The 60,948-nt window shown below is 30.8% G+C and overlaps 2 protein-coding genes across 3 annotated transcripts; one reads left to right on the forward strand and one right to left on the reverse strand.

Moving 5' to 3' along the window:
* Positions 1 to 2,554: 2,554 nt before the first annotated feature.
* LOC107440423 (uncharacterized) lies at positions 2,555 to 11,913 on the forward strand. The gene is made up of 2 exons (XM_016053331.4): positions 2,555 to 3,949; positions 11,553 to 11,913. The coding sequence occupies exons 1-2, from the start codon at positions 3,663 to 3,665 to the stop codon at positions 11,713 to 11,715; spliced, it is 450 nt and encodes a 149-aa protein (XP_015908817.1). The 5' UTR covers positions 2,555 to 3,662; the 3' UTR covers positions 11,716 to 11,913.
* A 20,748-nt stretch (positions 11,914 to 32,661) lies between these two features.
* Positions 32,662 to 60,738, reverse strand: LOC147810868 (uncharacterized). Of its 2 annotated transcripts, XM_087160895.1 has the most exons (3): positions 60,291 to 60,738; positions 34,830 to 35,016; positions 32,662 to 32,821 (listed from the first exon to the last, which is right to left on the reverse strand). In XM_087160895.1, exons 2-3 carry the CDS (start codon positions 35,011 to 35,013, stop codon positions 32,700 to 32,702), a joined length of 306 nt encoding a protein of 101 aa, XP_087017021.1. In that variant the 5' UTR covers positions 35,014 to 35,016; positions 60,291 to 60,738; the 3' UTR covers positions 32,662 to 32,699. The 2 variants fall into 2 exon arrangements, with proteins under 2 accessions (XP_087017021.1, XP_087017022.1); XM_087160896.1 differs by lacking the exon at positions 60,291 to 60,738 and having other exon boundaries at positions 34,830 to 35,720.
* Between the last annotated feature and the right edge of the window lie 210 nt (positions 60,739 to 60,948).

Genomic DNA, 60,948 nt, shown 5'->3' on the forward strand with positions numbered 1-60,948 from the left:
TGCCTTACAGCGAATTGTTATTGTTGAGAATAGATTAACTCCTCCCGCATATTATCTAATATTGAAATAGTTCTTCTACCAATATTTTCACTTTTCCCGGCGTGAACGTGTTAAGAGAAATTTATTATATATATTCGAGAATTGAATTTGATCAAAAAGAGCTTTGCAAATTATAACCTCACACAAATATTTTGAATACATTTTAATCCACTCATTTGTTTTGTTAATAATTTTGTTTTGATTTCTTTTTTGTTTTTCATTATTTGACCTATTCTGCATTTGGTACAGAGGGTTTCTCAGTCGCTGCAAGAGTTTTTGATGGTCACTCCTAAAGGTTTTCTTCAAGATAAAGTCCATACCGTGCCTTCAATTCCATGCCACCCAAAAGTGATTGTAAATAGAGGCTGCATAGAGATGGTCTTTCCTGGAGGTTTCACAGTATTATGGTAAACAGACAGACCTAGCTTGTTTCTGAAAAATAAATAGAAATAACGACGATTGCTTTCGTTTTCTTTGAAAAATCGATAACGTCTTTTCATAAAGAAGCTAAATGCAAATGAGTTAAATTGATCGCAGTGCGCAATTCGGTATTATTACTATTAGGTTTAACTTCGCAACACACACATTTGTTGAAGGAAAAAAATCATGTCTTTATTTAATCAAACACATTTTAGAACATGTTTTTTGGACAGAAAAAAAAATACAAAATAGAATGTGCATACAATCAAGCAATAGCATAAAATAATGTTACAACAACATAAAATAGCAAGCAACAGCATAAAATAATGTTACAACAACATAAAATAGCAAGCAACAGCATAAAATAATGTTACAGCAAGCATAAAATACGACCCGCGTGAAATATCTGGAATGTGTACAGTTTGGCCTGTTTAACTTGCTTGAATTAACTTGGGTGCACACGTTAAGATATTAACACATTGCATGCGGACAACTTTTCCAAAAAAGAAAAAAGTATTGCAACTGTTATAGATTAACATATTAAAAAGTGGCTGGCAAGATTTCATTAAAGCTGGAACAAACTTCTCTCCATAGCTACAACTTCAATTTTAAAAAACCAAATTACGATCAGTGTTTGTAGTTCTGATCACATATAATACTGAATCATTTATCTTTGTGGTAATCACAACTGGATAATTTCTTTGAAAAACAGACCGGAAACGAAGTAATTTTATTACCACTTTTTTAACTTTTGTATGGATTGCTGAAATTTCAAAAGCGTGTTTTTACGTCACCCGCTTGCAATGTGTTATTATTACTAATCAGCTTAACCGCTTAACGCCCAGCGTCATATATTTAGCACAGCTCCTTTTTTAAAGACATTCATTGTGGTGCGAAACTTTTTTCAGCATTTTCATTTATCTGGGTTAATTAAAAGATTATCAGATACCACAATGATTTAGTTACTTCTGATTAGATCTAGAATTATAAGGAGCAAGTATTTTTTGATCTATCAATGACTTTTTGAATACCCTAACAGTAGAAAAACCAATTAATTTCGATAATATAATATACCACTTTTTCTATAAAACCACTTCTTGTAGCATTTCAATATATAAATACGGGACAAAGTGGATTAAGCAACAAATAATACAATGCCTTTATAGAACAACTAACAATTATAAAGTAATGCTGTAAGGTTGGAAATAGGGACGAATCTCAGATCACTGTCCCTTAGCAGCATTTCGCCGAAATTAAATTTGATTTTTGAAAATTATCAAGTTAGTAAGTTAGCGTAGAAAAACAAAACAGAGAAAAGGTTAAACAATTAATAAGGTTATAAATAATAAGGTAATGAGCTATACCATCCAACTGCAGTGGAATTTTCGCAGTTTCAATAAATAATTTTCCTCGCGGTAGCAACGGTTATGCATTAATATTTTAATATATAAAGAAAAAAAATGATTTTTCCTCCTCTCTGAAGTTAAATAATTTAATTAGACATGTATGAGATCATATGAACAGATTGTTTTTTCCTTGATATCTGACTCCTTGAGTAAAAACTCAGTTTTGATAGTTTCTAAAATTTCTCAATCAGAGTTCACTACCTCTGGAAAGTTTATTTAGCTTAATTCTCACATGTTAGAGGATATGTAATGAACTATAAAAAATTTGAACTTAAGAATGGTGACTTTTGGTATGTAATCGTACTCTGATAAACGGTGTGCAAAAGCTTAATGTGAAAATGGAGTTCTGTTTTTGCTAAATCAATTAGATTATTAATTTTCATCGACGCTTCGATCTATCCATTAAAATACAATTGTAAAAAAGAGGAAATAAAAAGGAGAAAAAAAAGGTAACATTCGATTTCACTTTGTAAAAGTCAACCCTTTTTAAATGACGATGCGCATCTTTCATTATCCTCTCCTCCTCATTTCAATTTCCCCTTGGGATGATGGGGATGATTCTGACTTCACAGAGATGCTCCCCAGCATCCCCTTACAATCTTCCTTTTCATCCTCATCCTTTCAATCGCCTGGGGGGATGCTTTGTAGCTACACCAAACCCCAAACACATATCAATCTCGCGCATGCGCAAATGAAAAAGGGGGAGAAAGATGAGGGGTGCGAAAGGAATCTGTGATCGCACATAGCAACGATCAGCTGAGAGCAGAAAGGCTTCGAAATCAATCGCAATATTTGTAGGGTTTCCCTATTATCCGATAAGATCTGCAGGCAAGGAAGTCATCTTCAATTATCAATTGGTCTCTTCGTACTTGGGTTGGATTTAAATCGGAGAATTATATTCTGAGATCGGAATTCGCAACGAAGAGACTCCCTGCTGCTCGGAATTGCTGAAGTATCAACCACGTTCATTTGCTTGGTAAGTGAAGAAAATTGAATTTGTGGCTACCCAAGCTGGTCGATAAGATAATTCAAAAAATTATACCAGACTGTGTTGTTTGTTCATTACTTTATGAACATGAATGAGTAAAGAAAATTTAATCGCTAGCTGATCGATTAGATAATTTAAAATGTTATACCAGACTGTGTTCTTACATTATTTGTATAAACATTAGTGAAGAAAATTGAAGTAAGAAGATTTAGTTTGCAAGCTGATCGATTAGATAATTCGAAAATTGAGACTTTGTTTTTGCATTATTTATAAACAATAAGTGAAAAAAATTGAAGTAAGGAAATTGAGTTTATGTTCGTTTATTGATGAGTTTAGAAAGTGATACCAGGCTGTGTTTTTACAATATTTATGAACATTAAATGCTTTTGAAAATATTGTTGTCCGTGTTTTGAAATATATATATTCTATAAATATTTTCAATTTTGTCATATCTTATGAACAATATACATTGCCAATTGTTCTGTTTTAAGAAATTTCAATTAAATCACTTATTTTGACTTTTTAAGCACATCAAATTTTCGGATACATAAAAGCTGTAAACAAGTTGAAGAATCATTGACTCTAATCAAATAGCTTGAGGATTGAAAACCTAGAAGTGGTTTACATACGAGAAACAAATTAAATTAAAAAGAAGAACAAACGAATTCTCGTTGTTTGAAACACTTTATAAGAGTTCAATTTACTTTTAGCATAAACAATGCACTTTGATGCATTTTAATGCGTTGATACTGATACGCGAAAAAGAAATACTTTATTGATACCTTTATATTCTATTTATCGAACTGGCCATGGTGCAGTTGTTTTATTATGAAAATCATGGACAAGCTTGTCGAAAAATTTTGAATCATGAGGGATCCCCCAGCAAAATTTTCCTGTTCGCTGATGAGGGGTATGCCAAGACTGCCCCCACTGCCCACTGGATACTAAAACGACCGTGGTGGAGTAGAACTTTTTGCAAGATTACTGAAATAACAGCGACTAGAAGGGTCAGTGCTCGAGGCAAAATTGTGGATCTGGGTCGTGGAAATATGTGTATTAAAGGACGCTTTAAAGGAATTGAGGATCCAGATTTCAAGTAGGTTTTCTCTTCTTCTTATAATCATGACAGAGCATGAAATTATCATTTTGATCCTTTTAGGTTTCAATCAAACGAATACTTCCTTTTGCTAACTATCACTTAACGAGATATCGTTAAAATATCAGTTTATATGCACCATGGATTAAATAAAATTATCCTAACCTCATCGTTTTTACTTCATTGCACCATTAACTCATAATGGACGGCCTTAAGTGTCCAGTTTTATGTTCAAACTAAGCCCAAGTTAATAATGAAACAATTTTTTATAATTTAATTTCTATATTGAACAATTCATCCATTTGGTGAGCACGTAATATTTGAACGAAAATGCAGCCATAGCATTTTATTTTTTAATCTCCTTAGATAATGTATTAGGAAATGTTTTAAATTTAATTACAAACATTTATGGATATTTTACGTTGGAAATTTTTTTAAACATTTCTTAAATTTCTTAATTTTATTTTAAAATGATTTGAGCTACCAGTAAATGAACAGGGTACCGTTCAAAAAAGGTTCATTATTTCAAAAGTAGCAAGGCAGTTTTTTACTCTTTGTCTAAACGAATTCGAACCATATTCTTAATATTTTTGCTTTTTTTTACATCTATATTATATAAAACGCTAATACGTACATATGTATGTATCAATAAAACCGATAATATTTCTTTTCTCGCGCTGGCAACAGTTTTCATTTTTAATTGATTGGATTCGGCGCGCAAGAGCACGTAGTGAGCAACCAGATAACAATAACCAGAGTGAGCATTATCAGGTTGCTCAATTCAGATTCATGCACTAAAAACATGACAATATTTAATTTAAACTCAATTAGGAATTAATTAATTAATTGAAGTGAGAATGCTTTAAAAGGCCGCTGTTGAATTGATATTTTTCTACTGGGAGCTACCTAAACGTCTAAAAAACGTTTAAGTGTTTGCATTGAATGCATTGAATTTTTTTATATTTCGCGTTTATTTATGCATTGAATTTTCACGCTTTAAAATGCAGAATATTAGTGAAGCAATATTTGCAAATTTATTTTGCTAATATGTTTCTTATTTAGCTAATGTTTTGATTTTTTCACCATGTGCAATCTAAATAGCTAATATACTTTTTTAAAAGCCAATAAGAACATTGGTAGAATTCATCTACATAAGTACAATACTATGTCTTTGATGATAAAATACTATGTCTTTGATGATAATATATTATGTCTTTGTGCTAGAACATTGTGTTCATTGGCGAGCGAGCGCAGCATGCCATGGTTCACTGCGTGAACCACATAGGATTGTGTAGCAATTCTCGGGGGTTGGCGAGCGTTAGCGTGCAGGGGGCGGAGCCTCCTAGTATGTATATATTTTTCGAAATTTTGACACCTTTCCTTTGATTTGGTATTAGTATCAAAGTTGTCATTTGAACCCAAAAATTATAAAAAATTTATTAAAGTGTCAACCAAATGATCCCTCTAAAACTAGCTATTAATAAAAATTACAAAAGCAATGGTGTGAATGCCTATAAGCGAAGTAGACAATACTATACATTATTTGCAGGCTATGCAGAAATTGTTTTCCGCCTCATATCGTATTTTACACCATCATCGATCTTAAGCGACACCTTTGTTAACTGTTATATATGGAGAGACAGGGACAAAATAAAATATATTTTAAAAATACTTTATAGATATTTCTCAGCATATGTATATATTTTTCGAAATTTTGACACCTTTCTTTTGATTTGGTTTTAGTATCAACTTTGTCATTTGAACCCAAAAATTATTAAAAATTATTAAAGTGTCCACCAAATGATCCGGCGGTTTGTTTCGCCCCGGGTTTAGTGAGATTTTAATTTGGTTTTTATTGCTTTACTCTTGTATTTATCTAAAATACTATTATCAAAATTAGTTAAGCATCATTGGCGTCAAAAATAATATGGCGAGTTTTCGCTTTTCTCCCAGACGATACAGTGCCATTTCTCCATTAATTAACTTTTTTTAGCACATAGTTTATTTATTTTTACTTCAGTTAGTACCTTTTATCACAGTAAATTAAGAATCATATAGATCAATAATAGTATGGTGATTTGCTATGCATTAGTGATGCTTAAATGAATTAGTATCGTTTCTCCATTAATTTTTATCTTTTGTTCGCAGCTAATTTTTTATTCCAATTAGTACCTTTATTAATGAAGTATCATTACCGTCAATAATAATACGGTGATTTTTTTACCTTTCTTAACGATTTAGAATTATTTTTTCATTATTTTTTTCCCGTTTTTAGTTTAAATTATGTTGATTTTAAATTATTGAATGTTATAGAAATACGTTTTAAAAGCATAATTATATAAATGAAAAAAAATAAACACGTGATGTCACATTTCTTAATAATAATTTGGTGAAGCAGTCAGCCTATGCTACCACGCTCACGTTGATCATTGTGTTTATCAGACCTAAAGAGTAAATATTAATTAAAAATCTAAGAACGTGCATTAAGAACTTCTTTGATTAATGAGAGCTATATTCAAGCAAACATCACTGATGCTATCCTTAAAATCGTCTGCAGCCTTATTTCTATCAATGGTGCTAACTCTAAGCCAATAAAAAAATTCCATATTTTAAATGTCTCCCCTGAACGATCTAATTAAAATTTTTGAATGATTTTTAGGATCGGGTCTTACAAATGGCCCCTTTCCATTGACCGAATTGTACAACGATAGAAAAAGAAGTGTTATAGGAGGAACGCACAATCAGAAACTCATTATTTTATTATTATAGATATATTATGGTTCGTAGAATTCTCTTGTTTATTAAAAATAAATCTTAATAATGAAGCAAATGGGATGAAATTTTGACGTTAGTTCAGAGGGCTGATTGTGCCCCAGAAAATAGAAAAAAGTTGTAAGTTAATCTTTTCCTACCTAACTTGTTTTAAGTAAAAATTAAGAACTCTGCCTACCAAGACTTATTAAAAGTTATATATGCTTTCAGGATGGAAGATAACTGCTAACAAATTTTGGTAATCATGGACATTCCTTTCAGAAACAAGCTAAAAATTAATTAATTTTACTACTAGTTTTTTCTCCGCATTGCGAAAAATTCTGGTTAGTTTCGTTTCTATCAACACGTTTAAATTTCGTAAGATTTGTGGGAAGCCTGTTCATTATGTAGGCCTTGCTTTTTTAATATAGTTTCTATTAAAGTCCACCACTTGCTTACTTGACTATATAAAAAACCCTAGAGGCAAAGGATTAATTTAGCAAATATTTACAAATGGGTCTTTAAGTTTAGAAAATTTATGCGATAAGTACAGTAAAATTAGGTACCTTACTCGAAATTGTACTACTTCAAAGATTATCGTCATAGCTGCCAAATTTTACTATTTAAGCAAAGTTTTTTGCTGGCGATTGACTCTATGTTCAGGAAAACCCATAAAATCCATATAATAGGTTCAAAAATAGATATTTTTAAAGAAAAGAAAAAATTATCGATAAAGAAAATGTTTTTAAATATTAAATTTTAACTTATTATTACTTATTAACTTATTATTTAATTATTATAAATTTTATTATTATTAAATTTCAACTTTTTTGACTGTTATGTTAATTCTGTTTCTTTTTTCTTTTTTTTTTGTTTGTTGTTATTTACTTTTTTTATACTTCAGCTAACTAGTGTTATTTAAGAAATAGGTAAATTGATTCTGAAGTTGGTTTGTGACGTAAAAAGTTTTTTACCTTCGTAAAAACTTTGTAAGAGCTGAGTGGATGAAGCGAAGGAGATTTTCACGGGTATTATTAACATATATGGCAACGTTACTTTTAAAAAGTAACGAGTAAAAGTACAAGTATTTTTAAAAAAAGTAACGAGTAAAAAGTAAAAAGTTCTTATTTTAAAAAGTAACGAGTAAAAAGTAAAAAATTATTATCTTAAAAAGTAACGAGTAAAAAGTACGAGTAAAAGTACAAGTACTAAACAAAAAAAGTAACGATTTAAAAGTACATTTCTAGGAAATTGAAAATTCAAAGTAACCTAAAATTTTATTGAATAATATTCTTATGTTCTTTAATGTTTTTGCAAAATTGTTGTTATTTATTTAATTATTTTTAATTTTGAAAGTTATATTAATTTATTTTTAAATTCGGAAGAATATTATAATATAATTTTATAATATAATCGTATAATATAAATTTAAAATCAAATATAATTTAAATATCAAACTTTTTATGGATTTGCACGAAAAAGAAATTTTATCTATTGATTTTAATTTTTAGTTTATTATTTTTATTTATTTAAATTACCATTGATTTAAAATTGTTTTACTCTTTAGAAACGCGTTTTAAAAGCACAAACATAAACAAAGCAAACACGGAGTTTCAGATAGCTTTGTGATCTTTGAGCTAGTAAAAAATAATTGAATGTGCAGTATAAGTTGAAACAGAAGGTTATATAAACACGAAGTTAGCTGTGAATGCATATATATTGCACATTAATTTCAGAAATTAAAAAAACATAAAATTTTTTTCTTAATTAAATTTTTTTTTCTTTTTTTTTTTTTTCTTTTCAGAAAGCTTACCGAGTTTTAGAAAAAAGTAACGATATTATTCGATATTTCCGTTGCAAATACTTGTACTTTTTACCTAAAAAAGTAACGAAAGTACAAGTAAAAGTACTAAATTTAAAAAGTAACGAATTACAAGTAAAACTACGTACTTTTTACTTGTACCGGCGGTACAAGTAACGAAAGTAAAAGTACTGCCATATATGATTATTGATCAATGAGAATAACATTGAGTGTTTGTATCATTCTGTGCACATAATTAATGTTCTTTCACTTTTATTTTAACACATCGAATACACTACTGTTTTAAGAATGCTTGCATGATGACATTTATTGTTACGAATTTGTAAACATGTGTTTAATTTTGTGAATATTCTGTTATGAGGCTAAATATCTCAGACTAATAACTCTGTAAATGAACAGTTTAGTTCTAAAATTTGCGAATTAAAAGTAATCTAAAGAGAAAAAAATATCAAATGCGGAAGACTCGGTTTGGTGACATTTTAGCCTACTTGGGGATAATCTTGGTGTTTTGGTGCTACTTGACGACCATTCTGGTGCTAAAAATAACTGTATTTTTTAGAAGATTCTGCTAATAAATCTTTGGAGTCTTACGGACTGTCTTAATAACTCTCCAAACGAACCCCTGTGCTTGGTACAATCTATATATATATATATATATATATATATATATATATATATATATATATATATTTTTTTTTTATTTTTTTTTTTTATTTTTATTTTATTTTATTATCTGTTTTTACATGTTATATTTACTTTTTATGTTCTATTTTTACGTAGTTATTTTATAAAAAAAAATTTTTTGAGTGCTCCTCACACTATTGTATTAATATATTTTGCTTTGGCTTTATTGATACAATATCAGAAAGCACTCTGTTTTGCGGATATAATCGTGTGGGCTGAAGAAAAGATTATATCTTTTTTTTCCGGTTTTTTAATTAACATTTCACTTTTTTTTTTTTTTAAATAAAATATTGTTTGTTGTTTTTTTTTTACTTATTATTTCCCACCCCCTTTTTTTCATATGTCTATAATTTTTCTTTGTTTTATTCTTCATTTTGAACTTATCTAATGAGTGCTGTTTACTTGCAGCTTAAGCGCAATAAATGTTACTTATTGTTTTTCTTAACTTTCTTAGTGTTTTCTTGTATTTATTTATTTATATATATATATATATATATATATATATATATATATATATATATATATATATATATATATATATATATATATATATATATATATATATATAGTATATATATATATATATATATATATATATATATATATATATATATATATATATATATATATATATATATATATATATATATATATATATATATATATATATATATATATATATATATATATATATATATATATATATATATATATATATATATATATATATATTGTATATATATATATATATATATGAGCAATTCTACAAATAAACGCCAGTTAGGCGGCCAATAAAAAATAAAAAAAATTTTGGGGGGCACACTATTTCTACATGAATTGTCTTCTTCTTTACACCCTAGAAAGGCAAGAAAAAATCGTGAACATGAAATTTTTTCTTTGTGACATACTTTAAATGTGACATACTCTTTCTGACATACTCAGATAAATCTGAGCCATTTATTCAGAAAAAACGATTTTTACATAAATATAATATTATTATAATGTTTTTCTAAAATGTATTTATAGAGATTTCATACTATAAGATTATATTTTAGTATAAAAATTGGCGTTTATTTGTAGAATTGCTCATATCATCGCCTTGAAACTAAACCGTGGTAACTCAAAAAAGCAAATTTTTCAGGAGAGCAATTTCTAACTTTCTGCGTTAATGCTGATCGCGCCAATGCGATAACGATTTATCTGCTCTCTAAATTAATTTTATTGAACTATGAAGATAATACTTTGTTTCTCTAAAAGGGTGATTTTTTTTACACAAAGTGACCCAAATATCTCATTTTTCGATTTTTTTGAGTTTTACGGTTTTGTTTCAAAGCGACGATATGAGCAATTCTACAAATCAACGCGAATTAGGCGGCCAAACAAAAATAAATTTTTTTTTTTGGGGGGGGGGGGCACGCTATTTCTACATGAATTTTCTTCTTTTTTATACCCTAAAAAAGCAAGAAAAAATATTAAACATGAAATTTTTTCTTTGTGACATACTTTAAATGACAAAATACCAATTTTGAATTTTTCCCGATTTTTTCAATTTACGAACTTTGATTAAATTTTTTTATTTTTGTTTTTTATACTAAAATATAATCTTATAGTATGAAATCTCTATAAATACATATTAGAGAGACATTATAATAATATTATATTTATGTAAAAATCGTTTTATCTGAATAAACGGCTCAGATTTATCTGAGTATGTCAGAAAGAGTATGTCGCATTTAAAGTATGTCACAAAGAAAAAATTTCATGTTCACGATTTTTTCTCGCCTTTTTAGGGTGTAAAGAAGAAGAAAATTCATGTAGAAATAGTGTGCCTTCTAAAAAAAATTTTTTTTTTTTTGGCCGCCTAACTGGCGTTTATTTGTAGAATTGCTCATATATATATATATATTGACGTACCTTGCACCACCTCAACTGATTGGTCTCTATTAGTTAGTTCTGAGGGTCTGCCGGGTGAAAGCACATTTCGACAATGAAAACTAACCTTCCACTGGATAATCAAAAAAGTCACACTTAATATTTTGATGTGCTTAACTCACTAGATCGGCCATTGAGGATCGACCATTTCTAAGATATCCAACAATTGCGCCTTTCTCGAAGTCAGATAGTTCTGAATTTCGTGGTATTTTATTTGCCAATAATGTCAATGCGGTTTTCTACAAAATATACAACCCATGTAACGCAGATCAGGACCGTAGATATATCATCAATTGCATGGGTGTCCAAGCACTTATTAGTTTAATTTGTTATAAATAGTTATCATTTTACTTTTAATTTATCATTATAGTATTGATTATGATTAGATTATGATTAGATTGTTATTGTTTTCAGAATGTATCTGACAACGCACGTGAGTCAATCAGACTTTCGACAAGGATACAGCATGACGGGAACTCTAGAGCGGGGCTACAAAAAGAAAGGTGGGCTTCATCTTACTCACTTCGCCATGCTGAAGCGCAAAGATTACCTGAAGGATGATAACAACAACAAATGAAGGTCTCAAAAGAAAAATTAGTAGCATCAAACATTCCCTCTTTCATCTAGTCAATTCCTGATCGTGATACATATTTATATCAAAGTTTATTTAACAGTATCTTTCTACAGAGGGCAGGTATAGTCAAATTACGTTTTATCGCAACTTTAAGAGACGTATTTAAAATTTCACTACAACTGGGCTTTCATTTCACCCAAACGTTAGAAGAATAACAAAAACCCTATTGAAAAAAAAAAATTTCTAACATGCTTTTATATATTATAACAATATTATTCACTAAACTTATTCTGATAATTTAACATGTTATTAATAATTTTTTTTAATTTTGTTTACTATTTAAATAGATGAGTGATAACTAGCAATATTAACAATTTGTAAAAAAAATAAAAAATAAAAATACATGCAGAACTGCTTAGTGTATATAAACAACAATGCTTGGAAACATTACAAAGTAAAAACTAAAGCTCAAAAATTAAAATTTTCAGAAGCTTTTTGATTTATTTGTCATTACTATTTGTTTACAAAAAATTCATTTTATAAATGTAAAAACTAAATATGCATTTTTTGTTAATTACACTGTAAAATTTTTTTCCTTTATGTTGCAGACCTTAGATCTTTTCGCCTCGATGATTTCAAAACTACAATCGGTTTCCAGCTCAAGCTGCAATTTTTATACAATTTAATAATATAGAGCGAAACAAGATTTTTTAAATTTCACTCGATTGAATACTAAGTGTCTCACATCTCTGGTACGTAGGGCATTGTAGGACGAAAGTGATAAAATATTACAGTTTATGATGCGATACGTAATATATGTTTCAATGTTATTTTCAAAGGAGCAGATGCGTGTATATCTATGTCTACAAGCATATAAGCACTACTATGCTATATAATGTACAAATTTATATCTTTATAAATTTGTGAATTCTGACGAAAATAAACTAAACTAAAAATGCCATTTTGAAAAACAATCTGTAGCTTTCCGAACAAAACTAATTTAAGATTCGAAATCCCCATGATCGAATTAGGTAAGATAAAATCATTTACTTTTGTATAAAGGCACTAAAAAAATTTCCCCCGTGTTATTTAGATAGACGTGTATTTAATAAAGTAGACTTGTTAATGATATTAATTTTTGATGAAAAATGGTTTTGAAAATACGTAATGTGTGTAAATTTCATACAATTAGAAGTTTTAACATGCAAATGCACTGTAAATAAATTTAGCTAAAGTAAAAGTTCAGACAGTCTTTTACAGAAATTAAAAACTTGTAATTAAAAACATTTTTTTTATTTATATGTATTATAATTATAAAGTTCTCTTAAAAATATAAGTCACAAATAACTAGCAACAATTTTTTAAATAAAGATAAATAATCTATTTTTATTGATTAAGTAGATTTAGAGATAATAAATTAGACTTACATTATTAGACTTTTTATTAATGATATCAATGTTAGAAAAAAAAATTGTAAAAAATTTAATTGTATATAAATTATTTCTGGCGGTAATTTTTTTTCTAAATAAAGATAACAAATTTAGGAGTTAAGTTAGGCTTATAAGGAAAGTTGTCTGAAACGAAATTTGACTATATTCATAAACCATAACACACTGCTTTTATTATTTATATTGCTTCTCTATGTGAATCGTTTTATTGAAATTTAAATCATAATTATTCAAAATTGTCTTTTAAAATTAAATGGGCAATAGCAGGTAACATAAACGTACTAGACGAGTTCAGTTGCTTGCACCTTTCACACGTTTTAGCAAAATGTATATTTATGATGCGAGCTCTTTGTTTCAAAGCACTGAAGCTGTCTAGCGATTTTGTGGTACCAACTTTTCTAATGTCTAACAATCGTGAGATTAACTCTCAGTGAGGTTGATAGGTTTACTCATTTCGTGAAGCGATTGGAGTGGTGAGTATTAGCTTCAACCAACCACAAAAGGGAAATTATAGCTTAGTTCAACGTGGCCGCCAAACCAAAGCACTGTTTTCACCTAAAAATAAATAGACTAGTCAGTTACTATAGCAACCGCCTCCTACACGTCTAGTGTCAGAAGCCATCTCGTGATTGCTAGATTGTACTTTTTCTGACGCATTTCGCTCAAGGCAAAAATCACAGATAAATTTACAAACAGATATGTAAATTACTCAGTTTATTTGACTTTTTCATGTAAATTTATGCCCCACAATTTTTAGTTACCGTGTATTTTCACAGTTAGTTCCCAGCAGCGATTGATGATATGTATTAACAAGATTAGGTAGTACCTTTTAAACTTACGCAGTATAGCTGATTCAGGTTCTTGTGCCGACAAAATATCTATATTAAACTCAACTCTATCCAGATAGTTTTTGAACTGTTCTGGGTAGAGTTGTTCCATCATTTAGGAATTTTATCACATAAGAGAAGGAAAAATAACTTTATTTACTGCCCAGCCACAAAAAAGAAGCTCTGCTATTTTATTTATTTCACGTGTTATTGCAAGTTGGAAAGGTACTTTTGAGTAACACAGTATTTAAAGTGAATTATTTATGTTTGCTTGTATTGTAAACTGCTGTTTGTAGAAAATGCAACACCATGAAGGAATCATCAGAATCAAATGAAATTCGCAGCAAATGTCAATTATAGGATATTATGCAAATTAATAAAGTTTCAGAGCAATCGCGCGTGCGTGGCGCGCGCAGCGCCCTCTGAATTGATGCTGAAAGCGTATAAATAAAGTGCTGTAGCGGGACGTTGAAAATAGTCTATGATTATTTGTTAGTGGCAAACGTTTAGTGAGACCTGAGTATGCCTCCACGACGGAAGAATAAGAAATTCAAGCAACTTACGGAGTTTGAACGAGGGAGGATAATCGGCCTTCGAGAAGGAGGATTTTCCTATCGCGCAATAGCAGCTCGTATGCAGCGGAACAGTTCCACAGTGATGCGAGTTTGGAAGCAGTGGACCGACGAGCACCGAACAACTCGAAAAACAGGCACTGGACGACAGAAGGTGACGTCAGAGCGCGATGATCGACACCTGCTCCGCATGGCGGTGAATGATCGCACAGCTTCCTCCAGGCAGCTGGCAGCACATTGGTCTACTGCTACAGGTGTACAATTGTCGGCTTCGTCAATTCGTCGTCGTCTGCTGCGCCGTGGATTACGTGCAAGGGTGCCATTATACAGGATTCCCCTCACGGCGGATCATCGACGGCTGCGTCGGCAGTGGGCTCTTGAGCACAGAGACTGGCGAGCTGATTGGCACCAAGTTGTCTTTTCAGATGAATCACGCTTCAATTTGTGGACCCATGATGGCCGTGTTCGTGTTAGACGTTATGCCGGTCAACGCTGCCTTCCTGAGTGTATTATTGAACGACATAGTGGTCGAACACCCGGAGTTATGGTCTGGGGTGCGATTTCGTATCATGGACGATCCAATTTGATACGAATTGAGGGTAATCTCAATAGCAACAGATACGTCCGTGAAGTGCTACAGCCCGAAGTCGTTCCTTTCCTTCAAGGCATCCCTGGAGCTATCTTTCAGCAGGATAATGCACGCCCACATGTTGCGCGGACTGTTAGAGACTTCTGTTCAGCACAACGCATGCAACTTCTTCCTTGGCCTGCTTATTCGCCGGATATGTCGCCTATTGAGCACGTGTGGGATATGGTTGGTCGGCGTCTCACTCGTGATCCGCGTCCTGCAGTTTCCAAAGACGAACTTTGGTTGCGCATACAAGCGATATGGAATTCTCTTCCTCAAGCAGATATTCAACATCTGTTTGACTCCATGCCACGTCGTATAGCAGCACTTATTGCAGCGCGTGGTGGCTGCACCAAATACTGATTTCGGACGCTTAATTTGTTTCTTTTGTTTTGAAAATTTCATCATTTATTTGTATCAGTACAAGTCGTTTCTGCATTAAATTTCATTTGATTCTGATGATTCTTTCATGGTGTTGCATTTTCTACAAACAGCAGTTTATATTTAATGCGATTTACGGAAGTCTATCATATTTATAGAATAAGACATTTTGTTACCTTGTTATGAAATGAGGTTGTAAATATTTTAGCCCAATAACTTCTCAAATGTTCGAGAACATTTATGCAACGCAACGTTTTATTTATGGAACAACAGGACAGTTTGTCAGCCAAGTCAAGTTATTTGAGTTCAGATTTTGAGTTCTTTTATGTCATAGAAAGGTTAGGGACATTATAATGATAAAGCACTTTTTCGAACTGTTCACATGCATTTTTTAAAAAAAAAATTTTTTTGAATGAAAAATACCCCAATTTTCTTATGAGCAATAAAATGTTTTTGTGCATTGTGCTAATGCCATATATAAACGTTCTTTTCTAAATTATCCTAACTTCAATTTTGTTTGGGATGTTAACAAAATTTATTTGTTTTAGAGAGATAAAATGAATTATTCTAAGCAAAAATTCTAAGTTTGCGGATTTAGTCAAAATTAGATTTAATAAGGTATTCGAGATCCTTAAATTTAATTAAATTAAACGATTAAAATACCTAAAATGTTATTTTCATGCATACTAACTATTTGTGTCAATATTCTAATTTTTAATTAAAGCACTCTAAACTTTTTACCAATGATACTTATCTTCACTCATTTTAAATTCATGCACTGAAAATAAAATAAACTTTTGTATTAAATTTACAAACGTTTAAGTCAAGTTTTTTAAAATTAACGTGTTAATATTATAATCTAAACACTTGATGAATTTATGCACACCCACAAAACGACATTAGCTTATGACAAAGTCCTTCCGAATCTAACAGTCGTCCAGACATTAACACACAAAGTACAACATGTAACAGTCTACAGCAAACTAGAGATGGCAGTTATTTCAAATAACATTTACATTTCAAACTGCATTAGTTATTTTGGGAGTTGTTTTGAAAATAACACTTTTCTTTGGTAAGTAAGTTGCAAAGTAACCATTAGAATATGTTGTAGTAATGATTTTACTAGGACAAAAGCATTTTTTCATTAGTTCTTAAGCTGTTTGCATCAAGGGGATGGTCAAATAATGGCGCATGCGTCAAACTTGACCCATTTAATGATTATAAATAGTTGGAATCAGCTCTGATACTGAAGTAAGTCACTGTTCCGCTTTTGTTTCAATTAACTTTATTAAATCCAAATCATTGCTTAACCATAAGTTTAAAAATAAAAAACCACGTGCTATTCCATAACAGTCAATCAGCCTCAATTTTCCTATTTAATAACAGTTTCACTTTTGTGCCTGGAATTCAAATATTAAAGAGATCTGAAACCAAGAAAATTAAAATAATAATTTTTTCATTTGTTGACTTGATAGCTTCCTCATGGATTCCAAAAATAAAAAACCAAGTGTTATTCCATAACAGTCAATCAGCCTCAATTTTCCTATTTAATAACAGTTTCACTTTTGTGCCTGGAATTCAAATATTAAAGAGATCTGAAACCAAGAAAATTAAAATAATAATTTTTTCATTTGTTGACTTGATAGCTTCCTCATGGATTCCAAAAATAAAAAACCAAGTGTTATTCCATAACAGTCAATCAGCCTCAATTTTCCTATTTAATAACAGTTTCACTTTTGTGCCTGGAATTCAAATATTAAAGATATCTGAAACCAAGAAAATTAAAATAATAATTTTTTCATTTGTTGACTTGATAGCTTCCTCATGGATTCCAAAAATAAAAAACCAAGTGTTATTCCATAACAGTCAATCAGCCTCAATTTTCCTATTTAATAACAGTTTCACTTTTGTGCCTAGAATTCAAATATTAAAGAGATCTGAAACCAAGAAAATTAAAATAATAATTTTTTCATTTGTTGACTTGATAGCTTCCTCATGGATTCCAAAAATAAAAAACCAAGTGTTATTCCATAACAGTCAATCAGCCTCAATTTTCCTATTTAATAACAGTTTCACTTTTGTGCCTAGAATTCAAATATTAAAGAGATCTGAAACCAAGAAAATTAAAATAATAATTTTTTCATTTGTTGACTTGATAGCTTCCTCATGGATTCCAAAAATAAAAAACCAAGTGTTATTCCATAACAGTCAATCAGCCTCAATTTTCCTATTTAATAACAGTTTCACTTTTGTGCCTGGAATTCAAATATTAAAGAGATCTGAAACCAAGAAAATTAAAATAATAATTTTTTCATTTGTTGACTTGATAGCTTCCTCATGGATTCCAAAAATAAAAAACCAAGTGTTATTCCATAACAGTCAATCAGCCTCAATTTTCCTATTTAATAACAGTTTCACTTTTGTGCCTGGAATTCAAATATTAAAGAGATCTGAAACCAAGAAAATTAAAATAATAATTTTTTCATTTGTTGACTTGATAGCTTCCTCATGGATTCCAAAAATAAAAAACCAAGTGTTATTCCATAACAGTCAATCAGCCTCAATTTTCCTATTTAATAACAGTTTCACTTTTGTGCCTAGAATTCAAATATTAAAGAGATCTGAAACCAAGAAAATTAAAATAATAATTTTTTCATTTGTTGACTTGATAGCTTCCTCATGGATTCCAAAAATAAAAAACCAAGTGTTATTCCATAACAGTCAATCAGCCTCAATTTTCCTATTTAATAACAGTTTCACTTTTGTGCCTGGAATTCAAATATTAAAGAGATCTGAAACCAAGAAAATTAAAATAATAATTTTTTCATTTGTTGACTTGATAGCTTCCTCATGGAATGACATCAAAAATGCTTAGACATATTTGAATGGTTTCATAAAAAAAATTACTTTGTAACGAGCATTCGGAACGAACTCTTAATAATAACTTATGCCATATCTCTAGTAATTATCCATCCTATGAACATAAAGTCCATGTAACTTTCCACTGTTGTAAACATGTATCTGTCCATATATTTGCTTTAAATAAAACTACAGAGTTTGATAGAACATTTTAATAAACAACACAAGCCGAAACTTTTTCTGTGCAATTTATAACATATTTGATAAGAATACTTTTTTTTTGGATATGTATCTTAATAAATATTTATTGTTAATGGTACTAGTTTTAAACCAAGTATTGAATTTAATTCTTAAACAGTTATGCATATAGTCGTTATGATTCAATATGCTAGAACAAGTGTAGTGGTAGTTTAGAGATACATAGCACCATTTATACGTACTTTCAGCCATTGGCCACTATAACAGAGATATATAGCATTTTCACGTACCCTTCGTTTTCTACAGGCTCTGTTGTAGAGAATTGTGATTATTTCATAGCAATTGAGCATACGTGAATGTGAAAGTGCTAAATCTCTCTAACAACTTAAAAGAGCATCCCGCAAAATGTCTGGATGATCTTTGAAAAAAAATGTAGAACAATCTGTGTAAAGGGAATAAAATTCTACGTGAAATGGCAATTGAATTATTTACCAATTATAAGACAAACCAAAAACATATTCAACATAAATCAGACGTGTATGTCCGATTAAATCTCTGGGAATATATGTAATTCTCAATTGAAACCGATATCGCAATATGATCTACAATTTTCGTTTTCTTTTAATATCGAGAAATTATACGATAATAATTTTTTGTTAAAGTTACATCTTTATTTAATTTTTAAAGAGCCGTATACTTATTAAACTTGCTGTTGAAGATTAAAATTAATAACTTTAATGAATTAAAACTTAAAGTTTGCTCAAATGTTAAATATATATTTGTTATTGTAATGTATTTGCAAATTGTTGTTCGATGTATGATACTTGTATTAGATGTAGCTATTAAATGTGCATATTCATGGTTTCTTCATTTTCTGTGTAATAAAATGTTTTAAAACTTTATGATTTCGAAAAATTTTTTTCGTACAGAAATTTATAGCTTATTCATCATTTTTTGGTGTTAATGAGTATTGCTTTTTTACAAAATAGAGCATTGTTTTTACTAATCAGAAAACATTCGACACCCATTTCGGATTTGTTTTAAAAATGTTGTTCACTCCAATGGTGCAGTCGGAACTCACTCCATTGGATGAGAGTTGGAGGTCGTGAGTTCGATTCTCGCCGGCAAATAAATACAGAAAAACAAAGAACATGTTGAATACGTCGTTGCTGTGGATCTCACTTTGGCTGTGGTGTAGAAATTTAGGGGTAGTGCCAGTTCATGCAATGCCCTCGTCATTTAACGGAAAACAAAGTTAAATAGCATTTCTTCCGAAGCTGTTAAAATATAGAATCCGGTAAAACGGGAAAGGTACTTGGACTTGGTTGAGTAGTGTGTGTAGACATTTAATTTTTCCATTTTTTTTACTGTGTTTAATAAGTTTATTCAATACATATTTTTGAAGAATTCCTTTTTTAAAGCATATTTTGTTTCATATTAGATTATAATCCGTTATTTCATTCATTCATTTAAATTCATGAAAAACTTTTTCTCCTTTATTATTTATGTCAGAGCAAACAATAGGAAAGATAATACAATGACGAAAGTAAAGTGAATAATTCGATCGATTTATCTCATCTCTTGCGACGGATAGTGTTTTCCTAAGCAAACATTTTTTTATTAATTTTTTTATGTTCATAGTTTACTTAAGGGCAGCAGATTAAACCCTTTAAAGGCTCTATAATAATTAAAAAAAAATAAATTCGCAAGAAGAGCTTATACATATTTTAACAAATTGACGATTACCACTGAGGAATTTATGTAACACTATCGAGGGAAATACGGTAAATTTGAGTGGAAACGGAGACAATTTAAAATGTTTTAATTTATAATCTTTTATTGTATAAATACAGTATTAAATTTTACATTAAATATAGATAAAATATTAATAACAAAAAAGAAGAAAATAGGAGGGTTTTTTTTTCTTTCCTCCAGTTTATTTGAATAAAAATACGTCATTGGATAATAATAATGTGTCCACTTGCATAATTAATAAAGTAATGTAAATTGCCCAAAATAAAAAGAACATCTTTTTAAATAACCTTTGTGCGAATGATTAGATTTTTCGATATTTTCGTAAACGAAAATGCGGGTTTTCGTTTAAAAGTCCTTCATGATGGCAAGTTTGTCCCAGAAACGCTTGATCCAAGAGCTCTCTTGTCTTCTAGGTTAGGGTTCAAACTTACAAATCTACGCAGTTGAACATTGATAGATGTAAACTCAGAATTGGGTTGGCTGTTCAACGCTGGTTATAAAATAAAGATAGAAGCTAAGTGCCAAAGAGCCACTGTGAGGCAGGTGATAGAGCTGTGGCGTAACTACCACTACAAAAGTTTAACATCATTCACTAGTATATAAAGAATGCTAACTTGATTCTATCACGAGGTACCTTTTGATAGATGACGGTTGGCATGATCGATAGCTCCGCCACCCACATTGGTGACCCGGACGTGATTTGAACACGCAAGTAACGCCCACTTCGCAATCTCTTAACGATAACGCCTACTTCGACGGATAATCCACATTGAACGGTTGACTTGCTATTCGTGAATGCATTATTCGCCCTCTTGCGCTGTTGCTCAGTCTCGTCGCACACACAACGTCGGCAAGCATACACTCGACTGCTAAAGGCAACACAGGAGCGACCACGTCTGTGAATTTAATACACCTCTCACAATCAGCACTCAAAAAATCCGGTGACTCTCTCCCGGTCTTTCACAAGTAACAGCAACTAGTGAGATCTGTTCATCGAATTATAACTCTGATAAATTTCTGGTGGGGAAGTACTGTGGCTTAATTACCACTACAAAAGTTTAACATCATTCACTAGTATATAAAGCATGCTAACTTGATTCTATCACGAGGTACCTTTTGATAGATGACAGTTGGCATGGTCGATAGCTCCGCCCCCCACAGAGCGTTTGTCTCCCAATGAGAGAATCCGGGTTCAAATCCCAGCAAAAACCTGGTTGACACGGATTCTGCCCCTGGTTTGCACAGACCACAGTGCTTACATAAAACGTCCTCAGTTGACGGAATACGGGTTCGAATCCCTTTGCCATCTGGCTAACCGTGGGAGTTTTGTAATTTTTCTTTTCATGTAACGGAAATGCTGGTCAATGTCATCAGAAGTCCTCCAGGAAAGCTGACTTGTCGAATGGGTTCAAAATTACAAGGCTACGAAGGTGAACACCAGAATTGGGTTGGCTGTTCAACTTCGACCATTAAACAAAATAAAATCTTAATGATTCAAAACGGTGACCTGAAATGGGATAATTAAATAGTACTAATTTTTGAGTTACAGAAACAGATATAAGTTAAAGAAACGTTCTTTCTCTGAATAGACTTACCTTTTGTTCGGCGGATTCAGATTTTTGACCATCAAAATATGAGGCGAAATTGCAATCTGGAAAATATAGTCTCAAAAGTTTTGGCTCAATAAGCTGTCGAAAGTTAATGGCCTTTAATGTTAATTTCACAATTAGCAAACCTAGCCATATTTTTGAAAGTCTGAAAGCAAATGAAAAATTCCTATTCACAGAACTATAAAGTTAATTTATCCAAAGAGAATCCTGCGTAAAAAATAATGTCTAATTTTTTTGTTATTTTATTTAATAAGAATCAGAAAAAAAAATATTGAATTGTAACATGTAAAAAATTTTATACTATTATAAACTACTTAATTTGACATTTGAAGAAAATTATTAGAATATTTTCTGAGTTATAATTTTTTTTATTTTTTAAAAGCCATAATTTTAAGATTCTAATCTTACAATTCAAAAATTTCCTAACACTTATATATATCTACTATTATATAAAGGTGGCGTAGAGATAAATAATAAAAATGCATCAAAAATTATTTTTCACGTAGAGTTGCCTTTGGATAAATTAAATTCATAATTCTTTGTACAAACTTTTTAAATAACTTAAAACATTCCCGAGATATGGCGAAATATGTAAAAAATGAACTTAACATAAAGGGATCCAAAACAGCTCTTCTGAATATCTGGACCATATTTTCAGATTACCACTACCCCTCCTTCCATGTTTTTATGAACAAAAAAACAAATATCTCGAAAAAAAGGTAGGTATATTTTTGTGTCTGATTTGGCAACTTAATTAATAGTTTGTACTAATTAATTTACATATTTGAAATTGCTCCTTTGAATTACTATGATGTAACCTAAAAAGGATTTTACGAATTAATGCCTACATTCTCAATAAATTATATTATAAATATTTGTGTAATTTGAAATATATTTTTAAGAAAAATCACTTTGAAGGTTTTTACATTTAGATGCTGAAGAGGCACTATTAAGTCCTTCGTGGATATCAAAGGATTAATGTGTCAACAAGAGAGTGTTATATGTGATGACAATCCTTAATATATGTTTTTTAGAAATCTAACGTATCGCAACTAAGATAAGCGGAACTGAAAATATAATCTGTTGGTGTTGAAAAAAGATTACTATAAACAATTCTAATTTCTTCAGCCAATCAAACTGGTTGTGATGTTCCACGTCGGTGATATTCCAAATTTAAATAGCGTTATTGTCAATAGAATAGGGTTACAGGTGGCGTAGAGAAGAACTCTCAACATTAGCGTGTGGAGAGTCGTTGGAGAAGGAAGTATGTTGGTTTCTGTCTTGATTTTCAAATAGATTAAAGACTTTTAAGTTCGAAATCTATAAGAAAATGAAAACTACATTGAACATAGTTCTAAAAAAAATGTCATGGAAATTTTTAAAACAGATATTTGTGACAATTAAATACGAAAAATAATAAGAAAGGGGAAAATATTGTAGTACATTTCTATACAACTGAGAAGAAGAGGAGAGGGAAAGGGGGAGGAAGAAGATATAGTACCGGTTTTCTTTATGCCGTATTCGAGCGTGGCAGTCGCGAATTTTTCTTCCTCACAGAAATATCGATTTGAGGCTTTTAATGTGTACAGTCGGCAAAAAAAAAAAGATATCACCCTGAATAACTTTCGTTCTAATGATCGGATTTTCACGAACTAAGTGTTAATCTTAATGGTTCCTGGGGGTGACCTCAAATATGCTAATTAATTAGTGCTAACTATTAATTAAGTTACGAAATCAGACACAAAAACGTACTTTCTCTGAATAAACATATACTTTTTCTTACATATTTGGATTCTTAACCTTCAAAATATAGGGGGTAACCGCAATCTGGGAAATATGGTCCCCATAGTTTGGTCAGGAGAGCGATCCAAAGTTCGTACCCCTTAATGTTAATTTCACTTTTTACGTTTTTAGTCATATTTTAAAAACTAATAAAGCAATTCGAAGAAAATTTCACCCAGTCATAAAACTCATTTACCCAAAGATAATTTCACGAAAAAAATAATTTTTAATAATTGTTAATTATTTTTTATTATTTAATTAAATTAAGGATGAAAAATTTTTGAATTATAAGGTATGAATTCTTTTATACCATATTAATCTACATATTTTTCAATTGAAAAATCTAAAGTTTCAACTGTTTTTATTTATTAGAAGCTGAGAAAAATTAAAATTAATTATTTTTAAAAAAATAATTTGGCGACAATGAAGAAATGATTAAATGGAGCGATTAATATTAAAATGTGATAAACTTGCGAGGAACTTGACTTCGCGCGCTTAGCATAAAATTTCATTCATATTTTTTTCGCTAATAATCGTTTGCTTATCTTTTCATTTTTATTTTTTTAAGCTATAAAATACGATGTTTCTTCTTTAGTCGTCTAAAATTCTATTTGCAATTTAGTAAAGAAATTTGAATAAAACATTTTATTGAATAAAATACATTTTATTCAGAGAATGTGGAGTTTTATAAAAGCATGCTTCTGATAGAATATGATTATACAACAGATTGTGCTTCTTTAATGTGATTTTTTTTAATTTTTTTTTTCTCAATAACTGATAAAATTTCAATAATATGCATACGAATGAATAAATTTGGAATAAAATATTCATCAATTTCTTGAATATATATTTTATAAATATTAATAAAAATACGCAGTCAACATTTTTAAGCATCTCTCACAACATCGCAAATTTCTCAAAATCTTATAGGGTAAACTAACCAGTGAAGGAATACTTAAGCTTAGCTTGTCTTTAAAAAAAAATCATAAAAATTTCAAAATTTGTAATTTTAGCTAAATGACGTATTTGTTATTAAATGCATGTCGACATATTTGTTATTAAATGCAAATTATGTAAAAAAAAATTAGATAACTTACATAATATTGTTTTAAGCTTTTGGTGGTTTAAATAATAAGTAGTAAGATAACCCAGTGAAGGAACAGTTCTTAAATTGAATGAACACTAAATTTTCCAGTGAATGAACACTTAATTTTGAGAATGTTTGACGCTCGTTAGGAATCCTTAGGCCACACAGATATCTGTCGCCCTGTAGATGCCTGAATTGACTGATGTTAACACAGGCGGGCATTAGGAAAAAAAAAATCTTTTAAGTTTTCGTGCCCCCATTTCAGTATCTTAAGGGCCTTACGAGCTCTGTTTAAAAAGAGAGTATCATATCAGATATATATATATATATATATATATATATATATATATATATATATATATATATATATATATATACACTGGTTATCATAAATTAAGGAAAATTCACAAAAATCGCGATAACTCAAGAAATTACACATGGAATTTTATGAAACTTACCCACAATATACAACACATAGTAAGGTATTAAACAACATAAAAAGAAATTATCAGACATTAATAGTAGTATAGAAATTAGCACATGTATAAAATAAACAAATTGGAAGTATCGGTTTGCAATAGAAAAAGTACCTTTAATATGGAATATGATTGCCTCTAGAAGCAATACAGCACAAACAGCGATGTGTGATGCTTTCAATTATGCGGTCTATCAGTTCAATAGAAAGTGAGAGCCATTGCTCTTGTAAAGCAGTTGCAAGCGTGGCAAGGGTCTGAGGGGGCGGATTGATGGCAGATACACGCCTCCCTAGAGCATCCCAAACGTGCTCGATAGGATTCAAGTCCGGGGATCGAGCTGGCCACTCCATGCGAGTAATTGTTTCCTGTTGAAGATAATCATCAACAATGCGAGCTCTGTGTGGTCTTGCATTATCGTCCTGTAACAGGAAGCAATCACCAATTGCCCCGGCATATGGGCGCACATAAGCATCAAGGATGTTGTCTCGATAAACCTGAGCATTCACGGTTCCCCTTGGAAAGACATGGAGGTATGTGCGCCCTCCTAAGGATATGCCTCCCCAAACACAGACACTGCCTCTTCCGTATGCATCTCTTTCACGGATGTTTGATGGATGATAACGGGTCCCAGGTTCTCTCCATATCAAATAACGTCTACTGTCACTTTCTAGACTAAACCTGGACTCATCCGTAAAGAGAACAGGCCTCCATTGATCTGACGTCCAGTGGACATGTTGTCGGGCCCACTGCAAACGGTCTCTCCTATGGCGTGATGTGAGCGGCACGCAAATGGCTGGTCGTCTCGCATACAGACCACCTTCGTGGAGCCTTCTGCGCACAGTTGACGTTGACACCAACCTTCCGGTGGCTGCAGCAAGAGAGGATCTAAGATGTGTCGGAGTAGCGGTTCTATTCCTGCGTGCACTTAATGTCAAATATCGGTCATCGGCACTGGTCGTAACAGTTGGCCGTCCTTGACTGAACCTCCTAGATGCCGAATCTGTGGTTTGAAATTGCCTCCAAAGTCTATGAACCACAGATGGACTCACATTTAGCCATCTGGCCACTTCTGATTGACTCTGCCCTGCCTCTAGTCTCCCGATGGCTCTCCATCGTAGTTCTTCAGGCAAATGATGCCTAGAGGTCATTATTACGAATTGGCTATCTCAGATTTTCAATGTCGCAATCACAGTAAAATTTGTGTGCTTTCTCTCAAACTTGGACTTTTATGCTCCAGGCAGATGACGTAAGCCGAGTGCAGCGCCACTAATTTGCATATTGCAATTTTACTCAGCTACTCTTAGTGGACAACATATGCAAATTTTGCACGGTTTGGCTTACTTTTGAAAGAGTTATCGCTATTTTTGTGATTTTTCCTTAATTTATGATAACCAGTGTATATATATATCTGATATATATATAACAAAAATAATCATAGTAGCAGTATTTGGTGGTAAATGCAGCTTATCGTAATTGAAGAATATGTTGTGCGACATTTTATGGTGAATTTGCGAACGTAAGTTTCAGAATGTATCGAAACATGTGGATGCTATTTGCTAATCATCTTTATCCAAAGAAAACCATGTAACGTAAATATCTAGCAAAATGAAGCAATTTTTTAAACAATGAATCATACAATATGCAACATATTATTTCAATATCTTATTCTTAAACATAACATATTTCAATGTTTTTAAAATGCCACTAAACATTCAGCAATTCATAGAGTTATAGAAAAAAGAAATCGTAAATTACAGAAAACCTTGTGAATGTGCATTAGAATTACTATACAATCTACATTTTATTTTTCATGCACTTTTTTTTCCTTCAAACTTTCATGCCTAGAAGACTCGATTAAAGCTGTAAAAATCATTATCCCTAAAATTTTGTATATAGCTATTATAAGTTATGTTAATTTGATTTTAGTATGAAATCCTCGAATAAACATAACAAAAATAGCATAATCTAAGTAATATCAGATAAAAAGTTCATGTATTTAAATTCTGAAAACTTATAAATCGATTCAAATTTTCTTTTCAAAAGAGATTAAAATAATTTTTTATTTTATTTATTTATTTATTTATTTTGCTTTTTGGACATAAATGAACTTAAAAATTGTCTATTGCCTAGAAACTTCGAGGTGTTTTCTATTAACTATTAATTAAACCTCTCAGAGCAATCACAAAACATTATTTCAATTTTTTTACAGTCAGAAATTGGTTGCCTAGCAACCTAGTAAAATTAAGCGTTTCTCTTTTGAATCAGTCAAGGGTTATCTTAAAATATTTATTTGCGCAGGCGACTTTTTTTGGCGGTTTTCTGGACTATGGCCAAATATATAAACCTTTATTGCAACCCAATTTATGACCCAATTGTTTTAAAATTTTGTCTACCCCCCCTAATTCAAGTGTCTAGATTCCAAATATGTAAAAAAAAATATATGTTTATTCAGAGAAAGTACGTTTTTGTGTCTGATTTCGTAACTTAATTAATAGTTAGCACTAATTAATTAGCATATTTGAGGTCACCCCCAGGAACCATTAAGATTGACACTTAGTTCGTGAAAATCGGATCATTAGAACGAAACTTATTCAGGGTGATATCTTTTTTTTTTTGCGGACTGTACATATATATATATATTTTAATTCATTGACATGAATTTCTGAATGGTATTACGGAATACCCTGTATCTATACATTTGTATTTATAAATAGTAAAGCCCTAACGTCTTGAATCATAGATAATTCTCCCTCTTACTGTTAAGTCCTAGAGCTAAAAAGCTAAAATTTGTCCAAATATTAGAAAGTTAAAATTTGGACAATTACGGAAATTTATGATAGCTAATAACTTAACCATTACATTAACTATATAACTTAACCATTAATACACTGGTTATCATAAATTAAGGAAAATTCACAAAAATCGCGATAACTCAAGAAATTACACATGGAATTTTATGAAACTTACCCACAATATACAACACATAGTAAGGTATTAAACAACATAAAAAGAAATTATCAGACATTAATAGTAGTATAGAAATTAGCACATGTATAAAATAAACAAATTGGAAGTATCGGTTTGCAATAGAAAAAGTACCTTTAATATGGAATATGATTGCCTCTAGAAGCAATACAGCACAAACAGCGATGTGTGATGCTTTCAATTATGCGGTCTATCAGTTCAATAGGAAGTGAGAGCCATTGCTCTTGTAAAGCAGTTGCAAGCGTGGCAAGGGTCTGAGGGGGCGGATTGATGGCAGATACACGCCTCCCTAGAGCATCCCAAACGTGCTCGATAGGATTCAAGTCCGGGGATCGAGCTGGCCACTCCATGCGAGTAATTGTTTCCTGTTGAAGATAATCATCAACAATGCGAGCTCTGTGTGGTCTTGCATTATCGTCCTGTAACAGGAAGCAATCACCAATTGCCCCGGCATATGGGCGCACATAAGCATCAAGGATGTTGTCTCGATAAACCTGAGCATTCACGGTTCCCCTTGGAAAGACATGGAGGTATGTGCGCCCTCCTAAGGATATGCCTCCCCAAACACAGACACTGCCTCTTCCGTATGCATCTTTTTCACGGATGTTTGATGGATGATAACGGGTCCCAGGTTCTCTCCATATCAAATAACGTCTACTGTCACTTTCTAGACTAAACCTGGACTCATCCGTAAAGAGAACCGGCCTCCATTGATCTGACGTCCAGTGGACATGTTGTCGGGCCCACTGCAAACGGTCTCTCCTATGGCGTGATGTGAGCGGCACGCAAATGGCTGGTCGTCTCGCATACAGACCACCTTCGTGGAGCCTTCTGCGCACAGTTGACGTTGACACCAACCTTCCGGTGGCTGCAGCAAGAGAGGATCTAAGATGTGTCGGAGTAGCGGTTCTATTCCTGCGTGCACTTAATGTCAAATATCGGTCATCGGCACTGGTCGTAACAGTTGGCCGTCCTTGACTGAACCTCCTAGATGCCGAATCTGTGGTTTGAAATTGCCTCCAAAGTCTATGAACCACAGATGGACTCACATTTAGCCATCTGGCCACTTCTGATTGACTCTGCCCTGCCTCTAGTCTCCCGATGGCTCTCCATCGTAGTTCTTCAGGCAAATGATGCCTAGAGGTCATTATTACGAATTGGCTATCTCAGATTTTCAATGTCGCAATCACAGTAAAATTTGTGTGCTTTCTCTCAAACTTGGACTTTTATGCTCCAGGCAGATGACGTAAGCCGAGTGCAGCGCCACTAATTTGCATATTGCAATTTTACTCAGCTACTCTTAGTGGACAACATATGCAAATTTTGCACGGTTTGGCTTACTTTTGAAAGAGTTATCGCTATTTTTGTGATTTTTCCTTAATTTATGATAACCAGTGTATTAACATTAACCATATGGTCTTTATCAAGTTATAAGCATGAATTTAAAAAAAGTTTTGTTCCCATGTTTGGTAATTATAGTGTCGATTAGTCCAATGGACAACTAGTGAAATTTTCATTTTGAAACTTAGCTTAGTAGACGAACATAGTAAGCAAGGTAAAGTAGATTAACCGTATTTAAAGCCGAAACGTGAATATTTCCCTTTTCCAAGCCTTATCTTTCCTCTGTATACAGGGTGTCTCAGTTAAGCGTTTCAGAACTTCTAAGAGGGGTAGGGGGCATCCTGACGACTGGAAATCATATAGCAATGTGGGGTCGGAAATGCTTTCCTGAAGCGGTGACGTACACAGACGCACCATAAATAAAAGAGACCGTAAGTGAAAAATCGCTATAATAATATATTGAAAAAATTATCTGGTACATGGGCCAAAGTAAGTGTTCGAAGTTTCTGCCACCGGCTACAATGTACACTTACATCTCCAGCGCATGGACATTCGAACATTCTGCAATACTCCAGGCATATTTCGCAGGCAGCTACTGCGATTCTTGCAACCAGCATTATCAGCAGGGGTGTCATAAACCAGTGTTTTCATATGACTCCAGAAATCAAGACATGATAAGTCGGGTGACCGAGGAGGCCATATAATTTTTTCAATGTATTGTTATAGCGATTTTTCACTTACGGCCTCTTTTCTTTATGGTGCTTCTGTGTACGTCACCGCTTCAGGAAAGCATATCCGACCCCACATTGCTATATGATTTCGAGTCGTCAGGATGCCCCCTACCCCTCTTAGAAGTTCTGAAACGCTTAACTGAGACACCCTGTATATATATATATATATATATATATATATACAATATAAAAAATAAAAAAAACTTGTTCTGAAGCGCACAAAGACATGACTTATTCAACCATTTACAAAGCAGAGCTCGCTACTCAATAAAACCGGTTTAACCTCATTTTTTTTTGTTTCGGTGATCTCTTCAGTACGAGGAAAATATTTCATTGAAAACGAAACCGTTAAGAGACTCTGCTAATTCTAGCTATATATAGACAGTAATGCTATATAATTCATTCCACTACGTTTTAGAGCAGCATTACCGATTTCGCTTCATGTGCATTTAAACCATGAAGAGGTAAGATCATGGTGATGGAGAATAATCTGGAACCGCGCAGCTGTGATTTTGCGTGGGTGGTTACCTTAAGCGAGTCCGAGAAAGATTTCTAACTCTCCACTCTGCACTAAACAATTCTAATGCATAGAATTTCAGATCAGTGCTGCTGAAGGAGGCAATCAACATGGAGCCGCGAAGCGATGAGTTTATGTAGGAAGTTCACTTTTATTAAAAATAGGGTGGCAGAAAAACATACAAAAAATTGAAGTTTTTTTTTATTATTTTCATAAAAAAATTTACTTGTAAATATTTTTTTTTCTAATTTGGTGATAGTTCGGTACAGAATGATTTTCTACTCCTGATTAAAAGAAACAGTATGAAAGTCTTTTTATTTTAATATGAGGAATTTTTAAAATCGATTTTTTTTTATCGTAAACATTCTTTACTTTGTGTTTTTTAGTTTATAAATAATGATTTTTTGTTGAAACTTTAAATTTTATGATAAAAATTGTTCTCAAAACCTTTTTTTTCTTTGCAAAATTAAATGGTATAACATTATGTGCTTCTGTAAACTTTTTGCATGATTTTAATGTTTGAAGTAATATGATACAGATAAAAAAGTATGAAATGTAAAATTTAAAAAAGTCTTTTCCCACTAGATCATTAAATTTAGTAGAACGATTTCTCAGGCACTAGGTTTTAACTCTAATAACAAGATTCTTTACAAACCCATACAGCCACAAATATCCACAACACATCTTAGAGATATCTCTTGGATAAAAAAACTGGATATTGCCATATCCATCAGAGATCCCTGAGACGTCTGAACATCCATGAAATATCCAACAGAAATCCAGGGGTCGCATCTGTGTGATGTCTAGCAGATATTTGGATATTGATGTCTGTTGCATATCCAAGAGACATCCGACAGATATCTTTGACCTACCACAGTCATCCAAGGGATGTCCTAAGTTAAACATTGATATCTCTCTCACATCGTTTAGATGTCTGTTATATTTAGTTTCTGGATATCCCAAGGATATTCTTTTAGATGTCTCAGAGACAACCCTGAATGTCTGAGAGATATATTTCATTTTTGTTTACTAAAGTATTTAAAAAATGCTTATTTACTAAATTTGTATTATTTATTATTAAACGATACAAACTTTTAATTGAGAATTTCTCATTAAATTGATTTATCTTGTATTATGAGTATATTTAGATTGTATATCACGTAAGTTTTGAGAATATTAATTGCAAAATGTGAGGATATATGTAAAATATACTCATAATATCCGATTCACTTTATTTGACAAATTATTTCAGAATTCTAATTTGAAATATTTGTACACTTTAAATTATTTTTTGCTTTGATTGCTGCCTTAAGAAATTTGTTAAAGTTGTAAATTTTATAAAATACTGAATTTAGTAAAATTTTATTAAAATACATTTTTTTCCAAGGTGACTGTAATATTCAGAAAGAGTGTTTTAAATTAGAAACGTAATTACAATTAAGACATAAAAAATTTTATTGGAAGAAAAGAGCTGGTTGTAGTATTTGAAAGATGAAGGTTGAAGGTACAATATGAAAATATTTCAAGATTCTGAATTTTTTCAATTATGAAAAAAAAAAAATTGTAAAATATCAATGATTCATTTTCTACAATAAAAATAAAAAGTTAAATTAACTTTAAGAAAAGTTTAAATTATTATTATGAGTTTTAATTTAAATTAGAAAAAAAAGGAACATTTCTGAAACTGAAATTTTTTTACATTTTCATGCTTATTGAAAAGAATGTTTAATAAATAAGGGTATAAATCGAAACAATCATATATAAATAATTTATTTACAAAGAAGTAAAATTTACAATTTAAAATTTCTTAATGAAGAAACATTTCTTGCTTTTTGCATGCCGTTTTTCATAAACTTTTCAATTTCATGGTCTGTTGCTATGTCTTGGATCGAAGGATTTCTCCTCACAGCACCTAAAAATAGAGCAATGGCATAGCATAAGTTTTAGAAATGATTGAAATTAAATATTTATTAATGACATTCAAGAAAACTACCTATTCTTTCCTTAACAGATTTTTTTACCCCTCAATTCTCCATCAGAAATTTTTTTTTCATAAAAATAGTCAAAATTTTAAATTTTGTTTCTGCAGTTTAGTTTGTTTACAGTAATGAGTTAAAGTAAAAAATGTGTAAAAAAGTTAAATGTGACTTTTTAAAATAGCATTTACTCTCAATAAATGTTAACTTTTTAATTGCATACAGAATGATATGATGCACTATTTTGCCACTATAAAGTACAAATTAATTTTTTTTATAATCTGGTTAAAAGCAATAAGCTAAAACTAATTTGATTGATAAAAATAGAAGGAATTATGGAGAAGTCTACCAGAAAGAGCATAAAAATCCTTTTAATTTATGCTAAGAAGAAGAAAAAAATTCTAAAATGTGTGCTGGTGAAAATTAAAAGACCAGTGGTTAATTTATTGACATATTAGTTTAAACATTTTTGTTGTAACCTTTCTCCATATTTTTGCTTCTTAAAATTATCCAATCGTACTTTATCATTTAAGGATACAGTAATAATATTTATATGGAGAAAGGTTACAACATGCATAATCAAATTTTGCAACAAAAAATGAGCACTCAAAAAATATTTTTTATCACTTTCCAAAAAAATACAAACACATTTTTGAAAACTTAAACTAGTTTCGGTTAAATATTGCAAAAAAAATCGCGAATATCACGTTTTTTTTGTTTTTGTAATTTACGACAACAATCGCCACACTAAAAAATTTCTTTTTAAAAGATAGAAAATTAAGCACTTTTTTCAAACCCACAATAAAGTAAAAACACCTTAAATATCTTTTAAAATATGAAAATAAAAAATAAGCACCTTTAAGCATTTTTTAAAAATGCTAGGCACCCTGTTATGTTAGAAAACGAAGATAGATTTCATCACATTTTATTACATACCTTGCTTGCTTATATATATTAGATGTTTCAAATTTAAACATAAGAGTTAAATTTTTTTTCTTCTACAAATGCCATGAGTCAGACAATAAACAAAATAATTAAAAAAAATTTTGTGAATTGATGCATTGTAAATAAGGGCACATTATTTGAGTGATAGCTCATATGCTTTTGTAATTATGGTTAAATACTAACTCATAAAAAATTTTACTTAAGGAATACAATTTTTTCTTAAGAAAACAAATAGTAAAAAGTGACAGCTATTTTTTTTCCTAATTTTATGATTTTATTTCTTCTTTTCACTTATTTTATAAATTTATAATTTTTTATGAAATATGTGTGCATACATACACATATATATATTTCTTTTTTATTACATTAAAATCAACTCATAAATAAAAATGTTTTATACTTCTTATGTCATTTTGATTTATTTAATCAAATCGGTAAACATATGAAATAAATGAAAATTTTGTTGGGAAAGATTTGTAAAATATACTATTTTTAACTTCCAAATTATTTTGTTGAGAAATGGGAGTTTTAACAGTGTCTAGTATTGGGTCTGGTAACAGGTTTAGATAATATGAATAAGCTTTAACTTTCCAAAATTGGTTAAGAACAATTGTATCAGATTGAATGAATGTATATTCAAACTTTACATCTAGATCTGGGCTAGATCCAGTGGTGCACTGTAAAATTCTGAGTTAAAAAACTTCATAACAATAACAATATTGAACACTCAAGGTAACACAGGAAAAAACCAAAGGGGGAAAAAAAAGTAAGAAAAGAGCAAGGAAGTAAATAATAAAATAGTGAAGTATACAGCACTCTGAGATTGTACCTGAGAAGAACAAATTAGTAATTAAATAACAAAAATTATACAAAGTTCATCACATCCTATTTAATTATATACAAACATCGTGTCTTAACTGGTGTATACATACCAGTTGAAATTGCATTTGGACAAAAAAATAATAATTTCTTTTAGTAAAAAGTAATTAAAATATTCACCCAAAAGTTTTGCTTCATGGCAAATCCAATCTGGAGAAGGTTTAGTTAGCTTCATAACAAGTTTCATTACCTCATACGCTTTTAAAGGAGGCCACACACAACCTTTTGTTGACAACCAGGTCACTGGCACAACTGCAACCTCATCAGTCAATAGAAACTTAACAATTGAAAAATTGTTCGGCATTATCTATATAAAGCAAAATTAAAAATACTTTTGAACACATATTTCAGATATATACATGAATACAGCAATTACAATATCAAAAAAATGAAAATAAAGAAATTCTAAGTTAATGATTTTTTTAAATTAAAAGCTATATATACAATGATAATCCATTGCATTCAAGCAATCATGTCCGTGCATGGAAACATTGTTTTGATGCACTTGGTCATTATCCATATAATGCAAAATTAAACATACTTTTGAACATTTACATATTTCAGATATATACATGAATAAAGCAATTGCAATATTATAAAAAATGAAAATAACAAAATTCTAAGTTAAACATTTTTTAAATTAAAGGCTATATATACAATGATAATTCCTAACACTCAAGCAATCATTTCAGTATGTGTGGAAATATTGCTTAAGAAATATGATTTTTTTTAAAACATGCAAATTGCACAAAGATAATATAATGACCACCCCTGTGGCAGAATTTTTTCAAGCTATTTGCAACAAAACTGTCTGGCACTAATATCTTTCTGTAAGATAACTTCAATACAGGGTTGGCAAGATTTTGCCGCAGGTGGAAAAAACCATGGTAAATACCGGTAAAAACCGTCCTGGCAAAAACAGGTTTTTGCCAAGCAAAGTGGCAAAAAGCGGCAAAAACCTATATTTTCCTAGATGAGAGGACAAAAACACATTTTTGATGCAAAATTATTCCTAAAATTGAAATATATACTATGAATATAAATAATCATAAAAAAATTAACAAAACTATTATTCCTTAATTAAATGATAATGTATCATTTTAGTAGTTTAAAACATTATTGATTGGAAAATTTGTGATTATTCTCTTTTTTCCAGTGAAATGAACTTATTTTAAATTAATACAAATATAATTTAAAGCATAAAATATCTATCAACATGTGTAGTTAATTATTGTACAAATAATAATTTTTTATAATAAATAATAGTATTATACAAATAATAATATTTATTTGTAAGAAAACATTTATTTTAGGATTCTAAAATGAAAAGAGATCAAAAACTTTCAATCTTTTAAAAATTATTACCCTTAGGTATATTAGTTATTAATATGTTAAAAATAATTTTTTCATGTAATGTATCAAAATTATTATTCCTTATGATTGATTTAAATTTGTTTCAAGTATTTTGTAATAATATTTAATCAGCAATTTAGATAATTTGGTTTTTGCCGGTTTTTACCAGTTTTTGCCGGTTTTTACCAGGTTTTTGCCACTGTCCTGGCAAAAACCCCTTTTTGCCGGCAAAAACTCCAACCCTGCTTCAATATAACAAACATATATGTTAGTAATTTAAAAATAACAAAAAAGCTGTTTCCAAAAAAACTATAATTTTTTTAATTAAACATGTAATAATTTTTTATTCTAATATTATGGGTGTTATTTATGCATTTTGTTGGAGGGAGAGGATGTCACACAAATTATTTCCTTCTTCGCATTTTGTAAATAATCATCCAAATTTTAAAAAATAATGTAATCCATTATATAAGAAGAAAAAAACGAAGATTAACGATGAAATCATGCGAATTGGACTCATCAAAAAGGGGTTACTCAAATGCGTAATAAATAATTTTAATACCGTATAAAAATATCTGATATAAAAACTATTGAGAAATCAATAGCAGCCAACAATTAGACAGAATCATTGCCTTAAAAGTAAATACTCAAATGCAAGATTCGAATTTTCCATATAGTGTGAAATAAATAGAGATATTTAAAAACCAGGTGAAAATCAATAGTTGTGCTGAAAATACAATAGAAACTTTACATTGATTTATGATACTACCGGTGTAAATTAAGCGTGTCAAAAAGTGATTATCTAAATGCATGGTTCAAATATTATGTGTAAATTTCTGTAGAAAAGAAAACTAAATTTTTTTACTTTTTAAAAGAAAAATCTTTCTGCAAGAACCGTAACATTCTGTGACAATGTCGCTGTGATTCTGCCATGGGGATGACCACAATAATAAAATATTATTAACAATTTCAGCAACCAATATTACATATACAATATATACAAATAAAATAATGATGCATTAATATCATCAGCCTGACAAATGGCTAATGTATTCAAAATTAAAAATTTGGCTCAGCAATTTGTAAGTGGGTAAACAGAATAGAAGAATCTTATATATTTATATATATTGAACAGAATTCAACGCTAATATTAAAGGAATGATTTTGTGAGGAAAACAGGAATTCCTTGTTAAAACTTTCAATTCTACTAAGTGAAAAAAAATTAATGTATTTAGACTTGTCAATCTGAACTGCAAAGTCTAGGAAAAAGGGGCTGTTGATATTAATAAGACTTTTAGCGAGAAGAGAAAAATTAGTTCACATTAAGCGTGTTCACATGAGGAAGATTTAAGTAATTTATACAAGAACAAAACAATCCGTTTCATTTGCAATAAGATATAAAAAGTATGAAAAATAATAAATATGTATAATGTAATATAGGTAAGAAGCTAAAATCTAATTAGAACGTAATTAATATTTATAATACAAAGGAAATATGTTGTAATTATCATTTTCTTTTAAGGCATGGCATTTACATAAAATATGGTTGACACACATAAAATAAAGAGGAATGATTCCGAGCCAAAAATATATGAGATTTAGCAGGATATTCATAGCTGTGAAGATTTAGCAAGATATTCATAACATCAACACAGCTAAGAAATTTGGTGACTACAATATTTACACTACCATCTGATATTTTAATAATATTTTTTTTTAAACAAATAGATTTATCTTTTAATAAGCATACATTATTGGAAAATGAAATCTTTAAAGAAAATTTTTCGAACAGTAACTCTTCATATTGTAAGCCATAACAATTCATCAAAGTCTGACTTATATCCAAGTTCATACATTTCAGAGATATGTAAAATGCATATAGGAGAAATAAAAATGACAATATGTAAGAAACAACTTTTAAAAGAAAAACAAATCAATACTTTATTAATTTACACACACCGTTATTCTAAAAACTCAAAATCTATTTCGTACACAAGAACTGCTGTTGCCAAAACATGGAATACTAAATATGCAATAAGAAAATAATTAATGTTCACGTGCACACGGCTGTTGCTTGGCTGACCGCTTTTTTAATAAATAGAGGCATTTGATTGGTCGATTACATCATCGTTTTCATCGTTATCGCTTAATCGTTTTGTCAGGTTTACTAGAATGGCGCTTTTAGCATTTTTGCTTGGCAGAATTTAAATAACGCGCATGCTCAGTTTGATAATTTATTTAAACCAATCGAAGTACTTCGTAGACAATGAATATAGATGCTTGTATCCTCTCCTTTGCTTGCGTATACTCAAACAAAGACATAAAGATGGAAAGATCAATCACTGTACCAAACAGATGTCAGGGTGAACGAAACATTGGACACATCACCGGTCTCTATTTTTTTTATTTGATTTTCATAAATTGTTATGATAAATAATAACATTCTGTCTCTGTGCCAGAAAAATCTGAACAAATTTTTTTTAAAGATTTATAATTTGTAAATTTTAAATGAAAAAATTAATGTATTTTAAAAAATTGATTTTTATATTGTTCTGAAATTCAAATACTTGAAATAAATATTAAAAAAACAATTTAAGTGCTTATTAAAAATATATAAAAAATATAAAAGTAACTAAAAAATAAATAAAATAATTAAAATAAAATAGAACAGTTTTATAAGCAATCTAAGCTGCCCAAAGCATTTAATTTCATGAAGAACAATAAATTGGAAAATGTTAATAATTGCTGAGATAGAGTCTCATAATTGCCTGTTAGCGTTCAGTTAGTTAGTTATTAAAACTTTTTCATGGTTTTCATTTGTGCGTAATCTAAATTCTAATTATTTTCATTCAAGAAGTCTTTCAAAATATAATTTCATTCCTGTATTTAAATTACAAGTAACTTTGATATCTGGGTGGCCTACAAAAATTCAAAAAAGTACAAAAAAAATTTAGAGCATTTCACAGCATTTACTATTTATCAAAGATGATTTAAAAAAAATTATTGATTATTAAAAAATAATTTTATTGCGATAATCAACATTAAGCTGGAAACCTATTACTATTAAGCAATTTAAAAGACTTTTTCGTGGTTTTCCTTCGCATGTAACACAAATTTGATTACTTTAATTTAATCTTCATTAAAATAAATTATTCTTATAACTTTCATGAATATGATTGTATTCTGATACTTAAATTGTTAATTACTTTGATCTCTGAATTGAATTAAGCATAATAAGGGTGTTTCATTACATTCACAAAATAAAAAAGCTCACACTTTGATTTCTGGGTTGAGTTAATAAGAAGAGCTTTTCGTTCTGTTCAGAAAGATGGTACCCTATCTATTAAGGATAATAACAATGAAAAAATGTTTATCTATAATTTTTTCTCCGATACTTAAATTGCAAATTATTTTATTTTATATACCAATAACAGCGATCTGAAAAACATTTTTGTCTGTTTTTCATAGCGTGTAACGCGAAATTTGATAATTTTAATTTCAATTTAATCTTGATTATAATTAATTATTTTTACAACTTAATTATTTATTAACTTAATTATTTTAACTTAATTTATAATTAATTAATTAAAATAATTAATTAACTTAATTATTTTAACTTAACTTTAATTTATTTATAACTCAATTATTTTTATAAACATAATTATTTTTATAACGTAAATATGGTTTTATTCCGATACTAAAATAGCGAGTTACTTTGATTTTCGGTTAAAAACTACAAATATTTGAATAACATCTCGTTATAGTCACAAAGAAGTCTCTCAAAGATGCTGAAAAATGATTCATTATAAAAAAAAATTCATTGCGATTACTGAACTTCTAAATGGAATCAAGCCATCTGAAAGATATTTTCGTGGTTTCCCTTCACGTATAATGCAAAATATGATTGTTTTCTCAAATTTTTATTCAAGCAAGGAAGAAAAATATTTATACCATTATTAACCACTCCAAAAACCAGAGTAAATGCTTTATTATAAAACTGATACGTCCAGAATTTGGAATTATGATGAACTTGCCTGTATAATTTGATTCAATAAACTGATTTATTTTCTGCTTCCCTTCTTACCATTATTATTATTTTTTTTTAAGTGAAAAATGATTCTTCTACATTACTGTTAGAAAATTTGACGGTTCATCAGGTTGTCTTTTGTCAACATCTGAATAAAATTCGAGCAAATAGTATTATATTTGTAATGGCGAAAATATCCAAATGATAAAATAAACATGAACTTTTTTTACAGTGTTAAAATTAAAAAACTTAAGTACTCGGGTTCCTATGATTTTATTATTTTACTAATAACTTATTCTAGTATGTCATATTGAAATATCTGATATATGTTATATTGAAATATCTGATATATGTATTTTGAAATATCTGATATATGTATATTGAAATATCTGATATATCTGGAGAAAAAAAAATTTCTAACCAAATGTTCTTTGAGTCAGGAAGAGACAAAAAATACCTGTTGATTTTTTTGAAATATGCTTTCTATCACAAACGCCTAAAAAATTTGTTCTCGATAAAAATAATTTCAGATGATTTTAATCCTTCATCTCTTATTAACCTCGTTATATCATGCTTTTGATCAAAGTTCAGCAGCGTGTGCGTTCTTTCTCTCCTAAATATTAATTTGATCCCTACACACGTTTTTTATTCCATTACTTATAAGGATTCGTAAAATATATATTAACTGCCCGGATTAGAGAACAACTGAATTATCTTCTTCAAAAATTGCAGTTATTTAATTTAAATTTGATACTTTTGTGTGTGATCATATCTCAGTGTCAACCATATCGGTGTCACGTATCAATGACATCCAATAAAAATCTAACTGTCAATGAACTTAACTGAGGAGAAGGAATTAACTGAATGCTTAATAAAATAAGAGCTTTCTTTGATGATATGTTTTTTAAATTAGTGGTGAAATCGTCTAATAATTATTTTTAAAAATCGTTGCAAGAAAGTTTTGCAAGCGTATTTTTTTTTTCAGACTCATGCGAGTTAATTCAAATCAAATAAATATACTATATGTACTCTCTTTTTCTTTCTTCCGGATTCTAACGAATTAAATAGTATTCATACTTATCAAGGTATTTTACAACAAAGTGCTAACATAGTACAAAGGTACATATACTTGTATTGATTTCTGTGTATAGATTTTTTTTTCCTTCTATATTTGCTTTCGGAAATTTAGCTGTATAATATTTTATACCCAATTATGTAATTCTGTTGCGATCGTAATTTTTCTTAGAAAATTATTATTTAGATGATTAGTTGAATATTCATAAAGTACGTTAAGAAGAGGTTTGAAAAAAAAAGTAATCAATATCATGCGTAAATGCTTTGGTTTTTTTTTCCTTCTTTTTTTAATAATGTGTTACGTTTGTTTTTTTAAATCATTCATTGCCACTTATTTAATTTAATTACATATAATGTCAGGATAAAAGCATATCTCAGTTTTTACATAAGCACGTGAGAATGTTTTTTTTCATGAAGTTTTCCTGCTGGTTTGTGTTTAGAGTGATAAATATTTGTTTCAAAACTATAATTTATGTATCTGCAACTGTATCTCAGGACTGACGTTTAGCAGTTAATTCAATAACTAGCATTTTATTCAAGTGTTCCACACGCACCCGTAACTCTCTAGAAACTACATTAAGAGGCACTACTCATGCATGTTCGTATCATATGCTAAATGAACACCAGTTATTTATTCTTCTAAGAATATGGTGTTTGTTTTACTTGCAAATTTCAGATCCCCATTTGTAGAGCACCCTGTTGACATGAATGAAATATTGTAAAACTCATATTGAATATAACTGTATGATATATTCCATATAGTGATTAACTCTTCTTTACTTGAATTTTTTTTCTAGTTAGCTAACTCTAGCAGAGATGACTTATGTGTCCTTTTTTTAGAATTGAACCTTTATCAATAATAATGATTTTTTATATGATTGGTCTGGGCATTAAATGAAATAAATATAAGTATATCGATTATCACTAAATGTCAAGTTTACTACGATGTATTGCAAATTTATTCAATTTCTTTTATTCGTTATGCAAGTCAATTTCCTGAAATTTTGAAATTTTTTTTATTCAAATTGACACTATTTAGCGATAAAAAAATCTTTGGATGCATTCTCAGATGTATAAAACAAGCTTTTAAAAATTTTATATAAATTTTACTCAGGTATTTGATAACTTCTTTAATATTTACATGATTTCGTTATAATTTTTTTCTACAAATAACTAATTAATAACTGTTGTTATATTCATTTAGTAAAGTTAATAAACAGTATACGATTTGATAATTAAGAGTTCATTTAGAGCAGAAAACAGAACAGGAATAAATTTAACTTCATCATAGTTATATTCTCTAAACAATAACTGCCTTTTTTTTTTCCGTAAAAAAATCACTGAATTTTAAAAATAAAACTATTTTTTTTAAGAAAATAAGATCAAGGCAGAAGAGATTAGATAAACAATATATAATTGATTTTAACAAATTAAATTTAGATATTAAAAAAAAAACTTATAAGGATGGAAAATTTCTTTCTGAAATTAGATATTTGCGTAGATAAACTATTTCAGCTTAAAAATTGGGTTTTAACTTCTAAAATAAATTGATATAAATTAATACATTTAGTTATATTTTTTAATCAAACCATTTTATGTAAAATAATATGTTTCTTAAAAATCTAGCAAATCTTTTTCGTGCATAACATGACCCTGTTTAATCATAACGAACAACTGAAAATGTGTTTCGCTCATTATAATTATGTAAAGTCAAGCGTTAAGGCTAAATTAAATACTATATAAAAATATTTAAAAAATTTTCGCTTTTTTTTAAATTGTTATGTCTTTCTGTCTTGTGCATATTCCACAATGTGGTTAAGCACTGATTAATTCATTGTTTGCTTTTTTCAGTCCATACGAAGAAAAGGTATTCTGCTCACATGCTATAAATAAAAAGTGAATTTTGCAATCGTTCTTGAGGCACATTTCAGGATTTAAAAAAAAAAAAAAACGAGTAACTCCTTAAATTTTCAGCGCAGTACAAAGAACAATAAAAAATACATACTCTAAATATTCCTCTAGCGGTAATTTAAGAGTTTACGGTCTTCAGTAACACGGCTGAAAAGGAGACATGAAAACCTTTTTGTAAAGTTATATCACAAAAATTTTACTACATTTTTAATTAATACTAGAAAGACTGAAACTTAGTATTACCTATATTGCACTCTGAAAAAGTATTACTATGCATTCTGAAGGAGTAACTAATGCGTAAAAAAATTAATTTATGTAATTTTCACCCATACTGCCCTTTTACCTATAGTATTTTTACCTATATACCTATATTGCCCAAAAGCAGTCAAAATGATTGCATTCTGAAAGAATGGCTAATGTGTAAAAAAATTAATTTATGTAATTTTTATAATTTTTTATATTATCTACAGTTATATAACAAGCTAATAATAAATATTAAGGGAATAAAAATTACTTCACTTGGGAAAAAAATTTATGCATTATTATTCGTACAATTTTTGAAAATGAAAAAGCGGTCAAAATGACTTCCTTAGGCAATCTAGTGTTAAGTAAGATTTGTATATGCATTTTACACGGCATGAATATTACTTTTTTATGCGCAATGAATCTGAAATAAAGTTAATTAAGTTTTAGTGCTACTTAAAGGGAGAAAAAAAAAATTTTTTAATTAAGAAATTTTCTACTTTACTATTAAGTTATAGTATAATGTTTAAATTTAGGATACATTTATCCTATTAAATATTAATAGCGGATTGTAAATTTGAGATGTTATAAACTGGTTAAAATCACAGAGCTTAAATTAACTTTGTATATACACAGCGTGCGGTCCTCAAGTTTGATTTATTAGATTTTGCTATTTTTACTAGCACTATTATGCGAATAAAAAGATGTTAGATCAAAATTCTAAATCTTTTGATTCTTCAAATCGATTTTTACAAAATCTTTGAATTGATATTTTCTATCAACAAAGATCTTCTGAAGAGATGACTGAAAACTAAATATCAGGACAAATGAGGATAGTTTTATATGCAACCAATTTATCAATTTTGTTCGTATCCATCCTTTTATTATTGTTTTGTCTTAAATTTCTCCTTAAATCATCTTAGAGGCTATGTAAACAAGAAATGATTGGTTGTAGACAAGACATTAATATATAATTTATTAAAGAAATACATAAAATAATAAAAAAATTATTTAAAATTATCAAGATTTCTGGAGAAGTTTATTTTTTATACACTCAAGAGCCAAAACATTATGACCACCCCTACATTTTGCAACGAACTCTCCTGGATGACGTGGAAGGTACGTGATCAGGTGGAAGTGGTATTAACTGTTGCTGGAGAGTTTGAAGAATCATTCTTTCACTTACTTCTGTGTGTGATAGGAAAGGCTGCGGATCTAAGCGACTTTGATAGAGAGCAGATTGTAAGGGCTCGAAGGCTCGGAACAAGTATTTCCGAAACTGCATGACTCGTGGGTTGTTCGCGATCTACAGTTGTTAGTGCTTATGCAAAGTGGATGAATGACGGTGAAGCCAGCAGTAGACGACATGGTGTTGGACTTTCACACGCTATCAAAGAAAGAGGTCGTCGGGGATTGTTTCGCTTGGTGAAGCAAAACCGGAGCCAGACAGTGGCTCAGCTGACAGCCCAATACAATGCAGGGTCAAGTAGAGTAGTATCAGAGCACACTGTTCAGCGGGCACTGTTGGATATGGGGCTACGCAGCAAACGTCCCACTCGTGTGCCTTTGCTAACCAAGCGTCATCGCCAACTACGCCTGCGCTGGGCCCGGGAACATCGCGACTGGTCCATGAATCAGTGGCAGAGAGTTGCCTGGTCAGATGAATCACGGTTTATCATTCATCCCACCGTGGCAGTGTCAGGATACGCTGTCTTCCAGGCGAACAGTTGCTCCCTCAATGTACTGTAGGTCATACACAGGCAGTGGTGACGGTATCATGCTTTGGGGGACGTTCTCTTGGGCGTCACTGGGGCCCGTGGTTGTGGCAGAGCAGACCATGAATGCTACAGGGTATCTGAACATCATTGCGGACCAGTTGCACCCTTACATGGCCTCTGTTTTTCCAGCTAGAAATGGAATTTTCCTACAGGTCAACGCTCCGTGTCACAAGGCTCAAATTGTGTTGGACTGGTTCCAGGAACATGACGCTGAATTCCAGTTAATGTCCTGGCCACTTATCTCACCGGATCTCAATCCGATAGAACACATTTGGGATGTCATGAAACGGCAGCTCAGAGTTCAAAGACCACTGAGTCGCAATATCTCGGATTTGTGTGACCGTTGCTTAAACATCTGGTACAATCTGTCTCCGGCCATCTACCAAGGACTTGTGGCATCCATGCCAAGGCGGGTTGCAACTGTGTTACGGGCTAAAGGTGAGCCAACTCGTTATTAAGAGGTGGTCATAATGTTTTGGCTCTTGAGTGTATCATTACAACGTTAATTATTATACCGGTTGTTCATTCATTAGTTCGATAACGAATCCGTAAAAACTTGTTGCAACATTTCCCATATTTCAATAGCATTTCGGAGCACGAATTTGATATCTGGTCCTAAACTTTTTGTTACAATAAATTTCGGTTTTAATGTAAAATTTAATTTTAAATGAACAATTTTTTTTAAATTAGAATATTACACCCATAAGGAAATTCAAACATTGATAATATAATTTGAACTTTTATTCCTTAATATTTATATTTTTCGTAGGATGTGAAAATATTCTAAGTCTAATATTCTAACTAATATTTACAAATAAATTCATTCTAATGAAACTCTACATAAAAGGCATTGTATGCTATTTTGTAATATTATTAAAATTTTTACCGTCCCGCAGTGGACGTTAAGACACGGTTCCCAGCAGATCACCGAAGTCAAGCATCACTGGCTACGGTCAGTGTGCGGGTGGGTGACGACTTGGATCAGTCTGCGTAGGAACCGAGGGTGTGCGGTATTGGTCCTCGCTAAACTGTGCTACCGTAAAGTGCTCGACTTCGCGCGCAGGTCGTCGGGCTACCGAAGCGGGGTGCCATCCCTTCCGCAGAGGATCAAAATTGTGATGGCATGTCTTCGGATCATCCTCCGGGATGTTTCCCGACCGTCGCCAATAGCCCATTGTGCAGCTCTAGTGCGACGTAAATTAACAACAACCAAGTAAAAAACTTTATTTGAATTAAAATAAATAATTTAATTCTTTGTTAAAACATTTAGCAGTTTTTTTTTATAATTCTATTTTAAAACAGAATAGGTAAATCCTACAAAGGTAATTGGACTTTTTTACTCTCATTTAAAATAGTATTGTTACTTGTGACTAATGACATAGATAATGAAATGTTTAAATAATTATTATTAATGGCTTGGTTAGGAATAAAATTTATGGTATTTATTTATGCAGCAAGACTAAACTACAAAAATTTAAAGAAATGAAGACAAAATCAGACAAAATTGGAAAAACCCATTCCTTGAAAAAACCTGAATCGGTTCTTTCAGGGATTCGATATTTTTTTAATTTTTTTTTAAAGTTTTTTAAAGTAATAAATGCATTTATCCAATACTGCATTATTTATAAGTATATTGTGTTATGCCTAAAAGTTTCATAAGAATTTCCATGTTCTTTAATATTAAAACTTTCATTATGTCAAGAGAAAAATAAAACAAGATATCTTTAATTTATAAGTAATTGAACTACACTGGTTATCATAAATTAAGGAAAATTCACAAAAATCGCGATAACTCAAGAAATTACACATGGAATTTTATGAAACTTACCCACAATATACAACACATAGTAAGGTATTAAACAACATAAAAAGAAATTATCAGACATTAATAGTAGTATAGAAATTAGCACATGTATAAAATAAACAAATTGGAAGTATCGGTTTGCAATAGAAAAAGTACCTTTAATATGGAATATGATTGCCTCTAGAAGCAATACAGCACAAACAGCGATGTGTGATGCTTTCAATTATGCGGTCTATCAGTTCAATAGGAAGTGAGAGCCATTGCTCTTGTAAAGCAGTTGCAAGCGTGGCAAGGGTCTGAGGGGGCGGATTGATGGCAGATACACGCCTCCCTAGAGCATCCCAAACGTGCTCGATAGGATTCAAGTCCGGGGATCGAGCTGGCCACTCCATGCGAGTAATTGTTTCCTGTTGAAGATAATCATCAACAATGCGAGCTCTGTGTGGTCTTGCATTATCGTCCTGTAACAGGAAGCAATCACCAATTGCCCCGGCATATGGGCGCACATAAGCATCAAGGATGTTGTCTCGATAAACCTGAGCATTCACGGTTCCCCTTGGAAAGACATGGAGGTATGTGCGCCCTCCTAAGGATATGCCTCCCCAAACACAGACACTGCCTCTTCCGTATGCATCTCTTTCACGGATGTTTGATGGATGATAACGGGTCCCAGGTTCTCTCCATATCAAATAACGTCTACTGTCACTTTCTAGACTAAACCTGGACTCATCCGTAAAGAGAACAGGCCTCCATTGATCTGACGTCCAGTGGACATGTTGTCGGGCCCACTGCAAACGGTCTCTCCTATGGCGTGATGTGAGCGGCACGCAAATGGCTGGTCGTCTCGCATACAGACCACCTTCGTGGAGCCTTCTGCGCACAGTTGACGTTGACACCAACCTTCCGGTGGCTGCAGCAAGAGAGGATCTAAGATGTGTCGGAGTAGCGGTTCTATTCCTGCGTGCACTTAATGTCAAATATCGGTCATCGGCACTGGTCGTAACAGTTGGCCGTCCTTGACTGAACCACCTAGATGCCGAATCTGTGGTTTGAAATTGCCTCCAAAGTCTATGAACCACAGATGGACTCACATTTAGCCATCTGGCCACTTCTGATTGACTCTGCCCTGCCTCTAGTCTCCCGATGGCTCTCCATCGTAGTTCTTCAGGCAAATGATGCCTAGAGGTCATTATTACGAATTGGCTATCTCAGATTTTCAATGTCGCAATCACAGTAAAATTTGTGTGCTTTCTCTCAAACTTGGACTTTTATGCTCCAGGCAGATGACGTAAGCCGAGTGCAGCGCCACTAATTTGCATATTGCAATTTTACTCAGCTACTCTTAGTGGACAACATATGCAAATTTTGCACGGTTTGGCTTACTTTTGAAAGAGTTATCGCTATTTTTGTGATTTTTCCTTAATTTATGATAACCAGTGTATATACCTACCCTGGAAAAAGGACATTATATAATTCTGAAGAACAGCATTTTTATGTATAGAACTGAGGAGCAAAGAGCCAGCATAACTCACTCCTATACATATGCTTCCAATACATTTATATCTGTAAGTAGACTTGTTAACATAATGTATAGGAAAAAGGGAAATTTCTTACTTTTTATTAAAATATTAATGGTAGAAAACGTTTTTATGAAATACTTTTTAAATAGTCTAATAAAACAACTTTAATTAATTGCCTAAAATATTTTACCACTGAAAAAATTAAGTTAAAAATTCCCAACCCTGGTTTTTTGCTCCATAATTAGCTGAATTTCATGGCCCTGATAAATTTTTTTAATAAATATTTTAGAACTTTCGTTCAATCATTATGGAAAGAGATACACACACACACACACATATATATATATTATTTATAAAATAATTTGTGGTACATTGTTAGTATGCATTTGCATTTCATATTAAAATATTGATACTGATAATATTGATATTGAGCTAATTGATAATGTTCATGAAAAATCATAGTAATTGTTAAATTTTCTACACTTTAATTACAGCCTAGCATAAATTTTTATAAATAGTGAAGCAAACAGATTCTTCTAATTAGAAGAAAACGATCACAGTACAGCTTACAAAAAAGTCACTTAAGTTCTAAAATTCCACTCATGAAAAGATTCCTGAAAATTGTAATAATCTGAAAAAAAAAAAAAAAAAATTAAAAGCATTATATTTATAAAGATAACCCTGAATCAATTTTCTTAACTCAATCAAATTAATATAGAGTCAATATAAAATATACTACTATATAATATATAAATTCTGTAAATAACCCATGCATTATTAAATATATCTTTAAAACTAATTTAAATGTATACTAAATCAATATTTCCACTTCCTTCATAATGTTGATTTGGAGTACCCAGAATTTTTGAAGAATCAAAACTGGAATTTCAACAAGCACTGACCTGGCAATTCTGATAATTCTCAGGTCAGAGTAGTTAAAAATTCAGTGGATGAAAGAGCCTTTTTTTCTACATTTAAGGATGCATCACATTAACTGATGATCATAACAACCTGGAACAAAACTATTAGCATTGCAACTGCATATACAAAACATGAAACACAACTTGTGCTTTTTCAATTATTAAAATTAATGAGCTCTTAATATTAATTTAAAAGTATTATTTATAGTAGTAATGTAATCATAGCATCATTAAACAAGTAATGAAGTATGTAAACAGAAAACTTTAACACATGTAATCTAAATTTTAAAAAGTAGCAATATAATAAAATGTAAAACAATTTTTTATACCATTTGAAGATATTTATACAAAGAAAATTGGTAACTTATTAATGGTAACTTTAAATTTAGGGTGTAATATACTAATTTAACCTTCAAAAGAGGAAAAAAAAAACTGATTTCTTCCCAACCGTGTATTATTAAAGTATAACTTATTAGTCATTCATATTTCCTTTCAAATAATATTCAATATACACAAGTAACTAATTCAAATATGCATATTTTCATACTATTATAAGTAACTATATCCAATATAATAATTAGAAGCACAAAAAATTGCTTTACCCCACATAGATATAATGCAATGAAAAAGATACCTAATTAATTATAATGTAAGAGATTAAAATATCTACAAATATAAAATATGTCGGAGGTGCATACCAATTTTAGATTTATGCAGAGAGGCAGCAACAATAAATGACTAGCAAGTGAAATTGTCACACTAACAATTATTTAGGCAAGAAATGTGACACTTATACTTACTCAGCATCAACACAAGTCTTTGACAGCATGCATTCCAGTAGGTATTTCTATTCCGACAAATTATGGTCATAACAAGCAATTTCATCACTCCCATTTAAGACAAAGACATGCTGAAGGAGCTTTTAAAGGATACACCTGATTAGTTGATGAAAAGAAAGTCTCAACTTGCAACAAATCTAGATATGCAAAACACAAAGACGCACAAATTACAATTTGTGATACAATTGCTACTTACTTGTGCTTCTTCTCAACTATTCAAATTCTATACTAGTCTCTCCATATTATTCTGAACTATAATATTAGATTTAAAAATGTCATTTACAGAAATGTTTAATAAGTAGAATCTTACAAATAATAAAAAACGTAAACACAAAATCTAAAACTTTAATGTATGTAAAATTTAATAAAGGCAATAAGACATAGTAAAAGTACATTGAAATTCTTCATATTTCTTGCAATTAATTGTTTTACTCACTACAACAAAAAATAATTTGGACTTTTAACCACAAAAAATGTGTAAAAAATAATGATGCGGCAATAATGAAACAAAATTTGATGAGATACCATATTAATAATTATGTAAGATATTAAAATACATATAAATTATATATACATATATTTTTAATAGAATTTTCTTTATATAAAACTATAAATATTAATAATAGATAAGGTTAATATAAAATATAGTACAACGTAATATATTAACTCCGTAAACAAACCAAGATTAAATATATCTTTAAAACAAATTAAAATTTATACTTATTCAATATCATAACTTCCTTCTTAATGTTGATTTGACAGAAAACTGGACACGACGGATCAAAACTGGAATTTCAACAAGCACTGACCTGGAAATCGTAATAATTCTTAGGCCAGCATGGTTGAAAATTCAGTCGATGAAGGAGCCTTCTCTCTACATTTAAGGATGCATCACAATAACTGATGATCATAACAACCTGGAAGAAAACTAAAAGCATTGCAACTGGATAAACAAAACATGAAGCACAAATTGTGATACAACAGAACTTGTTCTTTTCGATTATTGATTCATGAACCCTTAATATTATTCAAAATTTTAATATTAATTTAAAAATATCATTTATAGTAGTAATGTTATTCTTGCATCATCAAACAAATAATGAAGTATGTAAGCATAAAAACTTTAGCACATGTAATCCAAATTTCAAAAACTAGCAATATAATAAAATCTACATTTTAAATTACCAAGTCCATGATTAATTCCAAGAATTTTTCAAAACTTTACAAAACACAACACTCTGACAGAAACACAACAGCAAATTTAAAAAAGCATTATAATAACATTAATTGAAATGATTGGTATAGCCAAAACTGTTGTAATCTGCATCCTCAGTTGATTTTTAATTTAAAAAACAGAATAAATAAAGAGTTGAAGCAATAAAATAGCTGAAAAATACAAAAGCAATTAATTTCTTTTTTGCAAAATTATATTCTAAAAATACTTTTCTTGCTCATTGATAAGGAAAGAAATACTTGATTTTTCAGTTCTAATTTTAGAATAAAAAAAATAAAAAAATTGCCAATGACTGGCTTGCTTCAACTTGCTAAATCAAGGAAAGTTGATAACTTCTTATTGGTAACTTTAAGTTTAGGGTGTAACATACTATTAATTTAACCTTTTATTCAAAAGAGAAAAAAAGGGGCTTCTTTTCAACTTTGTATTGTTAAAGTATAACTTAAGAAATAAATAATGGTTTCAAGAGAAATAAATAATGGTTTCTACATCTAAACTGCTAGTAATAAACTGTGCTACTGGATAACTATGCCCAAACTATGTAACTGTAGTTTATTTGAAAAGATGATAAATATTTGTGTTATGAATTATGCTAATACTACTAAATCAGCAAGTAAAATTTAAATAGAATCAAATATTAAAAAACAAACCTCATATTTCTTTTAGACTGTCTCTTATACCACACAACTTGCAAACTTAATTCTGGTTTTTCCGATCAGACAGTAACAGACTGATGGCTGAAATAAGAAATTTTTTAAAAAATAACATAAACAACTAACTTTCTGATACAAGAACTATGTTAACCTTAAAGGGGAAAATACAAATCTTTAAAATATAACCACAGCATCAAACCAATATTAACAAAAATATGGTTTAATAATAAAAGTTTATAAACTTTTCATTGCTTTTTTTTCTGTTTTCTTCTTTAGCCCATATGTCATTTAGGGAGAAAAAAGAGACCTTACATTACTTTGAAAGTTTTATAAGTAAAAATCAACCATGTTGAATAATTCATTTATTAAGAGGTAAGATTTAAATACTTTTAAAATCTTTCACCATTTTTAGAGATTGAATGCTAAAATAATAAATTTCTAAAATTGATAAAGCAAATAGAATAAATAATTTTTAAAATAATTAATATAAAAAATATATTAATAAATTTATTGTTTAATAATAGAGGAAGATAATAACCAGCAAAACATTGACTTTTTCTTAACCTACATTTGATTAAAGACAAATACTGATAAACATTAAAAGATATTTATTTTGACTTTTATTATTTTATTAAAATTTTAATTTGCAAACAGAATACTACAACAATATAGTTGAAGAAAAAAAACTAAAACACTTAAAATGCCACAGTTAATATACAATTAGTTGAATAATCAAAATAAAAAACATTATACTGGTAGCAATAGTACTAACTACTGATACTAACTGAAATACTCGTATTGGCTCCTCTTAATCTGTCTGTCATTTAAGCTAAAAAAAGAATAAAATTAGATGAATCTCTGTGCAATAGACAAATTTTTATTACAGTAATCTCTCAACTTAGTTTTGTATAAACCAAATATATTTAAAGTGAAAGAGTATTTATAATTCAGGGGCAATGTTCTTAGCGATCTTCCCTCTGTCCCTCAGGGGCAGAACCACAACCGTTGTGAGAATTAGTACTTAAATTAACTCATAACATTCTATTGCCTCTAAACATTTTTCTCCATTGTGTAAAGTAGTACAAAGAAGAATATCAGGGAAAAAAACACTTTCTACTGAATATTTTTCCTTACAGCATCAAAGTGCTAAGTCTGATGCAGTTCTTTGACTACTCTCTCTTGTTTGAATGGGCTGAGTTGTGGTGATCAGGCTTAAATGTCAAGACAAGAGTACAATGTTTTCATGAATTTAGTTAACATATATGTAAGTAAACATAAAGTCGTGTATACATACACTTTCTTTTTAGCAACTTAGTCATGCATTCTTCACAGACTGAATATTGCCCTGTCAGTTTTAATGAATGCCATCTTTGCTAATACATTCATCTGCGACAACATCAATATCTCAATAAGGTTAAACATTTAAGAAAACAGTTAAATATGTCACCATGGAATCCCTTAGTAAAAAGAGTAAAGGGGACAGAAGTACAGAAGAAATAAGCAAGGTTTGGTTTACATAGTAGTTTTTGACTTAAACATTAACTGTAAAAAATCTTGGAATTTTGAGAAAATAAAAATTATAGATAGAAAAAAATATAAATAGTTTGTAGTAAATGAAAAATTTAATTTCAAATTAAAATCTAAATAAGTTAATTTAAATTGTTATTAATTTGTTAATATGAGTTATATTCTAAAGAAATATAATAATTTTATATGCATTTGAAATAAAAATTAAATTATGTGTACAAATTGTTTTGCACATAAATGTGATACATATAGAATAAAATTTCTTGATTATAGTATGCATGCTCATAATTTATGTAATAGTTTAGACAATCTAAAAGAATAATAAGAGCAGCAATTGTGAACGAAAATGATAAATATTATCTAAAATTCAAAATAAGAATTTTTCTGTTTCTTTACAGATTCATATTTAGAATTTCTTTTTAACATAAGTTTATAATAAAATTGAAACAAAACTATTCTGAATATGATTTAAGAACTCTCCCCTGTTATGAAGAAAATTCAATACAAAAGCTTCCTATCAAAATAAAATTTAATTAATATATTTTCTAGAAAAAAAATCTCTTTGCATTATGTCTCTGAAATAAACGTAAATCAACTCATTATTTAAATTTAAAAAATTTCATTACTAAACTGCGTTGCTAATTTTAGACAATCTAACTAAAGATTTCTGGAAACATGGAAAAACTTTGATAAATGAAAATTTTTTCTTTTGGTTTATGATTTTCAAAAATACATAAATTTTACACATAAAGGAAAACAAACTATGTAATTTAAATTCTAAATCTTTGCATTTTCAGGAAATTTAGTATGATCTCTTAATATTAACAAAATCTCATGATTTTTTAAAATATAATGCTTTTAAAACATACACTTATATTATAAATCTTTAATTAATAAGAATTACCTGTAAATAAAATTTTCATGATGACAAAATATAAAATCCAGCTCAATCAAATCTAGAAAATGGCTTTGAAAAATAATTTTGTTTATGATATGACAGGAAACTATAGATGCAAAATAACTGATTTCAGTAGTGAGGTAGTTGGAATATATGGGTAGCAAGTAAAAATATCCAAGGCATTTTGAATTAATTGAGCAAATGGTGCAGCTCTTAGCATTCGAAAGAACATTGGAGATAATATAGTAAATTTACAATTAAAAATATGACTTACCTAGCGAATTCGTTTCATTGCTTAATCATTCCGAGTACGTCCAGCTCAAACATTTTCGCCATTTTCAATCACGTTCAAAAAGCGGGCATCCAAGCAGTTGGCGATAGATTTCGTTTGGCAATCACCCATTTCAGCTGATCGCCAAAGTTTAGGGTTATAAGAGGGCGGTCAGCCAAGACAGTGCGCGTGCACACTTTTACACTCGACCATCCTGACTTTTGGACGACCTCGTCCCTTCAAAACAACTTATAATCCTTCAAGTAATGCGGCACTTTTTTACATCTCTTTGGTCTACTGTTATCTTGGCTTAAATTTTTATTTGGATCGTCGTTGCATTGATTTGTACTGTTGTTGTCGTTTATGGGTTCACAAGCAATGAAGTTTTCCTTACTTCCAGTAATATTGTCCCCATCATCAGACAGATCTTCGTCGTTGACCAGATGAAATAGTTTCATTTGCGAAGCGTGGGCGGTAGTCGTATAATTATGTTGCCTTCTTCTTCCTTGTCCAACTACGCGTAAATCAGTAACTTGATAAGTGTCGGATGGTAATATTTTGATGACTGTTAAAGGACCTCTGTACTTAACTTGGGTTTTAGTGTTAGATAAGGCAGTTTGTTCAGGTAATCGTCTTACGACCACAACATCACCTATATTGTACTTAAATGCATCACATCGATGTTTGTCATAATTCCTTTTCATCTTTTCCTGTGCAATGATAATACGTTCCTGGGCATCTCTTTGCAGTTTTGTTGGATTTACGTAGTCATTTGATGTTGGTAGTAGATCTTGAGGAAAATATCCAGGCTTTACTGGCGTGTATCCATACAAGAGTTCAAAAGGAGGTTTTCCAGTCGACTTACTCGGAGACCAGTTAATACACCGTTGTACTTCTGGTAATATTTTATCCCAATCCTTGTGAGATTCCGTTTGGACATTGGAAGATATCATTGGAATAAGTATACGATTGATGCGTTCAACTTGTCCATTAGCTTGTGGTCTTTGACTGGAATTTAATGTATGCTTGATTCCTAATTGCTTACAATAGCCTTCAAACGCCGAGGACGTGAAGCAGCTCCCTCTGTCTGTAATGATTCGCCTCGGAGAACCAAAATCATCAGTAAATTCATCGAGGTACTTCAAAACGCTTTTAGTTGAGCAACTAGGACATGGACGAAGGCGCACAAACTTAGTCATATTGTCGACAAAAACCAAAAGCTCCTTGTTACGAGCTGAACTTGTTACAAATGGGCCAAGGAAATCCATATGCACAACTTCAAATGGGCGACTACCAGGTGGAATGGCATTAAGTTTACCTTGAGCTTTCCCACCTGGTACTTTTGTAAATGCACATACGACGCACTGTCGTATATGCTGCTTGATATAACTTGCCATACGAGGAAACCAAAACTGTTGACATATCATTTGAATTACTTTCTCAACTCCAAAATGACCAGAAAAGTCGTGGAAACGAACAGCAAGATACTTTCTCATTGATTTTGGCATTACAAACAACTTTCGTGTCTTGTTTCTATCACCTGATTCATAATGGAGGCGATAAAGTATTCCGTTAATCAACTCGAAATTATCGGCTAGTTGTTTTTCTTCTAGTGATCTATTTGTCTTTATTTTTCTTAAGGAAAATACAATTTTTTGCAAATCTTGATCTTGAGCTTGTATGAGGGCTACCCTGTCTTCTTAAGTAGAGATGTAAAATACCGTAGGCTCTCTTGTTAGTTCTACAGGACTCGTAATGTCTATTTCATGCAATGGTGTGCAAATTCTTTCTTCGACTGGTGAACGACTAAGGGCATCTACATGAGCCATTTTAGTACCATCTCGGTGTTTAACATTATAATTAAATTCGCTCAACAGTTCAGTCCATCTCGCTACCTGGGGTTTAATGTTCTTTTGCGTATTCAAGTATGTTATTGCTGAACAATCGGTGACTAATGTAAATTGCAAACCCAACAACAAAGGACGAAGTCTAGTCATTGACCATACCGCAGCTATCAGTTCTAAACGACTTGAATGATACTTTTCTTCTTCAGGAGTTGTTCGGCGACTTACGGAATAAACTAACTGAAAAGCACTAGACTTATTTCGTTGCAAGAGCATTCCAGCTAATCCAACAGAGCTTGCATCAGTGTGTAATTCAGTTTCATCGCGTGGATCAAATAGTTTCAACACTGGTCTCGATACTAATTTAGAACGTAAGTTTTCAAAAGCATCATTTTGATCATCAGTCCATGTGAACGATGAATTTTTCTTTAGCATCCTTGTGAGGGGTTCAGCAATTGAAGCATATCGTGTTATAAATCGGCGAAAGAAACTTGTTAAGCCAAGAAAACGACGCAATTCATCTTTGGTCTTAGGAGCGGGGTATTCAGCAATGGCAGCAAGTTTTCTTGGACCTGGTCGTATTCCATTTTTATCAATTACAAATCCCAAATACTCAATATCTGACATTCCGAATTCACATTTAGATAGCTTCAGTGTTACCCCAGCTTTTAGCAACTTTTCAAGTACTTGTCGAAGCTTCACTATCATATCATCAAAGCCGATCGAACCAAAGAATATATCGTCAATATAACACGATACACCGTTCCAAAGCAAATCACCCAAAGCTAATGACATCGCTCGCTGAAAAACAGGTGGTCCATTCGATAAGCCAAAAAACAAACGTGTAGGCTCATAATGTCCATCAGGGGTTGTAAAAGCTGCCTTTCGTGAGGATTCTTCATCCATTGCTATCTGATTAAATCCTTGACATGCATCAAGGATGCAGAATAAACTAAAACCAGACAGTCTTTCAAGCAAATCATCGATGCAGGGTAATGGAAATTTATCCTTAATAGTTTGTGAATTTAAATGTCTGTAGTCAATTACCATACGATGATCACCAGTTTTCTTAGATACAAGCAAAACAGGACTACTGTATTCAGAAGAACTGTCACGAATAACACCCTGATCTTTTAATTCTTGAACGATTTCTCTTAAAACTTGTCTCTCGTAGTTCGAAGCTCGGTAGGGTGAACGAGAAACAGGTTTACTACCTGGTGTCTCAATGATACGCATTATAGTATTATTAATGCATCCTAGTTCATCTTGTTTTAAAGCAAAACACAGCCTAAATTCATTTAACAAATCGCATAAAATTTGCTGCTGTTCCTTATTTATTGATGGTCCAATTTTAACACATTCTCTATCGATAGGATTTCGCACAATTTCTTTTGCTAATAAAACGGCTGGGGTTGAATCCGCATCTTCTTTAACCATTGAATTGTAACTATTTTCAGATACCAAATTTCCTCGCAAGATAACACGATTTTTCTTTAATTGTAATTTTACGCTACTAGGATTCACGACGGGCACTTGGGATTTACCATCGTGGATAGCAAACGTAACATCCTTGCTTAGACCATCTCGATCACTGCAGGAAATAAATCCGTTTTGAGATTTGCATGCACTGAAGACAGTTACCATTTGAACTGTACGCGGTTCAATCGCGCACTTTTCGAGGGTCTTCAACACAACCCTATCAGGCATTTCATTAATCTGGAAATCATGCAAAAAATCCAGCTCTTCCACGTGAACTAACTTGGACCTGCCTTGATTTCTAACCATTATTATCTCGGGTGAATCAATGATGTCGTTTCCGATGAGAACATCCGGGCCTTCAAATGTATCATCAGTTACTACATAAAACAGAACTTCCTTCAGCTTTACCCTGTCTATAGTCACATTAAGTATGATAATTCCTAGTGACTCCCTTACACCTCCAATACCTCGAATTCGTGTAACTATGTTTTTATGAATATTTTTATTAAGAGTTTGTGCAAAACTATATTTTAACATAGATATATCAGCAGCGGTATCCATAAGAGCACTAGTATTTACTTCTTCTATGATAATATTCTTCGTTGTACTATTACTGGAACTGGGTAAAAACGAAACTGCATTGACTAATGGGAAAGACGCTCTCCTTGGACATTCCTTTGTACCATGTCCTTCTGTTTTGCAGGCAGTACAAAACTTTGGACGTTTTGGCTTTACACAATCACGGGCAAAATGGCCGGTATCATAACAATTGTAGCAAACAGTTTGATTATTAGTTGTACTTCGACTTGGCTCTGTTTGTTTGCCCTTGGCGATATTTTCTTCTTTCAAAAATGGCCGGTATCATAACAATTGTAGCAAACAGTTTGATTATTAGTTGTACTTCGACTTGGCTCTGTTTGTTTGCCCTTGGCGATATTTTCTTCTTTCAAAAACTTATTGTTACTATATTTATTATTATACTGAATATGATTCTTAAAAACATCTTTGAGTTCAATAAATTCATCTACCTTTTCAGCTAATGTATAGGGTGAAATTATATGGGTCCACTGATCCAAGTAACGTTCTCGTATATCTGGCGGCACCCGAGCTTTCATTCGATCTGTGATGATCAGGTCTTTTAAACTCTCAAAACTACTTATTTTAAGTCCTGCAGTCCACCCATTAAAATACGTTTCAAGCTCGTGGTAATATTCTTTCCATGACTTTCCATCAGTATTCTCATGAGAATAAAAAAGTTGTCTAAATTTTTCAGGACTTAGTCTGTAGCACTTAAGCAAAAGAGATTTAACATAGTCATAATTTTCTGACTGTTCTTCTGGTTCTCTCATTATCATTTGGACAATTTCACTTGGTAACTGGTTAATTAAACATGCCATCCACAATGAACTTGGCATTTGTACTCTTTTCATTACTCTCTCGAAATGTACTAAATAAAGGCTGATATCCTCATTACTCGTAGAAAACTTTCTCAGTTGTGACTGCCAATCAACTTTTGGCGACGATGTTATTACTTCAGTTTCGACTACTTCTGAAGTTTTAGCTGCAATATCTAACTTCTTGAGTTCCAATTCATGTTCCCGATCGGCTTTTTCTTTTTCCAATGCGTGTGCATGTTGGCGATCGGCTTTTTCTTTTTCCAATGCATATGCATGTTGGCGATCGGCTTTTTCTTTCTCTTCTTGACGAAGGCGCTCGGCTTTTTCTTTCTCTTCTTGACGAAGGCGCTCGGCGTCTTCAACTAAATTTTCTACCATTCCTCGAACCATTTCTTCATCGTATTTCTCGCTATTCAATATTAACTTTCTCAAGTCAGGGATTTTCAAAGTAGTAGACGAAACATCTTCAGATAACTCATTAGCTACGTAACGTAACTGATCTTTGCGAAGTCGCGATAAAAATGCCATTTCAAACTCAAAACTCAAAATTAATTACAGTTGCCTGTTTACCCCACTTCTGATAATGTAAGAAACAACTTTTAAAAGAAAAACAAATCAATACTTTATTAATTTACACACACCGTTATTCTAAAAACTCAAAATCTATTTCGTACACAAGAACTGCTGTTGCCAAAACATGGAATACTAAATATGCAATAAGAAAATAATTAATGTTCACGTGCACACTTTTACAAATATAACCAATAAGAAGAAAACAAATATTTCAATAATAAGAAACTCTTACTTACTTCAACAATAAATGATTTTTATATCAAGGTTGTAAAATGAAGGTTGTAAAAGAAGACGCTCGCTAACAATAAATTCTGCAGTTTCGTATTTGGTATCAGGTTTCTATTTTTGTTGAGTACGGTTAGAATTATAATTATCTAAGAATATTTAAAAATTCAAAATTCTGTTTTAATTCAGAAAAAAAAATCTGCATCAGAAAAAGAAAATTATATCAGAGTTTGGAATTGTAAATAAAAGAATATCAATATCCAAAAACTGAAATCTCTGAGATATCGAAAACTGGATCTGCGTCAGCTATTGAGTACGATTTGAAACATCTCTTAGACATTCTACAGACATCCAGTGATCCATGTCTTAAACTTATCTATATTAAATATCCAAAAGATATCCAAAATGTCCATATCTAGAACTTAGATATGCCTGGATATCTCTATAATAACCAAATTACCACATCCCTCAGATATCCAAAAATGATATCCCAGACATGTCTAAAATATCCAACTCATGGACTTAGATGTGTTTAGATATCTGTAAGAAGTCTGGAACATATCCGAATATCCACTGGATATTTGGATAAGTAACAGACGTGTTTGGATATCCCTGGGATAGCGGTGGCTGTGTGGGAATATTTTCCGTTGTGTTTTGGATGTTCTTTCT

This window comes from Parasteatoda tepidariorum, chromosome 4 (assembly GCF_982258835.1).
Source record: "Parasteatoda tepidariorum strain Cologne lab strain chromosome 4, Ptep-v5.0, whole genome shotgun sequence".
Taxonomy (NCBI): domain Eukaryota; kingdom Metazoa; phylum Arthropoda; class Arachnida; order Araneae; family Theridiidae; genus Parasteatoda; species Parasteatoda tepidariorum.

Excerpts from the sequence above, each read along its gene's own strand:
- LOC107440423 (XM_016053331.4), top strand. The coding sequence starts at position 3,663 with ATGGTGCAGTTGTTTTATTATGAAAATCATGGACAAGCTTGTCGAAAA. Across the intron at positions 3,950-11,552 it reads ATTGAGGATCCAGATTTCAA|AATGTATCTGACAACGCACG; the intron begins GTAGGTTTTCTC and ends TATTGTTTTCAG.
- LOC147810868 (XM_087160895.1), bottom strand. The coding sequence starts at position 35,013 with ATGCCGAACAATTTTTCAATTGTTAAGTTTCTATTGACTGATGAGGTT. Across the intron at positions 32,822-34,829 it reads CCATGAAGCAAAACTTTTGG|GTGCTGTGAGGAGAAATCCT; the intron begins GTGAATATTTTA and ends CTCTATTTTTAG.